This window comes from Eurytemora carolleeae, unplaced genomic scaffold, assembly GCF_000591075.1.
Source record: "Eurytemora carolleeae unplaced genomic scaffold, Eaff_2.0 scaffold1014, whole genome shotgun sequence".
Lineage (NCBI taxonomy): Eukaryota > Metazoa > Arthropoda > Copepoda > Calanoida > Temoridae > Eurytemora > Eurytemora carolleeae.
The window spans coordinates 66840-129549 of NW_019396900.1; the positions used below are offsets into that span (position 1 = coordinate 66840).

The following is a 62710-nucleotide window of genomic DNA, read 5'->3' on the forward strand; positions in this document are numbered from 1 at the left end:
TTTCAGAATAGCTTGTCAATAGCATTCTTGAGGGAAAGAAGCCCTAGTGCAAAACAGGAAAAATATTTGTCTTAATGTAGTTTTTTAGTCTTTAGTCATTAATTTTGACTCTTTATGAGTCTTTTAAGTCAAAAAAAAATTTTCACCTGCGGCGCGATTTTTTGTTCCTAATTATGAATTTTTTTTGTTCCTATAAAAATCTTCCCCCCCTCACTTAAATTCTGTATCTTCCCCTACTTAAATTATCATCAAAATTTCAAGTTTGTGCCAGTGTTCCAAGATCTCTAGATTTTTACAAAATGTCGTCGTTTTAACAGAATCCCTTTAATAGACACTGGGTCTCAAGTAGAAAATTTGGTTTCTATCTCATAATTGTATCCCCTTCTGTTTCTATTTTTGTAGTCATATCCCCTTCCAGTTGCCTGACCGCCTCCTAAGAGAGTGGACCTATCCTATGTGGTCCCAGAATTACAGCCTGGCGGAGCGCTGAGTTTAGTCACACATCTCATATCCTACAGGGGAAGCATGGAATGTACATAAATTAAAACAAAACTTCATCCTCTGCAGCTTGGTGTACTGAAAGAATGAGTTTAACCCCTGATGGGTATACAAGCCATGCACAAAGATACCGGTTTTTTACTTGACCAGCTGTGCAAGGACTGGACTGCTATGGAAGATTCCTCTCAAGAGAGCTTCAGGACTTACAACACCGGATTTGCATACGGGGTGCAGTTGTGGGTTTCCTAATCCCCTTTAACTTGGAAAGAGTATAATAAAGAAGGACAACAGGGAGCAATTCCCTATACCCTTCCTCCTACAAACTTCCTTAGCTCTCTCCTACCTGCTCCACAACTCAATGCTCCACTTTATTTGGAAAGACCTTAAAGTGTTAAAAATGAGATGAACAAGAAGAAAGAAGAAAATATTAAACAGGAAAATTAGAAGGGGTGTTTTAAGCTTTGTAGTGTCTTTTTTACTGATAGAGAATAAAGACGAACACCAGATGGGAGACGTCCTCCTCCCCCTTTCATACATTCTACCAGAAGTCAAATGTTCTAGAAAGGGTGTAGAATCTGAGGCAAGTAAAAATATCTGCAAGTATTGTAATGGGATAGGAGAGGGTAGTGCTTGCTCACCCCCCCCCCCCCTTTCCCCAAGAATTCAATATAGGAGCCCCAAGAAAAGAAAGCTAGTCAGCTAGATCAAGTGGGTATAGGGTCAGAAAAAGGCAAGATCTTTTTAAAAATAGTTCTTTCTTGTAAAGTAGCTAGTTACAAGGACATCCATTTTCTTTCTTTTCAAAATTAGTCGTATATGATGGAAAGATGTATTAAAGATCTACGAACAAGAAGAAAAGGAAGAACAAAAAATATTGAAATCTCAAAATATTTTCATCTGATATCATATAAATATTTAAAAATATTTTAAAATTTAACTAAAATAAATTATCGATGTTACCTTCTGTTTCTATCTTAAAGTAATGTCCCTTTCTGTTTATTTCTCATAGTCATAACTCCTTCTGTTCCTATTATCAAAGTCATAATCCCCTAATGTTTCTTTTTTCTTATTCATATCCCCTTCTGTTTCTTTCTCACAGTAATATCGCTTTCTGTTTATATCTCATATTCATATCCCCTTCTGTTTCAATCTCATGTTCATATCCCTTCTAATTCCATTTTATGTTCATATCCCTTTCTGTTTCTATCTCATAGTCATATCCCCTTCTGTTTCAATCTCATATTCATATCCCTTCTAATTCTATCTTATATTCATATCCCCTTCTGTTTCAATCTCATATTCATATCCCTTCTAATTCTATCTTATATTCATATCCCTTCTAATTCTATCTTATATTCATATCCCTTTCTGTTTCTATCTCATAGTCCCCTTCTGTTTCTATATCATATTCATATCCCCTTCTGCTTTTTTAACACATAGGCATATTCCCTTCTGTTTCTTGTAAAACTTAAAAATCTAGTTTTATTTTAACACAATGTAAAGCAGAATACATAAATACATTTTTAAGATTGAAATCTTAAAAATAATAGTTTTGTGTTAAGTGTTAATTGTTAATATTTAAATTGTAATTAAAAAATCAGTCGAGAGTAGGACCATGCTTTTTTAAGGGGGGGGGGGTGTCAAAATATATTTACTTCAAAAAATGTCAGATGTATGCATTCATACTTAATCTTTGGGTATTGGGCTATGTAAAAGTATTCAATAAGTAATATATAAAGTGTTTTTTTTTGTGTGGGGAGGGGAGAGTAAAAAATCTTTACTCCAAAATTTAAAAAGCAATACCAACATTTTTTTTGTCTGGATAAGCAGTCCCAGTTTAGGTGGTCAGCAAACTAAAATATAATTACTATACACGTAGTTTTAAAGGTTAATCTTATGCCATATACATAGGATAGATGGATCGATAGAAAGAGAGACAGATATAGAGATAGATAGATAGATAGATAGATAGATAGATAGATAGATAGATAGATAGATAGGTAGATAGATAGATAGATAGATAGATAGATAGATAGATAAATATATAGATCGATAGAGAGATAGATAGATTGAAAGATAGATAGATAAATTTATATATATTCTCTGAAAAAGGCAACACTGCCCTGAATGAGATGATTTGTATGTAGATTATCCCAGATTACACCTATACACTAATAATACAGTATTTTCAACTCATGCAATATATAATTTAGTAAATTGGAAGAGGGAGCCATTTTTGTTCATAAACTTTTAAGATTTTGTTGAATTCATTGTCTATGGGGTCATGCATGTAACATAAAAAAGTCAAAATGGAGACACAAGTGTAATAAATACAGTGGCAGATCCCATAGTAACCCATATCAATTACATTGTACATTATCCGTAAATTTAAATACGCTTATCAGTAACTATTCAAATCTTGCATCACGATTAACCTCACCTTGATCCATCTATAAATAACTACATCTAACCTATGAGTGATTAGCTTAACTACGTTTGTATATAAAGATGCAAAACTTGTAATTATTCTATTAAACTTGCTCTGCAACCTAGAACCCAAAATACACTCAGTTGGAATAGACTCCAATGACAGGCTGTTTTGCAAGCTTTCTCTCTGTAGCAGACAGAATGCCGTCAGATCAGCTGTGACAAGGAGAGGTAAATTTCGATAATTCAAACTTTATGTAGATACATTATTTTCATAGTATGTTTATTTTAAATAATTAATAAAATTTGACACCACAAATAATTCCCGAGATTTTAAATGTACAAATATAAAAAATTTTACGAAATTTACAATCATCAGCTGCTGAAGACTTGAGCCTTAAAGAGAGTAAAAGCCAAGAGGGTTGGTTCTTACTAAACTCAAGGACATCCAAACCCCGGGTCTTGACTTGAGCTTTACTTGGGTCTAAGCAGATGCAAAGACCGAGTTTTAGTTTGGTTTAAGCTTTTAAAATCTCATCTCTGATTTGCTCTTATGCCTCGTAGACCAACAAGAATGATTGAGTTGTAGCTGGATTGCTACGGGTCAGAGAGACTTTTATGGAGTAGGGTATTTACTACACACAGTGAATAACGATTCAAAATCATGATAATTAAAAACCTGAGGCATAGAAAATGAATTATGTAGGTGTTGGTTCCACTTTTTTTTTGAAAATATATTTCGATCTGGGTTAACCGTCTTTATATATTTATTTCTGTCATGAAGAATCAAAACAAACAAAAACTTTTAACCAAGAAAAAAACAAACGTTGTTCAAAATAAGAAATGCGACGTTTTTTTCTCTCTAATACTTGAGCATTGATTCAACCTCTAAAACATTCTATTATTTCTGGTGAATATTTTTGCCCTCAACCGCTAGCTGGGTTTCATGTTTGAACATATATTTGTTTGCTATTAAAATGTGCGTTTCCATCGGTTGAAGAGTTGTAAAGAAATGTGCAGTTTTTACGGTTGAAGGTAAAAATAAATAAAATAAAGCTTTCAACTTTTGAAGGCAAACGAATTACACTAAAAAGTGTTGAAATTGTAGGAATTAAAAAACAAATATAGTAAGATGAAACAATTGTGTTTCAATTGGTTGAAGACATCATTAAAAAAATATTTTTTCATTTCTTATTCTAAAAACTGCACAGAGAGATTAAGTTACGTTTAAACTGTTTGTTCAACCGTTACCGCTGGGGGTTTTCTCCATCATTTTAGTGTAAATTAGATATTCATGTTTTTTTAACTGTTTATTTTCATTTGCGAGTTCTAGGAAAATGTGACTTTAGAAATTAGAAATTAGAAATTTAGAAATGATAAAAATCAAATACTTTTTGAGTCAGAAAAACGATGCTATCTTCCACATTTTACTTTAAATAAGATTTGATGGCCCGGTACCGTTGTATACCGGGCATTGCTCTCTTTCCTGGTTACGCTGTTTCCTTGTTTCCCTCTTTCCTTGTTTCAAGTTACGCTAATATGTAGACAGGCTTTTTAAAGAGGATGGTTTATTAGGCGTGGTCAAGCAAAGGCGTGGTTCAAGGGGGATCTCACTAGTGTGTTCAAATGTATTCAGTCTTTTTAAAAGGGATGGTTTATTAGGCGTGGTCAAGCAAGGGCGTGGTCCAAGGGGAATCTAACTACTGTGCTTATATGTGATCATGTTTTTTGAAAGGGGATGGTTTATTCTGCGTGGTCAAGCAAGGGCGTGGTCCAAGGGGAATCTAACTACTGTGCTTATATGTATTCAGTCTTCTTAAAGAGGATGGTTTATTAGGCGTGGTCAAGCAAGGGTGTGGTCAATGGGGAATCTAACTACTGTGCTTATATGTGATCAGTCTTTTTAAAGGGGATGGTTTATTAGGCGTGGTCAAGCAAGGGCGTGGTCCAAGGGGGATCTAACTACTGTGCTTGAAACAAGTTTGTGTCCAATTCAGATTCGCAGATTGCATATTGAAGATTTGCAGGTGCAAAAATATTTTTTATTGGTTTCTTTTCAGCCTACAGTGGCGGGGAATTCAAACAGGGCGTTCCAAAAATAACAACAAAATTTAGATTTTTTAAAATTCTGTTATATTTCTTTTTTTACATATATTTTAAAGAAACTATTGGTCTGAAAAGATTAAAGTTAAAATTTTCAATGTTAGTTTTAACATGATGGGGGGGGGGGGGGGAAGGAGTAATTTTGCTGTTTTCACAACGTCAAACTCCTGAATAAGCACCTGGTTCAAAAGTGAGAACCCCCTTTGACTCTTTGGTTTAATAATACTGGACACTTTGTAAGGGTTTAAAGCTCCAAGCCTAAGGTTAAAAGGAGAAGTAAAACAATTTTATTTTAATATTTCTGGAACTGATCCATTAAAATATCTATAGATGCATTTTTATTGATTGTCTGTTTAATTCATAGATTGATTAAAATAACAGATAGGACACTAGATGTCGTCTTTTCAAGACTTCTGTGTGTTTCGTTCACAATAACCCCAGGACAGAAGCCCAAAGGAGTTAGTTGTAGTCGTCGTAGAAGAGGCTTCTGCTCCAGGGTTATTGTGAACGAAACACACAGAAATCTTAAAGAGACAACATCCAGGGTATTTTCAGCGTAATTTCAAGTGACCTTCCATTTCAAGAGGACCATCCTCGATTCGATTCACAATGGTACTCTTTAAACCTTTGGCTGATCAAGGATTCACAACGGTACCCTTTAAACCTTTGACTGATGAAGGATTCACAACGGTACCCTTTAAACCTTTGACTGATAAAGGATTCACAACGGTACCCTTTAAACTTTTGACTGATGAAGGATTCACAACGGTACCCTTTAAACCTTTGACTGATGAAGGATTCACAACGGTACCCTTTAAACCTTTGACTGATCAAAGATTCATAATGGTACCCTTTAAACCTTTGACTGATGAAGGATTCACAACGGTAACCTTTAAACCTTTGACTGATCAAGGATTCACAACGGTACCCTTTAAACCTTTGACTGATCAAGGATTCACAATATTACCCTTTAAACCTTTGACTGATGAAGGGTTCACAACGGTACCCTTTAAACCTTTGACTGATCAAGGATTCACACCGGTACCCTTTAAACCTTTGACTGATCAAGGATTCACAACGGTACCCTTTAAACCTTTGGCTGATCAAGGATTCACAATAGTACCTTTTAAACTATTGACTGATGAAGGATTCACAACGGTACCCTTTAAACCTTAGACTGATGAAGGATTCACAACGGTACCCTTTAAACCTTTGACTGATGAAAGATTCACAACGGTACCCTTTAAACCTTTGACTGATCAAGGATTCACAATAGTACCCTTTAAACCTTTGACTGATCAAGGATTCACAACGGTACCCCTTTGAATCTTTGACTGATCAAGGATTCACAACGGTACCATTTAAACCTTTGACTGATAAAGGATTCACAACGGTACCCTTTAAACCTTTGACTGATGAAGGATGTCGTACATATCTACATTAATCTACTGAAACGATTTTAATTGCTAAACCCTAAGTTTAAAAGCTGTTGTATATACAGGGTGTCCTAATAAACATGGGAATTCAGTGACGAATTGGATATCGTCTTTGTTCATGAATTAGCATTGTAATACCTAATTTCAAAAGCCATAATATTATTATGTCTGACAGAGTTTTTTTTTATGAAATCGGGAAATGGCTGTAAATATGAGTCTATAATGTCTCCGCAAGATGAACAGTGAAGACGGACACGTTTACTCTGTTTGTATACTGCAATTTTTTTGTTTTACTAAGTATAACCGTATGCAGTCAAAAGATAAACAAACAAATTGTAAACGTAGCAGACTAAAATCTTTTCACAGGATTCACAGTATGTATCCCTATACTAAATCAAAGAATTATTTAAGAATCAAAGAATTATTTAAAATTTGTTACTGAATTCCCATGTTTATTGGGACACTCTGTATTTAAGAAATCTTCTTGGCTACTTTCTAAAAGTGGCAGAAAATAAAATTTACTTTTGGATGTTTAAACCACTTTTAACGTAAAGCAGTCTATACTTTAAAGGGAGTGTTCGCGAAAAATGAAAGGGGTATAGGCTTAATGCCATAAAAAAGCGCTTTTGATCGCCACTAATCTTACTTCTATCTGTTACGTCTATGAGGAGAAAATTGTTAAAAACGGCTCACACCGAAGAACGCAGCGTTCATACAAACTCGGAAAAATGCAACATTCAACTCGGATCCTAGACAAATCAATTTAATTCCAAACAATCATTCAGATATTACAAACAGTAGTCATCGATTATTTTTCGACGCATTCGTATATAGTTAATATTTCATAATATTTTTGATTTTTTTTTAAAAATAATTTTTGCTGACGCTGGATTTTCGAACATTCCTGGAAAATATGAAAATGTCGTCCTTATTATCAAAAATTCTCGAAACAGGAATAAAAGTTTTCAAAAGTAACTCTCAGATCATGAAAAATACAAATTACCCTTTTTGCATGGAGGGTCAAATGAAATCACGCTTGTAATCCGCTGAAGTTTAAAAATTAAATATGATTTTAGACGATTTTATTATTATGATTAAAATTATTAATACAATTATTATAAGTTATCATGGTATTTTTAGAAAAATATTTTAGAAAAACATGTGCAAAATAAGAAAAATTCTGAAAGAGACTTTCCATGTTATTTCAAAAGGTATAAATCATTGATCTTCGGTTGATAATGTCCCTGCAGCGTAAACCAGCGAGTAAGTTTTGTAAAAATAAACCTGGTTGGAAATCATCAATTTTTCAGATTGTAAAACGTCGATATCTTTTACATTGGTAATAGGGTCGCATGAAATTAAAACGAAAGTCTTTTTTGAAAGGAACTTCAGGTTTAATTTCAAGTAACTCTCCAAGATAATAAATTTCTGATAAAAAGCTAGTTTAAGATCTAATAAAGATCTACATAATTCATTTTTAAACCTTAGAATCAGATAAACCATACAAACACTTATTAAGCATTTTTTTGTATCAGATACTGAAACAACAAGCCCTTAATGCACTTCATAAAAATATCTTTTGAGCTCATAGATATAAATATATATATACATATATATTTTATCAGATCCATTTCTTTATGAAGTAATAAATACGAAGTTTATATTGGCTGTTTGAATCAAAGATATTTTTTCTACAAGACTCCTCTCAAAGTCATATTACATTCATAGCTTAAAGTTTTGTTGTTCTGATAACAATCTTTTCAAAATATCCCTTAACGGGCCGGGCTACTAAAAGATTCAGCCAAAATATCAAGGATTTTTTTTTGAGGGGAAAGTTTTTAAAAATTTGTTTGCAAACCTTAAAACCTTTAGTCCACTCGGAATTATGTGAACGAATGCACTTGAACTAATTGAAGATTAACGGCGTTTCCGTTGGTGAAGGTGTACACAGTTTTTGATGGTGATGGGACTCATTTGCCATAATACTTTGCCATAAATATATTTGTCATAAAAATTACACTTACCATAAGTTAGACTTGCCATATAAGGGTTACACTTGCCATAATTACTTCAGCCATAATTCTATAACTCGTATAAATCTAACAATGTTATTTTAATAAATGCTCGAAATTTTCTCTTGATAATTCCCAACTTTAGTTTTTGCTGCCGGGAGAGATATGAACATTAATACTGGTAGAAAGAGCTTGGTGAAGAATCAATGACAATACAATACTTTTCCAATAGAGCGGTAGCTTAATCTTATATACTGCTCATGAGCTGTCCCTTAATGAGATTGGTTAACTGTAGTCACAAAAGATAATTGATGTTGTTTTATTAAGAAAGAATTATAGATATATGTACGGTAATTGTAACTATTATTGATTGTAGTTAGGGCAAGTATAATCATTATGGCAATTGTGCAACTTATGGCAAGTGTTATTTATGACAAACATGTTAAGGCAAGTGTAATAATGGCAAATGTACTTATGGCAAAAGTATTATGGCAAATTTAACTAAGTCTGGTGAAGGTGGACGCAGTTTCTGGTGGTGAAGGTGGACGCAGTTTTTGATGATGAGGGTTGACGCAGTCATATTTATTCTTGATATTATTATATATATATATAAGATATTATTACAGATTTAAATCTAAATGTGAAAGTCTTGTTGAAAAATTTCTTTGGTCTGAACCCGAATTTTTGCTCTCTTTGAACCTAATTGACAAGTATATTAATAAATAAAATAATTTTATCAAATTAATCTTAACAAGCTCTTTGGCTTCTATGGCATCAAAGCAGCATTCCAGACTGTTGGGAGGGGCGGGGGGGGGGGAGCTAGCACATAATGTTACAATTCAAATGCAAGAGAGTATCTTGCAAGACACAAAATATTAAATAAACACAAGAAAATGGAGTTCACACACAAAAAATAAGAAAATAATAGGGAACAATAACGGCCAAAAATTGGCGCATTTTATCTGAAATCGACGCACGTAAAACTCGATGAGGATTTTGCTAAGAATTTCTTAAAGACTAATGCTATAGACGAGTGTTTTTTATATAAGAGCTAGAATGCATCAGTTAGGTAAAATCAAACGTAAAATCTTAACGACATTATAAAATCGACCCAGGCAAAAGGAGAGCTGACATATTTTTCCATCTATTTCCAATTTTCTAATTGCACTAAAAAATACGAAGATTGCAGTGTGATATAATTGAAATCATGATAAAAAGTATAAAAGATAAGGCGAGTAAACATGGATAGGATAGGATAGATAAAACTTCGGCAAGATAAGCAACAGTTTCAGCATATTCAACTCCAAAAACTCCAATTTATTTCGTGCAGTGATAATCTAAAGAATGCAGTTAATGAAAAGAGGAGTGTGTGGCGTGGATTTGAAGAATCAAGTTATCGTTATTGGATTCTTGTATTCGGTAATATTTCGTTCCCGCATTTTAGATTTATGATTATTGATTCTGGCGGAATTTTCAAATCAGCTAATGACGCATATCTTATAACATTTTGCATTAGATCTTAAATGTTATCTAAAAAATCTATTAATCTATTACTGGGAATTGATAAACAGAACTTTATTTATTGAATGAACTACCTTTACCATTTGTCAACGACTTAAAACACTTAGGAAATGTTCTGCAAAGTGATAATTCGATGACCATAGATTGCAATAAAAAACGAGCTATTTTCATTTTAAAAATTCATTCCCTTAACCAAGAATTTTATTTTAACAGTCCTGATGTCATTTTGAAACTGTATAATATTTATTGTTATAGTTTTTATGGATCTAGTATTTGGGACTTGAGTTCTCAATGTGTTTCAAAATTGTATACAGCATGGAATACTGCTATTAGAATTCTTTGTAATTTACCTAAAGATACGCATAGGCACTTGATTGAAAGTATTTCACATTGTTTACATGTTAAAACTATGTTAGCTACCACATGTGTGTCTTTCTATGAGACTATTGAAGCATTAGATTTCTTTCTAATTTATGTAAAACTGACCTTAACACAGTTCTTGGCAGAAATTTATTTTCTATTGCAAATGATTGTTCTGTAAATCCTTTGGATCTATGTAAAATGTTAGTTAAGAAACAAATGAAATATTTTGATGTCCCATTGGAACATGCATGGAAAGTTCCGGTTTTACAAGAACTTTTAAAGGGAGTGACTGGCTATGTAAGGTAGTTGAACTACCTTACATAGCCAGTCACTCCCTTTAAATACAAGAATGAATAATTCGATGATTACGTAATAACTGAAATGATAAATATGTTATGTAGTGAGTAATAATCAATGTTGTCTATTTGTGCATAATTTTGCATATTTTTCTCTTTTCTTTTGGAAACCTGTATTTTCAAAAATTTATTTAAGCAAATTTTAACTACACCATTTATATATGTATTTATATCTTTGTGTGTGAATAAATCTTTATAATAGTATAATAAATACTATTTTTTCAAGGTAGAATTTTAGTCTCGTAGATGTGACGAAAAAAGTCTGTTTGTCATTAAAAGTTACCAATAAGGAGTAAAATAAGGTTTAATATAATCTTTGTTTATTATTTTGTGAAAAAACTGTACGTGTCAAAAGAATCTGGGACTTCTTAAAAAAAAAATTTTAAGTTTTAATTATAGAAACATCAAAATATTTTCAGAAATGTTAAATAGAAATAGAACTGAATCACATATGGCTTGTTTATATTTTGTTTAGGCGCTGGCTATATTTGGTTTGGTTTTTGGTTTTTTCCTTCTACAGAGTCCAGAATACTTCGCAAACAGTCCAGCTGACAGGCAGATTTTATTATTCTTTTTTGCAATTTTTCGCCAACTTTTTAAAAAACTTTTTTGCACAGAGTAAGTAGTGATCGATAGCTAATTAAATTTGATATCATGCCTATACCCCTTTTATCTTTTGCAAACATTTCATTTAAGAACATGAAGTTTATAAAATCAGTTTAAGGGAAGAGAGCTGGAGAAACGAAGACACTCAAGAGGTAAAATTTAACTTGAGGGACTGTTTTATTTTTTATTTTGAACAGGGGATCTTAAATATAAGTACTTTTTAGCAAATGTTCGATGGAAAAAATTACTTTTTCTCATTCTGAAATCTGAATGGAAAGATACTTGAAAAGAGTTGTAAACGTAATTTCAAATGATCACTATAGTTTTAGTAGAAGTAAATATTTCCATTTACTGTTATCGCCGATTAAAGGATTCATATCTCTAATTGGATAATGAGATAGATCAGATAGATGTTACTGCCATACTATTTCTATTGGTTCAGAATAGACAACAAACACATGACTGAACCCTGAATGGATCAGACGCCAATAAACTCGGCATGCAGGAGTGTCAAAATAGAGCGGTAAACGTCCAAATCACAATAGCACCCTATAGACCTGAGCATTTGATTAAAAAGATTTTGTCGCTTTCCATTCTTTTAATTTTTCTCCTTTCTTTTTTCTTACCTCAGAAGCCTGCAATCGAATCTACTTATATTTAGACATTCATTTTGAAATGAAAAAAAAACGTGGTATAAGTCCGTAATTTATTTTCGACAAGACAAATTTTTCAAGGGTATCATTTGACTCTATGAATGGAGAGTCAAGAGGCCTTGATAACTCTTAGCAAACGAGTTTTTAAATTAACAGAAAATTTCGTAAAACCGAAAAGAACTTCACAGTTTCTACACTAATACTTAACCCAAAAACTAATGGAAAATGGATAAAAATGAATTCATGCTTAATTTCTTTTAATATGCAATAGAACGGACCTGAACAGCGAGTACTAACTCTCCTTAAACTTTTTTTTAAGTATAAAACCTCATTTTTAAGTTGTATAACATTCTGTTAATGAACTAAATTTTTGAAAATGTTCGTCTACATATTTATATAACTATGGAAATTATCAATGCAATTTTTTGCAGATTTTTATACAGCGCAAAGAGAAAGATTATTTGTAGATGGCATTTTTTCGAAAAAATTTGCTAAAAACTATTTTTATTTAGTTAATTAATGAGCAGAAAGAAACTAATGACGAAGATCTTGGTAGCCTAATTGACAAAATTAAGGAATCTAAGCACTAAAAAATGGATTCTCAGTTATAAAAAAAGTTTAATCATTATAAAATGTAAGCATTTGAATTTTGCTATTTTTACAGTATCAATAGCATTTTAAAGGATACAGACAACTAATATCACCAAAATTAATTAATTTAGAAAAAAAATAAAAAAAATATACCAATCCACATTTTTCAGGGAATTTAAATTATTTATTTATTATTAGTTATTTTATTTTTTCACAGATTTGTAAAAGGTTGCAACAGTTTATATATGAAAAGTAGACGTCACGTTCGCATTGCAGAACAAACAAGATTGAAATTATCAATCAAATCTAAATAAATGACAAATTGCTAACTGATTTTAAAAATCTAAATTATTTAAAATACGAAAATAAAAATTATAAAAAATTTGCTAAAGAAAGAGGAAAGTGATTCTGAAACTGAAGATTTCAATGAACTGGATAAATCACAAAAAAATTGCATGTACATATTAGTAACTAGGAAAAAAAAATAATTTCAAATGTCATGCGATGTTATATATTCATAACATATTAGTTAAGTTATAGCTAAAAATGCCCCCCCCCCTCCCAGAATTGAAGGCATAGCGAATAGCAGGGTTTAACGTTGCCTGGGTTTCTAAAAACCTAGATGAGTCATAATTTCCTGATATTAAATTGTAAATCTATCCAACCGGTAGAATTACAAATTTGAAATATCTTATTTAAAATACGAAAATAAAAAATTATAAAAAAATTGCTAAAGAAAGAGGAAAGTGATTCTGAAACTGAAGATTTCAATGAACTGGATAAATCACAAAAAGTCTACAAAGGTGAATATTATTTTAATAAATTTTATTTAAAAAATTATAAGATTAAACAATACTGATTTTACAGATTCTAATGAAGACAGAGATGAATACAATGATATTGCTGAAGATGGCAGAGATCAGGAGGATGAAACTGTTGAAGATCAAGTTGTAAAAAAACAAGCTGTTGTAGATCAAGCTGTTAAAAACCAAGCTGTTGTAGATCAAGCTGTCAAAGATCAAACTAACAAAGGTATGAAATAGTAAATACTTTTAGGATTGTTTACAGAAATAACCAGAAGTATCGTATTTTTAAAATTATTAAACCAAAAGAGCAAACAAATTCTGCTTTGTATTAATGTAATGATTGGGAAAGATTTTGAAACAAAATTAAACTTTATCATTGAAATCAGGTTAATTTTAGTAAGTCATCTCCTTCTAGTTGTAACATTCTATTCTTATCCAAAACGTTTTCTGTAGATTTCTTTGGATCTCATTTGAAGAAATTTAATGAAATCTGCGAATATATTTTGAAATTAAGAAATTTAAGATAATGGTGTTTAAGAAATAATCAATAATCACTGGTTGTATCGATAATCTTCTTCAGGAAAATTTGTTGCAAAACGACAAATAAGATCATTAAATAGCTGAATGTATGCATTACGTTAGGATCAATAAATAATTGTAAAACGACGCTAGATGGGCGCCTTCGTTTTTTTTCAATTCATTCATTTCATTAGTGTTTTTTTTTTTAAATCGTTTGTTCAATGAAATCTTTTCTTTCAGTAAAATAAAAACAATAGTTTTTTTAAAACCTTGTTTGAAAAATTTGTTTCTTCAAAAAAAATAAATTTTAAAAGTTTGTTCGAAAATCTTTTGTTTTGTAAAAAACGATAGTTTTTTACAAAACAAATTCGTTCGTTCAGTAAAAAAATCATTTCATGGTGGTTTGCACATTTTTTTCGTTCGTTTTGGAAATACTTTCGTTTTATCATTTCTCTGAACCATCCAAGATGTTCGCCCATCATTCTTTTTTTCTGAACGCTATCGTTCGCAAACATTTTTTCGTTCTCCAAAACGATTCCCATCCTACTGGTGTCCACTCTGCTGATGCCCATCTCTACTGGTGTACACTCTGCTGATGCCCATCTCTACTGGTGTCCACTCTGCTGATGCCCATCTCTACTGGTGTCCACTCTGCGAACACGTTTGGTGAAAAGTTGTTTTCACGCTCTAACACAGAAATTATACAACATTAAAACTGAAAAAAATCAATCCTAACATTTTGATGCTTCACTCTCGCCCCAGTTTAAATACTCATTATTTTCTATTACTCACTTTAAGAAGAAAGTATTCTATGTTTTTAGATGATTTCCCAAATAGTCTTGAGGGCAAGGATGATCAGATTATTACAGAAGAGGATGCCGATGACATCAGCAAGACGGTAGAGGATGAACAGAGGCATCTGGAGGACATGGATGACCTAAACCTGGATGACCTGAACCGAAAGAAGAGATCTGTGGAAGCTGTGGATAATACTACTTCTACCACTACTTCTAAAGATACTCACAATTTTTACCAACTCCTCAGATTTATTCAGAACGAGGGATTGGAAGGTAAATATTTTTATTCAGAACGAAGGATTTGGAAGGTAAATATTTTATTCAGAATGAAGGATTGGAAGGTAAATATTTTATTCAGAATGAAGGATTGGAAGGTAAATATTCAGAACGAAGGATTGGAAGGTAAATATTCAGAACGAAGGATTGGAAGGTAAATATTCAGAACGAAGGATTGGAAGGTAAATATTTTATTCAGAACGAAGGATTGGAAGGTAAATATTTTATTCAGAATGAAGGATTGGAAGGTAAATATTTTATTCAGAACGAAGGATTGGAAGGTAAATATTTTATTCAGAATGAAGGATTGGAAGGTAAATATTCAGAACTAAGGATTGGAAGGTAAATATTTTATTCAGAATGAAGGATTGGAAGGTAAATATTCAGAATGAAGGATTGGAAGGTAAATATTTTATTCAGAATGAAGGATTGGAAGGTAAATATTTTATTCAGAATGAAGGATTGGAAGGTAAATATTCAGAACGAAGGATTGGAAGGTAAATATTTTATTCAGAATGAAGGATTGGAAGGTAAATATTTTATTCAGAATGAAGGATTGGAAGGTAAATATTTTATTCAGAATGAAGGATTGGAAGGTAAATATTTTATTTTTGATTAATGCCAACTACCAATAGTTTCACGAATTATTAACAAAAAAGACAAATTAGAGAGAATTTGAATTTGAAATGATCTTTCATTAAAAGAGGAACATGAATGATTCTCAACAGCACCCTTTTAACCTGTATCTGATTAATAATGTAGAAAATATCTTTGTTTTTATAGCTTTGAAAAAATGTTTAATTTTAACAATTTCTTACACAGAATAGCGCTAGAAATGAAGGATATTGATCAGTCAAAGCTTTTAGGGATACTGATGTAAATGGACTTGCCAATCTAAAAATTGATCTTTTTTCAATTGATTCAAAAAAAGGTTTATAATTATTGATATTTGTTTAGTTATGATATCATCATTGTTCCGATTATGCTGCTCTAGCCTCCTCATCATGGGAGCTAGAAGTGTAAGTTAATATAAAACATTAACAAAATTACATAGAATTACATAAAATTACATAAAATTACAAAAAATTACATAAAATTACATAACATTACATAAAATTACATAAAATTACATAAAATTACGTCAAACTAAAGCAAAATTACACGTAAACAATCTATTTTCTTTTCAATCATACTCCTCTTATGGAAGAGGTCTTGAGAAAACTAGATTATTTTTAATTTCTAGCATGTAGCCAAATAACTTTGTGTCACAAAATCAAAACTAGAGGAGCTACGATGTTGCAAAAGTGTAAAGTTAATTGGTTTACTGATTTATCAGTTTAAAAAAATGTTAATTAATGTATTGTATTTATCTTAATTTCCTCTATAGCAAATAAGAAAGTAGTTTATACTACACTTTTATAAAAATTCAACATTGGCTTTAATATACTTGATAGGTAGTTTTTATTTATTAATGTTTAACTACAAAGCACGAGATTATAATGCAAATAAATTTACTATGCAATTTGGACACGCCTAACCAGCGTAGGCTGTTTTAATTTGTTGGCCCTATAATTACTTTCTTTTTACTTTCGGAGCGAGATGGGAGAACTGCTCTCTTTTCGGCTCTCTCCACACATACATAGCTTCTGTCAGTGCTCCAACCGATATCCGTTATTGCCAGAAAGGTTGAAAATCCTAGTTCCGCCCCCCCCCCCCCTCCTCAGACGATGACATCCCTGAATCATGGTCTAATTTATTTTCAACCAATTATAATTTATAATCCCGTTTATGCATGCAGCCTTTTATTTTTCATGCCGCGTTCTATTCAGCATTTTACAGAGAAGCAATATAAAATTGCTCAATGCACTAACAAAAGTTATGTTAGAAATAGAAAGTTAAAACAAAAACTACAGTTTAATTAATATTCGAATTCGGCTTTTTCTCCGGCCACAGTTATCTTTGAAAAGTAAGACCAAACTAATCAATAGCTAATAAGCTATTTAGTGAACCCTGAAATTACCCAAATAAGTGAACGGTCCCGCAGAATCCAGTAAAATATAGTCAGCGACAAATGTGTTCTTTTTCTTAACCATTATCTCATTACTCCAATAGCAGATATATGGAAAATTGATTATTACAAGTCGATTCCAAGTTCAACTCTAGATTTTATAATACCCCCTTTATTTTTGTGGTCACACTCCTCTTAAAACAAAAAGTTTATTTTTACAGAAACAAAGACATGTGTCTAGGGCCGTCCTTGGTTCCTTGTACCCTGGCTGGTTGAGGAGTGTATTGAGATGGCGGGAGGTGCGCTACAGTTCCTTCTACATATGTCAAGAAATGGAGGCTGGTAACACATAGTTAAAGGAACTGAAAGTGTTATTTCAAGTGACCCCCAATACAAAGATGGCAATGCCCTGTTTACAACACTGCTCTTGAAGGCTTAATCTGATCAAACATGATGAAGATACCATAATTTTTCTGCTTAATTCTGATAATTTCTTCATTGCTTCTTATGAAACGCACATGTCACAATTGCAGAGAAACCTCAAATGAAAAACTAATCAGTTTAAAGAATCAACAACATGGATATATAATTCATACTTGATCAGACAAAGCTCTAAAGGGTTCTGTTGTGAATTCCCATATTATTGCAAGGAGCTTATCTTGAAATGCTTACAGTCCCTTTAAGACTTTCCCACGTCGTCTGATTTGTTGCGACCGCAAGGTTTTTCTAAATTAGCCAAACATTACGTTCCTCATTAAAAAGTGTTATTCTTCAACATTGATTTAACAGTTGACAAAAAGTGGTTTAACAAAATGCCAGGCCCAATAATAATTGAAGTTATATTGCTTAAAAAAATGCTGTTGATTAATTTAATTTTGTCCTTGAACCTCATAATTATTGTTCCTTTAGTATTATTTTTCAGGACATTCATAGGTCTACTTCTGATTTCTCTACTTTATGCCCTAGGAGCATATTTCATATTCAGGTATTCTTTCCAATATTAATCATCTTATATTTTCAAGAATTTATCGGAAATTTGAAAATTTTAGACATGAAACTAAATCATGAGATTGGGACTTTAAGTGTAATTTAAATAAACCAATGACTGATTTAGGATGACAGACTTGTCCTTTTTATTGGTAACACATTTAAAGGGACTAAAAGTGAAGTTTCACTTTCAAGATGCAGGGGCGGATACAGGTGGGGGGGGGGATGCGGAGGGACATTCGCCCCCCTCTGACAGATTCAGGGAAGGGCGTAGCCCCCCCCTTAATTTGGAATTTTTTGTTCCTTGTTTCAGAATAGCTTCTCAAGCATGCTGAAGGGAAAGAAACCCTAGTGCAAAACAGGAAAAATAACTGTCTTAATAAACTATAATGTGTGAAAAGTTAATCTAGTTGTTTAGTCTTGAGTCATTAATTTTGAATCTTTTTGAGTTTTTTAAGTGAAAAAAATTTTTCGCCTAAAAATTTTTGGTTCCTAATTATGAATTTTTTTGTTTCTAAAAAATCTTGCCCCTCCCTCACTTAAATCCTGTATCCGCCCCTGCAAAGATGGCAATGCCCAATTTACAATGGTACTCTTACAGAACCAGTGTTGAACAATTTGTTTGCAAGCTGTTTTGTATTGAAGGAATATTAATGTTTTGTTTAACACTTTGGTGGATATAAAATATTCTGGTTTCCAGGAATTATTGTGCAATGGCATCTGCGCTGAGTTCCCACACATGTTAACGATTACGTGTAATCTTAAATTTTACGACTTTTTACACAACATCACAACATTTAGAAGACATATCCTCTGAGTTCTCTGTCCTCGATGATCATTTAAATATTTGACGGGTACATTTGAGAATCAGGGGTGTCCCTCTTTAAATGTAGTCACTTAAAATAATTCCCTTTAAGCTTTCATATGACAAGCATGGGATTCTTGTAAATATATCTTTTAAAAACAAAATTTGTAAAAGAGCATTGAATTTTTTCTCTGACTTGTTTATCTTCTTTTTAGCTGATCAAACATCTGTTTTTTGTTCCTCTCTTGTAAATCTACCCATTCTAATCCCTTGTAGACAAGGGAAATATGCATTTTGACACACATTTCTGCTTTTCTTTCTCCCTAATATTATGCATATTACTACTTATTACATATTTATCTGAAAAGTTATGTTGTGGATTGATAAGGTTGGAAATATAAAATTCCGCTATTATGATAAAAAATGGGATAAGAAATGTTAGACATGGTGTGGATATTTTCGACAAAAGAATTCTTGATTCTTGTGAGTTCATCTCGGACAGTACTTCAGAGTACGGCCTTGTCTACAGCAATCTTATTCACAGTAACTAGCAGATTTAGGAACCATTGAACCGTGGATATCAAGATTAAGCTTAAGATCTCGATCTTTTTAATCTACGGTTTAATTTAATCTGTAGTTGATTTCTTGTAAAGAGTGTTGTCTTTGGGAAACAAATAGCCAATCAGAAGCCATGGAATTTTACATTTAACCAATTAGAGAAGTGAGAAATTGCAGATATCCAAGATCAAGATTTAAAGCAGATTCTGCGTAAAATTCAAAAGTGGATATCAAGATTGAACGATAGAGATTATGGATAATACATAAGTTCCCAGCTCTAGTTTTACTTACTAATCTCAAGCACTAAATATTAAACATTCTTTTCATTCATCCAGCCAGAGTCCAAAATTTGAAAAGCTCATATAGTATCGCTAACTAAATGTTCTTTAGTGTTTACTCATTCCACAGCAAGCTACGATGGATGTCCAGACAAAGTCATGAGGTTATTTCTTCAGTTTCACAAGGTAATTTATTTAACAATATTGTGTTTAAGTTTTTTTTAAATTTTCTTAATTTAAGGACTTTTTGTAATAAGTACATAAATTTGAAAAGGGTTTTTTTCCAATGGAAGTTTTTATATTTGTCTTGGTATATTATTATTTCTAGGTGTTCATATGGTCAAATATTATTGAATAATTTATTTTCTAAGATTGACACAACCCTACATGGTAAAAATTAAATGTCTCTGTATTTTTTTAGCATGACAGTCTTTAGGTAATAATAAAATTATTTCATTAGATGAGGATTTAAATAACATTAATAATATATTTTGTATCTTTTTCTGCAGCATTAGATAGGGATAACAAAGGTGAGATATGAAAAAGAAAAATCTTTTTTAATAATATAGCTGTTAAACCCTATATCAAATAAATATGGAGGAAGATTATAAACTATCACTTGAAGGAAAGAATAGAAACCATCTAAAGAAACTATAAACATTGTAGTTAGAATGAAAACCAAATAATGGTATCTTATCTACAAGATTTCCGGGACTAATCAGAAAATCTAAATTAAAAAAGAATCAAATATTGCTAATATAAAGATTTGCATGCAAAAAATATTAGGTTTTTCGAGTATTATGTGCGTATTTAGTCGTGAAAGCTTGAAGATAATCTAATATGATATTGTACGCTCTATATATAGTGTATTTTTAATGGCTGCGAGTATGTTCCCAGAAATAAAGTATTTCTGAGCATGTTTATTCTTGCCTTAGTTGCAGCACTGGCTGTTTCTCTCAGCTATTTTTAATTTCTATGTGAATACAAGATCTAAGCACTTTCAAAATCGAAAATGAATCTGTAATTATTCTTAAATAGCCTTAATTGCTATAGAGCAAATAATTTAATAGAATATTTATTTTTTGCTTTGTACCTTTGTCTCTTAAAAACGGAGCACAATGTTAGCTTTCAGATTCAAATATCTTTAGGTGGATTCCAGGCAGGGTTAAACTATCAACGTTTAGAGGATGAATGTTGGCAAACAGATCCAAATCTAGCAAGAGAATTTGATCTAAGGTAACAACTTTAATTACAAGAAATAAGAGACACTCTGGGCCCATGGACAATGGAAATGGCTTCTCATTTGGCTGTTTTCTATACTAAACTAAAGCCTTTGAGAAAATGTACAATATTTGTTATCCATAGCATAATATTAAGCCCAATAATGCGCAAAATTAGTATCATTCTTATGATATCCATAACAACGGAGAAACTGGAAAATATTTTTTTGTCAACCAAAATGATTTTTTGTTGTGGCATGCAACAAGACAAATTTTGAATTTGAACAGAGAAGTTACCAGGCTACAGTTGAAGTTTTGTGCTATTTTTGCCACATATTGCAAATGAAATCATACTTTAAAGTATGAATGGGGACTGGGAATATATAGATAGATGATTAAACACTATTTTTGTAGAAACTCTGGGTTTGTGAGAGAAAGCAAGATTTCTGTAGAAGAACCTGATGATTATGTTCTTTATGTAAAATAATTTTTTTTCAATTAGTTTTTATTTGAAACTTTTAGCAAATAAAGTACATTATTTTGATAGAAATTGTTGATAATATTAACACTTTATTATAACATAATGATATTACCCAAATAGTGCAAAGCTTGCTTAATACAGCAAACATTAAGATTTGTAGATACAGTTTATTAGACAAATTTACAATTCTTAATAGTAATTTAGGAACTTCAAGCTTACTATAAAATGCTAAACAGATTGTGGGTTATCTTAGAATTGAATGTAATTTAAAGGGTGGCTTACATTATTTTCACCACCTTAATGGGTTATCTTAGAATTGAATGTAATTTAAAGGGGGGCTTACATTATTTTCACCATCTTAATGGGTTATCTTAGAATTGAATGTAATTTAAAGGGTGGCTTACATTATTTTCACCATCTTAATGGGTTATCTTAGAATTGAATGTAATTTAAAGGGTGGCTTACATTATTTTCACCACCTTAATGGGTTATCTTAGAATTGAATGTAATTTAAAGGGTGGCTTACATTATTTTCACCACCTTAATGGGTTATCTTAGAATTGAATGTAATTTAAAGGGTGGCTTACATTATTTTCACCACCTTAAGCCGCCTCTGTGTTATTTTCTATTTCTTTCTCTATCTAAACTAAAGAAATCTTTTGAAATTGGACCAAGAAAGTTATCTACTACTTTGGACAAAGTTGCACCGATTTTTCTGTGTTGTTGTTGATTGCCCTTTTTTTATTTTAGTATAGTGAGAACAAGATATTTTCTATATTAACTAGATAACTGTACAAACTCCGCTTTTCATAGTTCCAGCACAGCACTGCTGCTGACTCACTGAGACTCTCCGAATAGCAGCAGCAGTTCCTTCAATGATATTTACTGATATATTAACATCTACGCTTTTTGGTATTAACAAGTAATTCACTTACCTGGTTCACTTTTAGCTTCTGTGGATTGACTGAAATCTCCCTCATTGTCCACCTTTACAAAAACAATCTATTTAAATATAATAAATATATACATTTTACTTGTCTGTTTGTCTGTCTGTATCATTGTACGTCAAAACAGCTAAACCAATGGGGCCCAAATTTGTGTGTGACTCACATGACCCAAGGGAAGGTTTATGAACCATCAAATTAAAAAATAAATATTTCCTGGAAATTGGGCCAATTTGAATAAAACAATCCACCAAAATTTGAGATTGATTTAAAATGGCCAACTCTTGGAGCAACAGTTAAAACTTTTAAATTGTCCAAACATCTTACCTTTGATACTGAGGAAACTGTTTTCAGGTCAGAAAATTTCAAAGACTTTCTCTCTGCTTTACCCTGGTAAACAACAGTCATACTTGTGGTTGGTATTTAAATGGGATTGTATGTGTAAATTTGATTTCAAGTGACCCTCCTTGCAAGGATGGCAATGCCCAATTCACAACGATACCCTGAAAAGCTTTGCCTGTTCAAGTATGAATTATAAATTAATGTTTATAATATAGAAAACTGATTGTTTTCAATTGTAGTTCCTATACAATAGGAACTAGGATGCACATTTCTACTGCAGGAATCATATAAAAAATGTAAAAATTAAAAGCTTTTCAAGCTGCAAAAACGACAATATCTTCCACATTATTTATTATATAATGGTATCTGAATTCGCATTATCATCTTTGCATGTAGAGTCTCTTTAAGAAATCAGTTTTTACCTGAATGAAATAGGACAGCCCAATACCATCTATAGATTTGTTTTCCTTAATCTTAAAGAGTGGAGATAGCAAGGCCTTTGTAGTGTCCTCTATCAAGATCTAAATAAGACTAATTAAATGCAAATTTTCAAATTGATTACAGAAAAGAATTAACAGAAATAGTCATCCATAAGTTAATTTTTCAAATTGTACAAATCTGAACTATTTTTCAGCCTTTTGACAGCATAAATAGGACAGCCAACCCACATAGGATGAGACTGTAAAAGAATGATCTGAAACTCTTTCAAAATGACAACTTCAATGTTAAATTAAGTCTACTGCCTGGAAAATACTCTTTTTATAATCCTTAAGTGATTTTAAAGGGAACAGTTGAAGATAATCATGAATGTAAGGAAACAAACAGTATGAAATCCATATAGTCATCTCTGAAGTCTCATGTCTTGAGTGTAACCCTGAATTAAAGGTATTAAAATCTATAAAAGGCAACATTTCTGACTAAAAATATCAATCTCTTAAAAGTAGAAATAATTTCCTAGAAATTTCTTATTAACAACATGAGCCTACCTCATTTCCTTTGCATTCATCCATAAGAAGAGAGGTTTGCTGAACTGGCACTCCATACACATTAAAAGTTGGTATTACACTCCCAGAAACTGTACAAGTCACTGGCCCAGTACCAATAGTTATCTAATAATTATTTACAATTACTTTACAGGAAAGTTTACTTTACTAAGAGTTCTCTAAGGATTGAGGGAACCTATGGTTAAGTTAAGTCTTTAATTTCCTGAAAAAGTGTTTAGTAGTACACAATTTCATCATCTCTTAAAATACAAATTTGCAATATTTTTCACCAAAACTTTGCAGAGCAGGGCAGGGCGTCAAATAACTTTACATCCATCTATTGGGAAAATCATGGGTCCTTAATATTGGTCAAAAGGTGGTAAAATATATAAATTTAATCCAATTCTACAATAAAATTATATCTGTAACCTTTATTTTGACTCCTTTCTTAGGATTAGACGGATCTCTTAAAGCAAGTGCACTAGCTTCCATTATATCTAAAGCTAGATCAGACATTATCTCAGCTGGGTTCTCTACCTAAACATTTTAGAAAGCATTATTGCAATTTATTGAGATAAACAATTTTGAAAAGAAGATCTTTCTATACCTCTGCTGAAGCCCCTGTCTCCACCATGTACTCAGTTCTTTTCTCATGTTTGAAACATTTATGTTTCTTTACAAGATCATCAAATATGGACTGCAAATTGTTCATGAAGTTTACAACATCCATTGGATTCTTCACATGGCTAAACAATTCAAAGAATTTAATTATTTGGAAACCAAATGGATACTGTATGAACTGGAGATCAGGAAAATGGATACTGTATGAACTGGAGATCAGGAAAATGGATACTGTATGAACTGGAGATCAGGAAAATGCTAATCTTCATCCTAACCCAAAATCTTAACTTAGCTATTTCCTTCTTAATATTGCCTTTTGTAGTCTAAACCATAATACAATTTTTATGGAGTAAATTTTAAAATTTCACCTCACCATCGTACCAAGATCATCTACTTCAACCAACATTGTACTGACTTTTTCACATTTTTTCACCATTGTTGAGGGATCGTTTCCTTGAAGTAACTCAACCGCAATCTTAAACATTGAGAATATTTCTGATGGGATAAAACATCAGAAATTTAACAATGTACCACTTCCAAAAACTTTGAAATGACACATTGAAAGAGCCTCCATCCTGGGCACTAATGAGGACTCCAACCTCTCACGTCACCTTATCATCAATTTGAAATTAACTATGTTTTTGGTCTTTATTTTAAAAGTCTTAAACTTATGAAATTTTATTTTAATATTTCTTCATTTAAAATGTTTCCTACCACCAACAGAAAAGTATAGACAAGAAAAGGCAATAGATTTTTGTTTAATAGGTCAAATTGTGATTGAACATCAGAGCTTGCTGGGACTAAGACCAAACTGCAAAATAAAGATGAACTGTTGACAAGAGGGAAAGTTACTCTCTGAGCACTCATCAAAGAGTTATCTTACACAAGTTTTGACCTTCTGTAAACAGAGATTTCTATATCCTTATTATTTTTTAATTTTACCGGGGTTGGGAGGAACATGTATCCAAGCTCATCATTCTTGTTCTTCAGAGTTGTGGATTTCTGCTCAATTTTCCTGTGTGCATCAACCTGGAAACAATGTTTATATCAATTTGCTCATGAAGTCCTATATGAGGTTTCCTACCTCCTGGTTGCTTTGCATCTTCTTCAGGTTTTCTTCCATGTCTGTTTGGGCATTTGCAAGCATTATGTCCCGAGAGTAGTCATGCATACTATTATATGAGAATATTTAGTTTTGGCTGTTAGTGCTACCAAATTTAATTCTTATGATATGTTACATCTCTGTTTTTGGGTTAAATAAGTTTTGGGAAAACTTCTGATAGTTTTTATTTTTTACAAAAAAAACTAAATATAAACAGCTATCATTCTTCATGTTCTAAAGATTTCCATAGCCAATTCAGCCATGAAATCTATCTAAAATCCCCCATACCATAACAACATAAAAAAATATGTAAAACAAGAGAAATCACAAAAGAATAAATTTGGGCAAAAGTTAATGAACATTGTGGCAACTTAACATGAAGACGATACAAACCTTAGCTCATTGATAAAAAGTCCAGTATAGATCAAACTGCCAAGTCCTTTCATAATGGGACAGGCAAGGAAGAGCATTAGTTTCCACGCATCTATGTAAACCATTTGTCCCTAGAATGAGATTGAGATTATCCATTTTGTAACTCAGATGGGGTGTAAACATAATTTTACATGACTACTCATTAGAGCAGTGCCATTACAGTGGGTTATTAGGGATGAAGGGGTTCCGGAAAACTAAACTTACAGCATGAACCTCTTGCGATTAATGATTAAGCTATTTATATATCTAGACTATCCTAAATCCATTGTAATCTTTGTAAAAAAGCGATAAAGTATATGTTTGTTTTTGCAATTTTTACGTTTTCTATGTAACCTTTGAACACAATGTCTTCTCCAAATTGCCCAATTTAGTGGATTTATTGGATTGTTTCATGGAAAATGAGATGAACAGGAAAAGTATTTATAATAGAATTATTTTTAATCAATGCAAGGTACTTAATACAATGTTTGTAAATGAAAAGATAAGACATATACATTTACTATCATTGGAGCATTTTTACAGAACTTTTTTTATTTGAGACCCCTTATAATTATCTTTTTCTTGACAAGTCCCAATAACTTTCCAATTACAGAAGTAATTATTCTCAAAATAGCCCTCAAACAAACAAACCAATAAAATTGTATCTTTAACCTTGATATGAAGAGTCTTATCAGTCTCATCCAGATTTAAGAGTTCACTAGTTATAGCTGAATGAGAACTATCAGTTCCACCACCTGACCTGTAATAATGATTTGATTTCAAGCAATTTTTTTTATATTTGTTCAGAAATGATTGTTTTGAGTAAAGGTATGTTGTATGTACAGGGTTACCCGCAATGAAAAAGACTTGAATGGAGACCTAAAACTTCTTAAGTACAGGGTGCGTATGGTATTTGACATTCCTAGACAAAATTGAAATCTCTCCAAAACTGATTTTTGATAAAGTTTTTTCAAAAGGATGTTTATTTAGTTATAACCAACATAACGCATTTTGCATCAACGACCTACTCCACTCTTTTCCTGAAGGCAGAGAAGGCACTGACGACCTTTGAGCATGGCATATCATTAAATACTCTAGTTATTTAAGTGATCAGGGACTGTGTTGTGTTGTATGGGGTTCTATTGACATTCTTCTTGACCGAGGACTATAAATAGCAAACGATGGGATTCAAATCTGGGTAGCTGAGGGGCCACAAGTTTGTGTCCCTGGCGTACTTCATTTGCGCCATGCACACCATCCTTTTCATCTTCACTGCATGGCTAATAAACTTACACTTTTGGTGGATGTATAATTTGTACCCTATCTCCTCCTTCACAATCTCCCTCACCACCCAATTGATACTGCCCAGCAACCTCACAATATCCCAGATGGAAGGGCCAAGGTTGTCATTGACCATGATTTGCACGCTATCGGCGATTTCCTTGCTGTAAAAATTGCTATGGTGCCAATTTTTTTCCTTCTTGCAAGAAAAATTCTCTGGCTGGTCTCCAGCATTAAATAAACATTTTTAACATTTTAATTTTCAAAACACACGTGCTCGTAGAGTCCTGTGCTTGCCTGAAGGCTGAATCTACCTTCTAGTCTTGCCGTTGCGCAACATTGTTACAATGACTAATCTGTTGGTCATTGCTGACACACCCCTTATCCTATCCGATTAAATTTGGATCAGCTAATTAATTTAATAATATATACAATGGAAAAAACTACAATTTAAAAAGTCATTTCCTTTATGTATAAAAGTTGATTTTAATTTGGTCTACGAATGCCGCACTCACCCTGTTTAAAGATCAGAAAGTTAAATATGGTTTTGTGCTTTTTAAGAAACAAAATTAAAGCTGTTGGAAATCTTGAATTTAATAAAATGATTGAATGCGTTATAAACTAAAGTTCCACAAATATTCCGAAGAACCAGTTTTGTTGATTACCACTATGTCAACATGGCCTAAACATTGTACACTGAAAGTAAACCGTTAGGACCACTTTTAGAATTTTAGTAATTTCTTTTACATAATACACATTAAATACATTTTTACATGCATTAATGTTACACATTTTTTTAGAAAAATGTTTTTATGTCATATATGAGTCATCAATTTAAAGAACCCCTGCTTCTGTGGTATTATGCCTGATTTGCCAATGCATGGTCAAAACATGAAGGTAGAGTAGTAGTATTTGAATTAAAGAATTGCATGGTACAAATGGTATAATTCTATAATTCTAACCTTAAACATGGTTCAATAGAAATTTTTTGAATTAAATTTCTTAATTTTATGCTATAGAAATCCGCAATATCGACATTGTTAAACTTAATTTTCGAATCTTAAAGCTTGAGCATGTTGTACTATAGTTGTAACGTTGAATATTTTTCGAAATTACCTTAATTTGTCAATTTCATCAAGGGTAGCAAGCTCAAACATACTGTTTATTCTTGATTCTATTACCTAATGTAAAAAATGGAAACCACATATTTAGATAAAAAATCCATATAGTTTGGTAGAAAACCATATTTTTGGATATAGAAAAGATAAACCTTATACTTTGAAATAACTATATATTTGGATTTACAATTGGATATAAGAACCATTCATTTTATATAGAAATTATATATTTGAATACATGAACCAAACATTTGGATTCAGACACATGCATTTGGATACAGAAGCCATATATTTGGATACAGAAACCATTCATTTGGATAAAGAAACAATAAATTTTGATATAGACCCATGCATTTGGATACATAAACCAAACATTTTGATATAAAAACCAACCATTGGGTATAGACGCATGCATTTGGATATATAAACCAAACATTTGGTTATATAAACCATTCATTTGGATATAAAAACCAAACATTTGGATATAGAAACCATATATTTAGATATAAAAGCCAAACATTTAGATATAGAAACCATATGTTTTGGTAAGGACTCATGCATATAAAGTTGGGTATATAACCAAATCTTTAAGTGTACGCTTACACCAATTAGTTATTAACCAATAATAAGCTTACTAAAATTTGATTACCTCATATTTGAAATCTATTAAAGGTTTAATGAGTTCAAAGTATTCAGTCAGTTTCCTGCCCACCATTTGAGGAATACAATTCCTTAGAGCAGAGCCCATATTCTTAACCACCATATCATTCTAAAATCATAATCGTTTTACAATTCCTTAGAACAGATCCCATATTCTTAACCACCATATCATTCTAAAATCATAATCTTTTTACAATTCCTTAGAGCAGATCCCATAGACTTAACCATCATATCATTCTAAAATCATAATCTTTTTACAATTCCTTAGAACAGATCCCATATTCTTAACCACCATATCATTCTAAAATCATAATATTTTTACAATTCCTTAGAACAGATCCTATATTCTTAACCACCATATCATTCTAAAATCATAATCGTTTTACAATTCCTTAGAACAGATCCTATATTCTTAACCACCATATCATTTCTAAAATCATAATCGTTTTACAATTTCTTAAAACAGATCCTATATTTTTAACCACCATATCATTTCTAAAATCATAATCGTTTTACAATTTCTTAGAACAGATCCCATATTCTTAACCACCATTTCATTCTAAGAGCATCACACTTTATACAGGGTTACCCACAAAGAATGAGTCTTCATAGACGACTGTACGGAATGTATACTGTCTGTTTCCTTATATGGATGATTCCAGGCATCTACAAAGCTAGTTCTTTCATTACCTTATCATTGAAAAACCATCAAAAGATTTAGAAGAACTTAATTCAACCATGGAATTTTCAGATTTATAAAAATTCAGGTCGTCTTTACAGTCTCATCCTTTGTGGGTAACTCTGTATAATTCCTTAGAGCAGATCCCATATTCTTTACTTCACCATATCACTCTTAAATCAAGTCGATTTACACCTTGAAACTTTTACAGGAACTTTATCCGATATTTTGAGAAACCCTCTATTTGCAGTGGGGATGGTCCAATTCACAACAGTTATCTTTTGAATGAATGAAATATCCAAGTTCTTTCAACTCTAATTATCTTTGGTTTTGGCTTCTTTGTCAAATTAACTTGTGGATTTATGCTACACTAATAATGGGGGGAATTTGTCAAAATTAAACACTTTAATCTAGAAAAACAAACATGTTTTCCACACCATTGATGATCAGATATAGGGTAAAAGGGAAATATTTTGAATTGTACAAAGTCCAGAACGCCCAGAAGAATAAAAAACGAAAGAACAGGACCTTTGAACATTTTTTTCCAAATTGCAACTTTGATTTTTTAAACTTTCACCTTCAAAGGAGTTGGACAAACAAACTCTTGATGCTTTATTTTAGGAAATAATAACTTTTAGAGTAATAAAAGGACTGTAATGGCAGTTTCAAAATTGCAATGCCCGATTCACAACGGTACCCCTTACTAAAAATTTGGAAGATAATTCTTTTTTAATCTTCTAGTGTTCTTTTCTAAAAGCTCCAATATATTTTCACGCAGTAGACATGCGCAAGTCACTTTTGTAGTAAAACCACAATAAAAAGAACAAATTTTCAATATTGTTAACATTGAAATCTCATTCATACTCGTTGTTAATTAAATTTAGGGTCACTTAAAATTACGCTTACAGTCTCTTTAAGTTATAATGGTTTCTAGAATTTAACTATACATTTATTTTTATTTTATTGACTTGTAAATAGCATGTATGTTTGTACCTGAAAAAGTATACAGAAGGGGAACATTTCAAAAAGGATATTAGCCTTGATTGGCATCGACGAAATTGATCTAAATTAATAAATATCATAAAGTTATAAATATTAAGATAATAATTATATCATAAAGGTACACATATTAAAATAATAAATACCATAAAGTTAAAAATATTAAGATAATAATTATATCATAAAGGTACAAATATTAAAATAGTAAATGCCATAAAGTTATAAATATTAAGATAATAATTATATCATAAAGGTACACATATTAAAATAATAAATACCATAAAGTTAAAAATATTAAGATAATAAATATCATAAAGTTACAAATATTAAAATAATAAATATCATAAAGTTATAAATATTGAAATAAAAGACAATAAAGACTGTTAAAAATCAAATATGATTTTGGCATCATATAATAATCAGAACAAAAGCCATAATTTTTTACTTTATTTACCTTTTTTTTAGGCTTTAACTTTAAATTGTTGCACTATCTGCAACAACTTTTCGCTTTTAAAATCATCAAACAATAACAAAAAATTATGGATGTTTTAATATTTTTTCGTGTGTTTAGAAACATCTAAATTTTTAAGGCTAATTTTTAAAATTCTGAACATTCCCCGGATGATGTAAGATCCCACAAAAAATAGAGCCCGATCAGTTCAGCAGTTTTTAGGTTAATTAGATACCATATACATATATGGTATGTATGTATCAATTTATAATTCACAATTATTATAGTAAAACAAAAGTTTAACTATGTTTTCTAACTGAAGAGGAATAATCCGAAACTTTTTGTATTATAAATATGTTAACTGCCTATACCCCTTTTTCCTGTTGACAATAATAAAATTATATTTAAAAGTTGATGATGAAGTCAGTTATGATTTATCGTTTCGCTCTCAAAATTCGAAAACCAAAAAAAAGTAATCCCAAAAAATATTAACTTTTCGTTGTTACTTCAAGTGACCCTCCGCTAAAAGATGGGCATACCTGATTCATAAACGTACCTTTAGAACTTTTTCCTGATCAATAATATGAAAGATTTCGTTGGGTTTTTAGCTTAAAAGTCTTTTTAATCTGAAAATTAAATCCCAATTATGGAGAATACCATGAATCGAAAATAAGTAAATTTTAACAAGAAAACATTGATATCTCATTCATTCATGATCAGTCAAAGCTTTCATCGAACCCGTTGTGAATCGACATGCCATTTTATTAATGTAGGGTCCCTTGAAATACCCTGGACGGTCCCTTTAAATATTTTTCCAGACCTGGTTTCTTTTGCCTGTAGATACTCTTGATATCCATTATTCTTAAACGTCAATTCAAAATGGAACACTGCAGTGTCAAAAACTATTTCCTAAAGGTTAAAATGTCTATTATTTTATTGTTTGTTAATGTTATACTGGGTGTTCTACTTAACATGACAGCAAAAATATATTATTTAAAGATTGCATTTGTTCTCTGATAGCTACGGGTTACAAACAAACGATGAGACTGTAAAGACGACCTGAAACACAAATATGATGAATCCAAGTTCCAATATTAAGTTTTTATTGATTGAACAAAGAAAGAAATACGTTTTAGTTGCAGCTAAATATGATTAAAGGAAACAACAATATAAATTCCGAACAGTCTCATCCTTGGTGGGGAACATTGTATGTAAAAGGACAGAGTGTGTTTTAGAAAAATGCCACGACTTTCAAGCTTTCAATTCTTTGGCATTATTAAAGATGAAAAAAAAAGTTTTATAGAAAGGCAAACATCATTTTTGATATGCCCGAACTTGGGGATTTTATTGATATTTTTTAAGAATCATTCCAGTAAGATTTTCGTATATTGATTCAAAAATCAAAGACGACACTTAAGTCGTAACTAAACAGTCATGTTCAGTTAGATACCCCCTGTAAAGCTAATTGGGTGAAACTTTTTTGATAAAAATGCTCAAATCCATGCCTTGCACCAGTTCTAAAGTTTTCTCTGATATATTTAAAAATCGCTAATGTACAGGGTGTCACAATAAACATGGGAATTCAGAGACGAATTCGGAATCGTCTTTGTAAAGAATTAGATTTGTGTTACCTAAGTTCAATGGTCAAAATAATGTTACGCCTGCTAGAGTTCAGTGAAACCCTTAATAACGAATACATCTGAAGAATTTATCAAATGCCGTCTTGAAAATTTTTAAATGAGTTTTATACTTTATTACGTAAATTTCAGTATTTGCGAAAATAAATAAATAGCCATGAATATTCGGGAACAGTTTTGAAGAGTTCCATATAATCATTTAATTAAAAAAACTAAATATCTGCAACATTCCATTATCAGAAAGTGAAGAATACGACATTTGATGAATTCTTTCGATGTATTCGTTATTAAGGGTTTCACTGTATAATTTATGTAAACGGTAGAAGACTGTTTTGTTATTCTGAAAAACATTGTATGATGTTCTGTAACATTTCTACACGATAAAAAGTGAAGAGAAATAACATATACTATGTTTGTATACACGAATTTCTGCAATTATTAAGTACAATACAGTATGCAAGAAAAACATAAACAAACAAGTTGTGAACTCTAGCAGACGGAATTCAGCTTTTCTATTAGGCATCACCATACAAAATATGAAAATCATTTACAAAGACAATATCAAAATCGTCGCTGAATTCCCATGTTTATTTTAGGTCAGAAAAAAATTTTGTTTCGAAGTAAAAAATAAAACTGGATTTTTTAATTCCATAAAGCTAATTGGGTGAAACTGTTTTGATGAAAATGCTGAAATCCACCTTGCACCAGCATTAAAGTTTTCTCTGATTTTTAAAAAAAATTATTCATGTAAGCCAAAACAAATATTTCGTCCAAGTAAAACAAAAAAAACCCTGACATTTTTGGAAAGATATTTGTCAAAGTATCAAAAATTTCGTTTTTAGTCTTGAATCAACCTTTTCTGACCTCTGCTACTTAAATCGTTAATTACTGAATGAGTTTATTTTTTTTTCAAATTTTTTCTTTGCTAAATGTTTTTTTTGATGGTGCAAAAAGGATTTGACATGTTTGATGAAATAAGAAAACCTGTTTTAGCAGTTTAGCTTCTAGCTTGTTATCAAGTTGTCCAGTGTTGCGAAACAGCATTTTTGCAATTTCTTTAACCTAAAAAAATTAAGAAGATTGTTTTTCAATGTTTAAGGAACTGTTCCGGTTTGCCTGGTATAATCTGTATGTGTATTGCACAGCTTGCTCTAGCTAGTTAGATGTCGGCCCGGTTTGCTTGGTATGATCTGTATGTGTATTGTGTACTGCACAGCTTGCTCTAGCTAGCTAGATGTCGGCCCGGTTTGCCTATGATCTTAATGTGCGCTGCTACTGCACAGCTTGCTCTAGCTAGTTAGATTTCGGCCCGGTTTGCCTGGTATAATCTGTATGTGTACTGTACAGCTCGTTCTAGCTGGTTAGAGTTGGCCGAGGGAGGGTGTCCAGAGTTCCTCAAATAGTAATCACCGCCACCCAAATCTGTTTTGCGGCAATCGCGCTCCTCAATTGGTAATCTTCACCACCTCAAATAGTAATCAGCCCAAAAAAGCATAACATTAAATCGTTTATTTCTTAGAAATAAGACCATATTGACCTCTTGTAATGGCCCTATGGTGTACAATATTGTTAAAGCCTTCTTTATTGCTTCTTAGTTTCGAAAATAAATCAATAAATATGCCACACTAAGTGCCAGAAATATATTACGTTTTTTAGTTTCAAGTTTTGCTTTAAGAATGTTTGCGGCATTTTCCTCTGAATGTTGTTTTAAACTCCTTATATAGATAGGAAACTTTAACCCATTATTAGTGGACTAAATACTTCATTTTCAGTAGTGGGTGTGGTGGGACTAATTTTTCAAAATTTTATGTTCTTTCTATGCATATAATTAGTTTTGTTGTAGATGTTGAACTCGAGTAGACGAATACAAAAATCTAAACACTGTAAAGGTTTTTTGAAAATATCTTTTAAATGGAGATGGATATTACTTTGCGTAGGATGAGATCATTTTTAGTAAACAGGCAGCCCGACCTTTTATTATCTTAACGCCAATCATGAAATGCAGTCATTAAAGTGGCGAATTGGATCTAAGATTCGGCTAAAATGAACTGTGCCTTGATTCTCAGTTTTTGTTGACCAAACAAATCTGAAAATAATTTGAAAATTTAGTTTAAGTCAATACAGATGCCATAAAACCCCGATAGATGTCGAAAATTGTGTTAAAAGTGCATTAAATTCAAATCACAGAAAACAAAATTTTACGGTGATTACAAATTGAGGAGCGCGCTTGCCGCAAAACAGATTTGGGTGGCGGTGATTACTATTTGAGGAACCCTGGACTCCCCCCCCCCTCGTTGGCCCGATTCTTGAAACGAACCGTACTTTACAGTGCTTCGTGCAAAGATGGCAATGTCCGATTCACAATTGTAACCTTAAAAGTTTTGTCTGGTCAAGTATAAATTAAATATCAGAGTTTATAATTTTACAAACTGGTTATTTTCGATTGTGACTTCTCTACAAAATTGACTTGCGCATCTCTACTACAAGAAGGCACAGCTAACTTAACTGAATTAAATACTTTTAAACCTAATAAACGACAATACCTTCCACATTATTGATCAGATAAAGGTTTTAAGGGTACTGTTGTGAATCTGGCATAGAAATCTTTGCATAAAGGATCACTTAAATTTACACTTACAGTCCCTTTAAACTGAAAGATCCCTATATTTAATGACGAGGTAAGGGTTAGGGGGGGGGGGGTAGGGTCTAAGAGTGAAATAAAATTATTTTCATTCCACTTTTTGGCTAAAACATTACAACGTTATTGTACATGAAAGAAATCAATCATGATTTAACATTGGAAGTATATACTTCCTACCTGTCTCCAATATTCTCCTAATAAAACAGATTTAACATTGGAAGTATATACTTCCTATCTGTTTCCAATATTCTCCTAATAAAACAGATTTAACATTAGAAGTATATACTTCCTATCTGTTTCCAATATTCTTTTGATAAAACAAATTTAACATTGGAAGTATATACTTCCTATCTGTTTCCAATATTCTCCCAATAAAACAGATTTAACATTGGAAGTATATACTTCCTATCTGTTTCCAACATTCTCCCAATAAAACAGATTTAACATTAGAAGTATATACTTCCTATCTGTTCCCAATATTCTCCTAATAAATCAGATTTAACATTGGAAGTATATACTTCCTATCAGTTTCCAATATTCTCCTGATAAAACAGATTTAACATTAGAAGTATATACTTCCTATCTGTTTCCAATATTCTCCTGATAAAACAGATTTAACATAGGAAGTATATACTTCCTATCTGTTTCCAATATTCTCCTGATAAAACAGATTTAACATTGGAAGTATATACTTCCTATCTGTTTCCAATATTTTCCTGATAAAACAGATTTAACATAGGAAGTATATACTTCCTATCTGCTTCCAATATTCTCCTGATAAAACAGATTTAACATTAGAAGTATATACTTCCTATCTGTTTCCAATATTCTCCTAATAAAACAGATTTAACATTGGAAGTATATACTTCCTCTCTGTTTCCAATATTCTTCTAATAAAACAGATTTAACATTAGAAGTATATACTTCCTATCTGTTTTTAATATTCTCCTGATAAAACAGATTTAACGGATTTTACGTTGTAATGTCTGATATAATCTTTTTAAATAAACATATCCTTACCTTTTCTTAGAATTAGATAAAATCAGGCATTTTTAGACACCCTGAGACATTCTTATAATATCTTAGCCCTTTTTAGACATTCTGAGACATTCTTATGCATTCTTAGCCATTCTTAGCCATTCTTAGACATACTTAGACATTCTTAGACATTATTAGACACCCGGGTTCCGTGCACTGGAGCTTAGCCTAGTATCGTGTGAGGTAGATATGCCCTAATCTCAGGCGACTCGTGTCAATATTATACAAACGGTTCAGGATAATCTGAGGGTCAAATATTTTAGCACGGTTCAAATCTGTACATATCCTTAGAGAAGGGCATAGTTTTTTTTTGAACAAACGAAATTTTTGAGAATGAACAAAATTTCGTAAAAAAGGGTGTTCAGAAAAAAAGAATGGTGGACAAACGAAATGGAAAGTTCACAGAAATGAAAAAAATTTAGTTTTTAAAAAACGAACGAAAAAAATATTTTTTTTTTTACTGCACGAACAATTTTTTAAAAGATTAAAAAAACAATAGTTTTTTTTTACTAAACGAACGATTTTTGGAACAAACTTAAAAACAATAGTATTTTACTGAACAACCAAATTTTTCGAAGAAATTTTTGAAAAAATATCGTTTTTCTTTTTTGAACAAATGATTTTAATGAATGAACGATTTTTTGAACAATCGTTCAGTGAGAAAACGAACGATGACTTCGAATGAAATGAAAGAAAAAGTCAACGAGCACATCTCTACATATCAGGCCTGAATAACATTAATTTATTCAGACATTTTGAGACACTCTTTATACCTGTCCTTGGACAAAATAATGAAATCCTCTTCTTCTAGTTCTATATTGCATAACTAGCTTCGTCGGGTCCTCATCTGAAGTAAGATTTAGTTTTATTAACAAGTAAAAAACGAGCATGATTCTCGCCAACCCTCTTTTCAGTATTAATGAAGCGTGGATGGATGAATGTGCTGCCAGATTACAACCCCTGGTAGATCAATATAAACCCAAACAACACCAAACTTTCGCAATTGAAAAATTCCGAGATTTGATCGTAACAATTCAATCCTGTCAAAGGGATAAAAAAATATCTCTTTAAAAAAAAGTTTTCAAAAATTAATTCGTGACATTAAGATGCATAAGTTTTTTTCATAGATAAATATAGATTGCACATAAGACGACATTTTTTATAGATAAAGATAGATTGCACATAAGACGACATTTTTCATAGATAAAGATAGATTGCACATAAGAAGACATTTTTCATAGATAAAGATAGATTGCACATAAGATGACATTTTTCATAGATAAAGATAGATTGCACATAAGACGACATTTTTCATAGATAAAGATAGATAGCGCATAAGACGACATTTTTCATAGATAAAGATAGATTGAGCATAAGACGACATTTTTCATAGATAAAGATAGATTGCGCATAAGACGACATTTTTCATGGATAAAGATAGATTGCGCATAAGACGACATTTTGAAAGATGTAAATGTACATGAGATGTTTTAAAGATATTCCTATTATATAGATTAACTAGGTCGGTTGTGATCATTGGCTATTCTTATGTCATCATGAGTACTTGTGGTGTACATGAGTTCTGTAGAGAGAAATTTAAGTTAGTTTAGTCCTTCTCATGTCCTTCTTCAATTCTCGTTAATATGATATATATTGCTCAGTGAAATATTGTTGTTCAAATAGTTCCATTCCCGGAGTTATTTTACACTCTATTAAAACACCAAACCACCCCGCTTATCATTGAAGTACACTTTGACCCCTAGAAGTATGAGTTTGCGGACTGTACAATTCTTGGTGTGTTTATTTATTTATCAATAGTTCTTTCAAATATTTTTTATTCGAATTTTTGGTCTATATAATTCAACAACCTTTATACTTAAAGAGATGTCTTTCAATTTTATTCTCACTCATCGAAAAACGGAAAAACTAGGAAAAATTGAATAATCATATGAAAACTAAGCTAAACTAAAGGAGAAGCTCAAATTTATGCGACGGTATCCATTTGTTGCCTCTTAGCTCCACTGGTTTTGCACATAATTATAATTAAATAAGCAAATTTAACAACGTTACATATTAGACATTTTAAATAGTTATGTTCTTTTCAAATAGCTCTTTAATAATAAGAGTTATCAATAAAAAAACATATCTAAAGTTGACTTTGGTTTGAAGGGATGCTTAAAAAGGGACTGAACAGGAACTATGAAAGGGGTTATTGGCTAAACCTTAGAATCTTAGAAGTTGATTGAGACATATAAGAGTTCTATCTGATGTTCTTCTCTCGAGAAATTGACATAAAACTGTGTCAAAATTATACCAATCATACTTCCGTATCACGTGACCAGAACTCCCTCCAATGACAGTGCAGTATACAGGTCATATGATACAGACGGAGACACGTGACAATTTAATACTGCACTGCCATTGGTTGGAGTTCTGGTGACATGTTCCGGACGTATAAATAATATTATCAATTATATCTATTAAAAATGAAAAATCTTACAGATATTATTTAACACCTGAGATTCTCTGGTTTCAGCCTATACACAGTTTCATTTTTCCTGTACAGTCCCTTTAATTTATCAAATTTAATCAGCGTGAATGGTACAGTAAATCAAAAATATTTAATTTGTAAGATAATAGAAATTTGCATTACCTTCAATAAAGAAAGATGGTGCCTTCATTTTTGGGAAGGTGTATTCAGATAATCATGGAGATTGTCCAAGTTCAAGAAAAAGTCCCTGGAAAGTATATTTTAGATAATCAATGGGAATTTTCCAAATCAGTAATGCACAAGGCACTTTAGTAGAAAAACAACTGTAAAAAATAATAAGTTTTCAAAGTTATAAACATTGATATCTAATTCATACATGATCCAAGCATTTAAGTCATGAATCGGGCATTACCATCTTTGCATGGAGGGACAGGGTCACTTGAAATTAGTCCCTGTAAGCAAAGAAAATTTTCCTTTCTTAAGATTGGAATGAAATTGAAATTGACCTTAAAGAAAATAAATCTGCAAAAATATTTAAACAAAGAGTAATCAATATTTATCTCTTGAGAATTATGAGAGGTTTAAATGCGAAAAACCTAGCTGTATATCGTGTGAATAAATTTTATATAAAAAAACTAAAATAACTGAAACTTTATTAGCTTATTTCTGTTTCTGTAACTACCATCATTAACACACTGTATTTTAATTTATCTCTACATTAATCCCTCTGATCTCACCCTGCCACAGATCACCTGACAATCTCCTTCCTTCCAATCAACTCCTTACCTATCCAATCACATATCTTAATATGTGTAATCAATTATATTCAGTATCGTTAATTAACTTCAGGCCAACCACTCAAAACAACCATCCCTGGTTAGGCGGGTCCAAACTGCATAGTATATTGTGATTGCTTATTTGTAATATCTCATGCTTTGTAGTTGAATAAATATATGAAATATGAAGTATGAAGTATCCAATAACCTGATTCTACGACCAAGCAACAGCAAGGTCTGTTCATATCCATAGTCCTTGGCAATCTTCACAAAATATGCTCCCATTCCCTTTTGACAAAACAAAAGGTTAATGGAAGTTTTCAAGAAAAATAAAAGGGTTATAGATAGGCTAACGTCGAATTCAATATGATGAATTCGTAAATAATTATTATGTAATAATATTTTTTAACTGTTTCATATACAATATTCTTTAAACTACGATTATTTATTGGTGTCTCTGCTCTCGGTGCTTCACCTGTGGCGATCAAAAAAAATCATCAATTAAAGTACATTGTATACAAAACAACAAAAATATTATGAAATATCAAATATTTATGAATGGATCGAATTAAATTCGATAATATCATAGGATATACTATCTGAATGTTTAAAGGTTTAAATTGAATTGAATTATTTAATACGATCTTTATAAAAATATTGCACGTTGCACCCTTTAATTTAAAATACCTACAGCACAGGGACTGAATTTAATGAATTTGAGCTGGATCTCTGAACTACCTATTGCCGGTTAAAATCTTAAATCACTGATTTGAAGTAGATCTCATGTAGTTTTATATCGACGTGACTCATGATTTGAACCGACATTGGTAGCTATAGTGACTCAACGTGCAGGGGCGCAATTATCACTTTTGTCAGGGGCAGGGGGGGGGGGCAAAATTTAATTTTTCACGGTTTTAGTAGGGGGGGGGGGGGGGGGGCTATCCCCTCGTCTAGAATTTTTGTTCAAAATAAAAGTGTTTTTATTAAGGTTTGAAAGTCTTTGAAAACTTAATTTTAAAATACTGTTTTACTAAAAGAAGCTCCAGGGCCCCAAAAGTAATAGACCACAAATTTGTGAAGTATGTCTACACCAGTTTAGTGACAGCACAGTACAACAATATCCGGAGATATTTGGTGATGATTAGTTCAAGAATTTTCCAAACTCCATACACAACGATAAAGGATTTTGCTTTAACAAATGCTTGTCTTTGATTGTAAAATTTTTGACATCATTCCACCGTGTTTAGACTTATTTTTATTCTACCTCATAGAACTCTTCTTCTTTCATCGAGAGGTTTTTCATGGCAGATTTTCCAATTTTTCCGATCAAGCTCTCTTTAAACTCTTCTTTGGCGTCAAAATTATCCTAAATGAATTGAGTTTTTGCCACAAACTTAATTTATCTTATTGCCTATGTATTTGCATGCATGTTAGATTATTTGATCGAACAGAATTCATACAGTTAGAACCAGAAAACTTTGAAATAGGAAGACGACTCTATAACAATATTGGAGTGTATTTTAATGGTGTATCTTTCGACCTACGCACTACTTCTGACCTACGCCAAATCCGCTATGCTACACACCCGACCTACTAGCACGTGGTTTTACGGCTGCTATTTGGACTTGTGGCCGCAGCGCCTTGCCTCCTAACCTGTCCTAGCCACGGCGCTCGGCCCCAGCTAGCCTGTCCTAGCCGCAGCGCTCGGCCCCATAAATTGTCTTAACCTAACCTAACCCTCAAATAATACAAAAATAAACAGCTGGCGTAGGTCCGATATTGCAGTAGGTCGGAAAGATAGTAGGTCAGAGTTCAGTAGGGGAATGTTGCGTATTGATGATGTAACATTACCATTTGATGTTGTCACTCTTGTCACAAAGCAAATAGTTTAACTGAAATTACTAATTTGGTGAAATGAGTCTGTTTACACTTCATAACTGCTGTGTCCGATGTTCATTAGACTATTTAAGTCTTAACTAGAGCTAGTCTAAAAGTTGTCTTCCTATTTCAGAGTTTTCTGGTAAAAAATGTTTTTTTAATATTTTTTTTTAATTTCAAATTTTTCAAAATACAAAATTTTAATAATAGCAGTGGATTTTTCTCTGGCTGTTGTATCTCTTTTAAGCTGATTATGCACCAATATTATGTTCCTCTCTTTATTTATATATTTTGTTGTCAAAATGATCGTTCATTTTCCACTTTTTCTCTTTTTTCCATGAACAATCGTTCAGTAAAATCGTTCGTTCAGTATTTTCGTTTGCTCAGTAAAATCGATCATTTCAAAAATTCGTTCGTTCATTAAAAACGATAGTATTTTTAAAGTTCAAGATCGTTCAAATAATTTAAATTATTCGTTAAAAAAATGATAGTTATTTTAATTGTTATAAACGATCCAGGTCGTTCGTTCATCGTCCGCTTTTTTCTAAACAGCGCCATCATTCACGGAAACTTTCTTTCTCAAAAGTTTTGTTCGTTTATGCCATCTCATACTACGGATAACGCTGTTGTACAATTAATTTGATAGAAATTACCTGTTCAAGTTGTAATTGCTCTTTAACCTTTGCCCAAGCTTTTTCTCCGTGAACATTTTTTATGTACTCCGCCATATTTTGTAATATTAAGCCGTACATTCCGTACAATTTGTTTATGTGGCGGAAAATTCTGCAGAATATAACTTATTAATATTCTTATATATATATAAATTTGAAATCTGCAAAATCTCTCTTTGTATGTCCTAAGCTGAAAACTTTAGAATGGAATATTTTTAATCCCGAGCTGGGAACTTTAGAATGGATAAACTTTAATCCTGACTTCTTGATCCGAATATCCACTGTGGAAACTTTTCATTTTTGTTCTAATCCACTCTTTTTCTCTCTCCTTGGATATCCGATAATTGTTTTCTCCAATGAGAATATTTCTGTTCTCTCATTGGTTGCCCGCTTTTCTCTGATTGGCTGCTACAGTTTCTCAGATGATTAAATATTAATTTGAATTTTATCGTTTTTCATACACTTTTAAGATAATCTTGCAAGATTATGTTAATCTTGAGATTATCAAAAAGAGAGGATCAAGCATTAATCCCGATATCCACCATTCTTAAGTTTTCAGCTCTGTGGTGGATATCAGGATTAATGCTTAATCCACTCTTTTTCTTAATCTCCAGAGAAGTCAACATATCGGGATTAAGGATATCACATTCTAAAGTTTTCAGCTCAGATAAGTTAATTAATCTGGAGATTAATAACAAGAGGAGAACAAGCATAATTTAATCTGGAGATTAAGAAAAAGAGTGGATCAAGCATTAATCCTGATCCTCCATTTAAAAGTTCCCAGCACTAACTATAGAACCCCTGAGCTGGAAACTTTTGAATGGTGGATATCAGCATTGATGCTTGATCCACTCTTTTTCTTAATCTCGAGATTAAATAATGCTTGTTCTCCTCATGCTTTTAATCTCCAGATTAATTAACTGATCTGGATTAAGGATATCCCATTCTAAAGTTTTCAGCTCTGGACTGGGAACTTTAGAATGGGATACCATTAATCCCGACTGCTTAATCCATTGTAGACACTGTTGAGTTCTTGCTTGATCCACTCGTATAGTACAGAAAAATAAAAAAATCGGGTTTTAAAATTAAGAGTCCTTCACGTTTCTGTATATTACTCTAAATGGCGCGCAAAATTTCAAATTTAACGGCTTCTGATACGCGACTCTAATTGGTTGAATTTTATACACTTTTCGGGATACAAGTACAAGATTAAGTTAGTCTCGAGATTACGAAAAAGAGAGGATTAAGCATTAATCTCGATATCCACTATTATAAAGATCCTAGCTCTGGACTGATTTGCCTCAAATATTCATTGGGAACTCTAGAGAACCACAGGAATATTCTCTTAGTTTGGTTTTGAGAAACTAAATTGAGTGGGTCAAATTTACAACCAAATGTGCGGGTAAATGGCGCGCCAGGAGTAACTATGATTGTGTACAATAGGCATCGCTGGGTTCTCAAGCTAGTAGTTTATAAAATTACCATTCTAAATTATAATTTAAAGTTCAAAGCTAAAACAGATACGAGTCTTATTCTTAACGATAGTTAAGATCGTAAATACTAGAACCCATAAAACTTTGTACTATGCGACGACATTTGAGCAAATTTTATCTGTATTTGATGTGGTTTTAAAGCAAAAAGTTTTACTAGTATCTCTAAATACAGTTTTGAAGTGAAATAAAGGAATTGAGTTCTTTCCACAAACTCTGATTTACTAATCCCTAAATCTTTGAAACCTGAGGTCGTAGACATTTGATATTTTAAACTATGAATTCTGTTTAATCGAACAGTCCTGGTTTGAAATATCAAAGGTTTACACCATCAGATTGCAAATATATAGGGATTATAAAATTTGCATTTGTTGCAGTTTCGATGTGTAATTGAACGATTGCTGTGTTTCCATTGAGCTATACTATAACTAGAGTTGAACTGCCACAGTTTTTTAGCTCCCACTGTAACCAGAAAGGTGTTCAATATTAATCTGAAAATCACTGAAAATATTTGAAATATTTATATGCTAAAATGTCTCGTGCAGATTTAATACTGAATACTAAGAATATATTGGAAATATAATGTCTCGTGTCTCAACTTTTCGGAGAGGGGTGCCATACGCAACCCCCCCCCCCCCTTCCGATAATAATGTTAGAAAGGGGCTTTATTTGTATGGGACCCTCTATTTATAGAGTGGCATCTCCGATTTATTAGAATACCCTTCAAACATTTGTCTCCGCCAACATGAATTATTCCTCTTTTTCTATCATAAAATGTTTTTTTTATCTGTTGTTTAGATAAATGTTTGAAGGTTATCATGATAAATCGTACATGCGACACTATAAAAGGAGCTACTCTTGAAATACCATCTTGACTCTACGGTCCTGTAAGTGCTAAGATTTGATTTTTATAATTTCTCCTGAATAATTAATACCTTTCTTTTAATCTCAGAGGATGTTTTCTTTTCATAAAATTGACGGGGGATTGAGAAAACTTTTTTTCTATAGCCAAAAAACATGAAAATGAGGAAATAAAGAAGTTTTTTTTTCAAAGACTAAATTCTCAATCTCTGTCTTATTAACCATGGACCATGGTGCGCCCAGTGATAAACCATTTTGACGATTAGTCGGTAAAAGGATGAAATAAAAAGATAAGGAACATTTTGTTACAGTTGTCATTGTAAATATCAATACAATAAAGACGACTTTTAATTTTAATTTTTGTTTCTAACAAGCTTTCAAATAGCATGGATGCACATAAACATGGAAACAAAGAAAAGCTGCTAATAAACAGTTTTCTGTTTTTTTTAATTGTAAACTTATAATTTGAAAAATGCTTGTTAGATATTAACTTCAAACCGTATCAGAAAAGTCATCTTAATTGTATTGGAATAAACGCCGACCACTGTCGAATACAGTAAAATACATTTTAAGCCCAGCTGAAACTTCATGATACATCCCATATTTTTTTCTCAAATTCTAACAAAGTGTTTGAAATTCTAAAATGTTTTGGTTTTTCTATAAAAGCATTTGCAAAGAATTTTCTTTTTTTTGCTTTTAGATTCTGAAATTCTATAATGTTTTGCATAAAAATGTTATATTACTAAATCACGACAGTTATATAACTTTTTTGATTATAGCGTGCAGTTATATCTTGATCATTGATTCAAGAATTTTACTGAGACTTTCATCTTATAATCTAAGGGCATGCTTTTCTGTGTACTATTCTTCTAAAAGGACTATCAACCGAATTCTTTTGACGCTTCATTTTAAAAAAAGAGCATGCCCTATTAACAAAGGTACCCTTGAACTATTTAGTTCAATAACGTTGAGGATAACGTTGATCTCTTCTGGCTTAGCAATTGTTTAACTCCGATATCTCAACAGATGTGCGTTTTTGCAACGATACTGTACAAACGAAAATAATAAGTTTTCAAAAACAAAAACACTACTCAAACTATCAGGATTTATCAAATTGTAAAAAAAATCTGATCATTTTACCAAATTTAACATGCACATTTAAGAGAAATAAATGCAAAAGCAAAAATTGACTTGGTGTGTATGTTATATAGAAATATATGTAAATGCACATTTTAGCTTCTCTTATGGTCCGCTTCAGTGGTAGTACTTTTAAAACGTTTGTAGATTATCTTGAAGTCATGATAAACAAATTTACTATTTCGATCAGCTTATATCTTTATGGGATTTTAAATGAGAGGCAAAAATAAAAATAATTTTTCCCATTTTTAGCCTAAAAAGGCCATAACTTTCACAATTCTGCAACTGTTTTATAGAAATTATTAGAAAACCAGCAGGAGCATTTAATAATTGCAATAATTACATCATTTTAGAATCTTTAAAGCCGCGAGAATGATGTCAAACTTTATTTAAGCAAAGCCTAAATCTCTTCTACCTCCTGATGGCTAAACCTTCTCGATATAAAATAAATAGCAACATATTTGGCATACCTCTTTCTATTATTTTCCTCTTGAAACAACTTGAAAAAATTCTATGGTTTTCACTATAATTAACAAAAAAATATGAAAATTTTTAACCTCGGAATTATTTGCGGCATTCTACACCAGGAATATCTGAAAATGGGCGTAAAAAAGGTGAAAATTTGAAAGGACATTGAACTCAAAAGCTTTAATTCTATTGTTATTTTTTTCAATTTACAAAAATTTTATATTTAATATTATGTCTTATTGTGGCCCGATTCTTAAAAACTTGTTTTATCTTGGAGGATTAGATACACGCACGGGCGAGAATATGAGGAGAATGAATGTGGTTAGGACTATAAATTGTTGTGGCTGGCCTTCCTCAAAGATTAAATTAAAGAAGTAAATTTTAAAATCGTAATTTTAATTTACTATAATGTTAATTTACTATAATTTTAATTTACTATAATTAATGTTAATTTACTATAATGTTAATTTACTATAATTATTTGTAAAAAATCTTATGTCTCTTCCCCTCTTAAATGATAAATATATCAATTATACTTTATTACATTATATATTTTTAATTAGACATTCTATAGTTGTTGATAAATATGATATAATTTATAAAAGTTAAAGAGTTGCAAACTGTTAAAATGCAACACACAGATTTGAAAAGTTTGGCGCCAATTCCAGCTTGAATCTTACAATATTGTTTTACATGAAACATCAAAAATAATTGTTTAAAAAATTGTGGTTATTTAATAAATAAGATATTGCTTATGGTGCAATTCAGCATCGGATTTTGGTGTATTTTAGATATATTTCAGAAAGTAAAGTATCAGTTTTTGGCTAAAAAATGATGTATTTTAAAGTTAAAGTTAAATAAAAAAGAAGATGGTATTGTAAAGGCTAAAAAAGTATCTAAACAATTGAAAAATGATGAAAAAGTCCAGCTGTTCTTGAAAACTGAGGTAATGGAGAAATAAAGATGGTGCTGAAATAAAAAAAATAATAAAGGAACATTATTTTAGATCAAAGTAGAAAATGAATTGTTTGGTTTTATCTTGAAACCAAAAATAAATATTTTTTTTGTTTTTCTTTAAAGATTTTAGATTTAATATTAAATTTAAAAAGAGGAATTAATCACTTGTCTTAAAATCTGCTTTTCTAATTCTCATATTGTTGCAACCTGATGTTGTAAATATTTTTTTATTTTAAATTATGAATTTTAAAAGTTTCCATGAACAGGTTAAAGAGAAAAACATCGAAGTAATCAATTCCTTAACCTTTACATAAAGGGTTGCCCAGAAAAAATGACTGTATGGATTTTGTGAAATGTTGTTACTATTAACATGTTTTTTTGTGTGAAATCATTTATTTTATACTTAAAGACCCTGAGCTGGTACTTCTTGCAATGTGGATATAGATCTTGTTCTTTTGTTAATCTGCAGATTAATTTAATCTTTTTTTCAAAATCCCATAAAGATTGTCGTCTAGTGAAAACAAACAGCCAATCAAAAGCCGGTAAATTTTGCTCTTACCCAATAAAAGACAGAGAAATTTTGGATTTGCAAAAATCAAGAAATCAACAGATTTACGTAAAGTTCAAAAGTGTTCATTGCGGATATCAAGACAAAGCAATCAAGATTATGGGTATCTTACTCAAAAGTTTCCAACTCAGGATAAAATTCCATCTTCAGATCGTCATCTTTTGTGGGAACCTGTTTATTATGCATTTGAAAATTTTGGGAACAGGGCAACTACAATTAAAAGAAAAAAAGAAAAAAGAACTTACCCATAAGTTACAGCCACAGGCTTGTGGAAAATGAATACAAGATAAAGGAATGTTTACTCATTTAGACGAAGAAGGAAGCAATCACAAAACTTCAACTGTTAAAATTTATCCCTCCAGAGAGGTTTGCTTGCATCTATTTCCCTCCATAGAAGGTTCTATGGGTTTGGAACTGACGAAGAGAAAGTCCTGGAGAACTTGGAAAGTTTGTTAATTCAAGCAGCTCTTGTTCCAATTTAGGAGAATTTCGATTAAATGTGTTCGGTGAACTGGAGTGAGTTTTAGGGGATCCACGAAGTAAATCTACTCCTTTTGGAGATGCTCGCACATAGGCACCTGGGCTTTCTGCTTGATAACGATAAAGGTTATCTCTGCTTACTTTTCTTTTCATTATTTCCTCAACTTCCATTCCAGCAATGTTATCATAGATAGAATCAAAGCTATTAAGACTTTGAAGACTTTGATAAGAAGAATCATCGGATACTCCAGCATGGGAGTCAAAATCATCTGCATGGTAATTCCAAACTCTTGACGGAGGCTTTGATGATGACCTTCTTTTATCAGGCCCTGTCCCTGTTGGAGAATTAGGAGTTGAGAGCTCACTAGAACTTGGCTCATAATTTGGTTGTAAACTTAGTTGCATGAATCGTCTGTGTTTAACGCTACTTTGAACAGAGTTAGGAGATATTTTTCTCTCTATCCCAGTGCTTGTAACAGAATCATTGTCTGATTCTTTGTTTGAAGATTTGTGGGATCTAAAAGAATGTTTTCTTTCCACTCCTGATCTTTCCAGACCAGAACAAACTGAATCAATATCTGATTCTCTGTTATGATTATCTTCCATGTTTTTCATGGAAATACGACTATAATCTGATCTGGAATCAGCATCAGAATCTGTGTAGTCAGAGTCTTGCAACAGTTTGAATAAACGGGAATGTCTTTTATGTGGTTTTCCATTCCCATCCTCTGTTTCTTTATTTTCATCATGATCAATTCCGGCTTCTTGACCTTCTGTCTGGTCACTTCCAGTAGAACCTGTTCCATAGGCCTCAGAATCGTTTGGACTGTTTCTTTGTGCATCAGGGCTTTTATTTTGTCTTATTTGATCCTTTTGCTTTGTTCCAGTATTTTTCTGTCTCATATTGACAATCGTAGTTTGTCCACCAGCAACTACTTTTACTTGATTTGGATTATTTTCTGATTGATACACCATTGGTGGATGTGACGGATAATTTTGGTTGTATCCAGGATAAGGTTGAAGCTGTGGAGGATGGTATTGAGGATATTGTTGGTACTGTTGATAATGCTGTGGAGGAGGAGGTGGGGGAAAGTTTTGATAATTGTGATACTGTTGGGGAGGATATTGGTGGTATGGAGATTGAGGGGGATATTGTTGGTAGGGACTATGAGGGCTTTGAGAATACTGTGGATACTGTGCATGTACTTCAACAGGATAGGGTTGATAGCCAGGTTGAGGGTATTGATGATTGGAAGATTGATAGTAAACTGGTGGTGGAGGTGGACCAGGAGGTGCTCCCATTTGAGAAGAAACTGAAATACTTGGAATGTTGTTTTGATTTTCGATTGGTTCCCCTAGCTTGTGTGATGACATTAGCTCTACCATTTCTCTAACACTTTTGCGTTTTTCCTCTTCCTTTTTCTTAGAGATTGGTGATAAGACAGACAATCTTTCATTGCTTATTTCTTCCCTGGCAGTTTTCTTCTTGGAATCTCTTATGATTCCTGAAACTTGTTCCCTAGTTATGATCATTTTATGTCCAGCAGTTTCATCTTGAAATAGCTGTGACTCTAACTGACTGGCCAACTCTTTAACACCAACTTTAGGTAAAAATTTTCCATCTTTTTTCTTTTTCTTCTTTTTCTTCTCCTCGCCTTCATCATTTGTTGCATCACTGTCTTTGTCCCTTGATTTATGTTTCTGTTTGTGTTTTTTCTTCTTTTCATTCATGCTTGGACTGTTGTCTATAAAGTTTACAGGAAGAGAAGCAGCAAGTGTTTCAGCATCTTGACCCAAATATTCTGCTGCTAAGGCTACTGAAACACCTGCTGGTGTTAAGTATCCAGCTTTAAAACCACATGGTGTCTGGTTCATTGATGCTCTGCTGCCGGAAATAGGAGTAGCACTCTCAATTTCTCGGTTTGTGGGAGTTTTGGAGGGGACTGGAGTTGTTTCCTCAGACTCATGAATGGAGATCAGTCTTCTTCGAGAGAATCCTGTTCCTGTGTTGTTCTGAGTTTGTCCCTTTTCATCAGGAAATGGGCTTGTTGCTCTTGTTGTTGGAGCTGTAGTTAGTGTTGGTGAGAATCTGCATAGTTCTGCATCATCTCCATCATCATAATACCACTCATATTCATCTTCCTCCTCTACATTTCCAAGTGCACTTGTTAGTTTTAGCCTTGATGCAGTTCTTGAGCCTGGTCTTGACCCTGACCTAGACACTGGTCTAGATCCAGATCGTGAATTAGGCCTGCTTTGGTTAGAAGATTGTCTTGAATTGGGTCTTGATTGCACTTTAATCTGGAGAACTCCATTAGGGTCATCCACTTGAATGGAAGGTGTTTTGGCACTGTGGTTAGCTGGCTCCTGCTCTGGATAATCTTCTTCATAATAGTATTCCCACTGATCCTCATCCTGATTCTCATTATTTGTAGCTTTTGAACTTGGACGAGTTGGTACTTTTACTTGAGTTCTGGAGGTTGATCTTGAAGGGCCCTTTTTAGCATCTACTTCTTGCCTGGATGGTACTCTAGAGACAATTTCTTGCCTTGAAGGCACTCTTGGGTTTAGCTGGTTTGAGGTTTTACTGTCATAATTCACATCATTATTTTCCTCTTCTTCATAATAGTATTCCCACTCATCTTCTTCTCCCCAGTCTTCTTCTTCTGTTGAGGGCTGTTTGACAGAGCATCTAGAATTTGTTCTAGAAGGAGGCCTGGAATTTCTAGAAACAGGTCTTTTTACAATTCTAGAAGATGGTCGAGATGCATCTTTTTCTGGTGCAGATTTATGTCTATATTCCTCCACTTCCTGTCTTGAAGCTGGTCTTGATCTCATTAGTATTCTAGATGGCACCCTTGGGACCTCTACTGGAGCTTTAGGCTCCTCTTCATAGTCTTCCTCATAATAATATTCCCACTCACCTTCATCACCCCAGTCCTCTTCCTCTACTGATTGTTTGACAGAACACCTAGAAGATGCTCTTGAAGGTTGTCTAGAAATTCTAGAAGATGGCCTTTTAACAATTCTAGATGATGGTCTTGATAGATTTCCATCCTCATTTTTCCCATTTTCACTAGGAACAGGATGAGGTGTACATTTATATTCTGCTATTTCTTGTCTAGAAGCAGGCCTAGATCTCAAAAGTATTCTTGACGGTTCTTCAGAATCTGTTTTGGTTTCAACTTCATAATCTTCTTCATAGTAGTACTCCCATTCATCATCATCATCATAATTATCAACTCCAGATGATGTTACATTGCTTTGTTTACAAACAGAGGTAGGTCTTGAACCTGTTCTTGAATTTGATCTTGAGACCGGTCTTGAAACTAGTCCTGAACTAGAGCCAGTGTCATTCAATTTACCTTCAGGTTCAGCAGTTGACTGACGGGAGCTTCGTAAAATTTCTGATTCTAATTGAAAACACTGACTAGATACCCCATCTAATATATCCTCAAAACTTTTATCTGTACTAATTCCAGCATTCAGTGATGCAGAGCAATGATGTTCACTGTCAGGGGAACTTCCAGTTGTAATAATCTTGTAAGTGTCAGAAAGTACCTTGAATGTTTCCTCCAAATGACAGTATAAATGTTCAGAGTTTTCAGATTTGTCAGCAACTTTTTTCTTGTGTTTGTCATTTTTAAAGTCCTCTTCTTCTTCATCTAAAAAGGCATCCTCTTCTTCTGTTATGGGGGTAGATTGAGAATTTCCTGGGTCACTTTGACTGTTGTAAGCCCCCAATTCCATATCCATTAAAATTCTTCTGGTACTTCCAGTAGAAATGTCAGACTTTGCCTCAGAGGGAGTCAAATTTCTAGAAGAACCAGATGAATCATTTCTTACTTTAGTAGGTGTGGAGGATTCTAGTTCATCTTCATATTCCCATTCCCACTCCTCATCATCTTCATATTCCTCCTCTTCATCAGCATCTTGTGTATCAACTACTTTTAATGGTAATGTAAGTGTATAGCTGACACATGATTCATTAGTTTTATCCAAGTCTACATTGCTAGTGAACCTTATTTTACCAAAATTTGGATCCTGTGCTAATTCATCATCTGTTCCACTAGATTTAGAATCCCCTGGTGTCAATGTATTCATGCTGTCTGTTTCGGAGTTTCCAGACACATTGCTATTTCCACTGGTGGTCCTAGAACGAGCCTTTCTTTTGGAACTTCTAGAACTAGCTCGGCTACTGGTTCTTAGACTTTCCAAAGTATCATCCCCTTCCTCCATGGCAACTTTAGCTACTTCCTTGAACTGTCTTATAATTCTCTTTAGTTCTTGTGCAGCAGCAGTAGTCTTACATGAGCACAATAAATGAACTAGAATTTTGGATAAGAGATTCATTTCTTCTTTGGGGTTTCCCGGCTTATTTTCTTCTAGATTTCTAATTCTAGCCTGAATAGAAGGAGATACAACTGAGTTTTTAGCAAACTTAATTTTTGCCGGTGGCTTAGGAGGTTTCCCTGTTGGGATTGGACTTAAACTATTATTAATATTTGTTGGACTATCCTCATCTGAGCTTGAAGAATCTTTATCATCAGAACTCAATGTAGATTTTAGCACTGTCAGTATCTTAGCTAGCTCGGTGGTAACTTCTTGCTTTCCTCTTGTTGCCTGTAGATGTCTAAAGATCTCAGATGCAGTTGCAGCTCCTGAGACCAAATCACAAGGAATGGAAGGTGTTGGTTCAGCAGTTATTGGAATAGTTTTTTCTTCAACAAGGTTCAATTCCTCATGTTTTACTGTAGAATTCTCATATACTAAGCAAGATTCATCATTACTAATAGATGCATTTTCTTCAGAAAAAACCTTACTGGCAAGGACTTCTGCCTTATCAACAGGAATGTTATTCATATTGTATCCTTCAGCTTCATCTTCTGTTTCTTCATCAGAACTGTGCTCAGTATCCGTTGATGATTCTGAACTTGATTTTCCATGAATAGTGTGATTACTCTTGATTGAATCACATGAGCCAGAGTACAAAATACTTCCTCTGGAGCGAACACTTTCAGCCTCTGTATCTGAATCATCAAGACTAGGTGTTGGGCTATAGCTAGCTATTGAGCTAACTTCAGATGCAAACTCAGATGGTACTTCTGGAATTGGACTGAGTCCAAAGGGAAAAAGTCTTCGAGGATCATAATCAGGAGGCTGAAGAAATTGTTGGTTGCTTCCGATTCCTGTAATACCATTGGTTTTAGCAAAAAAAATTTTTTTTTTTCAAATGAAAAATACCTGAATATGAGCCCTGGTTCATGATTGCAGTGATGTGTGTATTAGCCAAAACTTGCCTGAAACAACAAGTTTAGTTTAGTTTATTGAAAATGAATATTAATATTTTGGGGAAAAAAATATCAATATTTTGGGAAAAAGAATATCAATATTTTGGGCAGCCCAATTCTACTTATACTTACTACAAACCTAATTGTTTTAGTAAGGGTGATGTAGATAATGTGTTAGAAACTAAGATCACAAACTGAAAATAAAAAAATATAATTTTCAACAATATCAAAACTATGTTAGAATTATAATATAGTCATCAACATCTTTGTTTTACTTACTAGAAAGGTTAATATGTTAGTTTAAAGTTGAGAACTAATGGTTCTGTTCAACCCACGAGTAGGGGGCATAAATCGCCCATGTTCTCCCAAATATTCTTTTGACATTGCCATAGACTCTGTCACAGGTTCTACAAATTGAAGGGTATATTACTTAATTTCATTCAAATATAATTTAAAGTAAAATATTTTAATTTTCTTAATGGTTGAACATCTTTTGTACATTTTAAAGTTGTTATAATTTAAGGGACTGTAAGCATAATTTCAAGTGACCCTTCATGCTAAGAGGGCAGTGCCCTTAAACCTTTTGTATGTTTGTTGAAAATATGAATATTTGTGTGTAAACTTATCAAAACCCGCTTGTTTTAAGCTGCAAATTCTTGTGGGCAGTGCATAGAGTTCAGACTGCACACAGGTCACACTATCTGCAGCTGAATACAAGGTGAGTGGGGTTACACATACATATCTCTGAACTTGATGAACACACAAAGGTTTTAAGGATATAATTATGAAATTACGCTTACACTCTTCTTTAGGTTTATTGATTCAGAAAATGACTCCACATCTAAATGAGTTGTTATAATTTAAAACAGTGTAGGTTGGAATACATTGATAAGATTTCAATATTTTTACCTTCAGGATCATCATGTATGTGTAACATGCTTAGAAGTCTCATGCTTGGAGACTGACTTGGTCTCCTTTTTGGGCCTGTTATCTTTGATGCTTGATTTACTCCTCCAAAGCTAAAATAAAATGCTATTTTATTTGTGTTAATAACAACAAGACAACTATCCGTTTTTGTAGAACTAGATACATATTTAGATACATTTTTACCTTGAAAGCTCACCAACTACCGTTTGTCTGGCTACTTTTTGATAATCTATATCTCCTAGGGGAGTTTTTCCTGCCAGAAGAACAAACTCTGTGGGGCTAGTTGGAGTACCATATCTTTCTTGGAGCTCTCTGAAATGTTCATAGTTTTAAGATAATTTCTTATGATTGTTTTTTTTGGATGTCAGTTTTTACCTAAATGAAGGTGTTTCTTGCCCATTTGCAAATGAACTAGAATGGGAAACTGATTCTCTTGAATTTTGTCTAGACAATTTGCTTTCATCTTTGTTCTTCATTAACTGAATTTGATTCTGAAGTGCAGTAGGGGTTGGAGATTTATTGACTCCTCTTATGTTTGCCTTACTATACTGAGAGGGAGACGATGGCATTTCATGCATACTCTTTGACTGGAGAGGTGAACTAGGAACTCTAAACATAGGGGGATCAGGTATCTTTGAGGATACAGGAGATTTTGTCCATGATCTGGATGGTTGGGGAGGAGATTGATGTGTGGGAGACATGGTGGAGTTTCTTGTGAATGATGAGATTGGGGTTGGTGGAGGCAGATTATTTTCGGGAGTTGACAAAGATTTGCTATAATCCATGCCATTTTGCCCTTGGATCATATTTTTCTGCTGACTGTGGGAAACTTCATTTTGCAAGTCAGCAATGTTTCTGGATTGACCTCTTTGATTTGTTGCATTGATGCTGCTAGATAAACTACTCTCAACCTGAATGATTTAATAATGAAAATGTACGATTTTTCGAATATCCCTATACATTTTTAAGACATCTCTAAAGAGATAAAAATCCTCAAGAAATAAATGTTAAAAATACCTGAATAGGAACATTTCTATCTCTTTCAACTGTGTTACTTTTACTCTTGATAAGCACCTATAACAAACAATGAAAGAAATAAACAAAAAACTAAATATCAGCCATAAATATGTGAATAAAGAATACCTGATTATTTTGTTTTGGTTTGTATGGTGAATTTATTACTTGAATAGGGATCACTCTTTCAGATTCTCCAGTTTCTGTTTTTGGAATAGGCATTGACACTGGTAATGTATGAAAAGGAGAGTTCATAAATGGATTTGAAGAAAACCCTGAGTCAAACATTGACGGAAGTGTTGGAAATTGATCAAACATTGGTGGCATTGAATCAAGGGACAATGATTGGTTAAATGTTGGAAACTGAGGGTGCACAAAATGTGAGTGCAAAGGTGTGCTGGGACCAAAGAATGATTCCTGATTTATAGAGGGAACATGGCAAGTATTGTTTGCTGTTTGTTTCTGGTTTTGATCAGTTTTGTCAGATTTTAACACTGGTTCTTTAGGAGCTGTAAATCTGTATATTGATGTATCTTTCTCCTTTTTATCAAATGTTGTAAAATTGTTATTGAATAAATCATAGTCATTAACATCATTGACAGGTGTAGTTTCCATGGTTTCCTCAATTGGGTGTGCAATACTGTAAGATGAGATACCAAGGTCAAATTCTTCAGGAGCTTCTTCAAACTCCTCCATTATCTCAAATGGGGCAGTTTTCAGAGCAATATCTGCTTTAGGTTCTTCAAACTTCAACTCTTCTTCACTGCAAGTTGAGTATCCTGACATTGTGGAATAATTTGAAAGCATTAGATCAGCTGGGTTACTTATAAGACTATTTCTTTTACTTTCAGTTCTATCTTGTGTAAAATTAGAAACAGATGATGATGGTTCTGTTTTTCTATTTTCTGATGCATTTTCTGCTTCAAGAATTTTCTTCATTTGTGCCTCGATTTTTTGCATTTGTTCAGTTATTATTTTTCCTGCAAATTCATCTGGTTCAGGGGAAAGAGAATCACTTATGCCACTATCACTGATATTTCTGCTTGGAGCATTAGACACCTTGCCTTCTACATTAGTATTTTCTTCCTTTGCAGAAATTCCTTTTCTTTGTTCTGTTAATCCAGCATTTGAAGGTGGTAAGTTTGGCTGACTCTGCAAGGGTATCTTTGATGAAGGTATTGGATTATAGAACTTGATTGTAGAATCTACAGTTTCATTCACCGGTGCATTTCTCCTTCCCACTTTTGGTGTTAGTGTAAACTTGACTGGAGTGATTCCCCCAGGAGAAGGAGGTCGGTATCTAACAGAGGTGTGGTTTGATTCTACGGGCTGCACTGTTCCAAATGATGCTAGCTCTTTAATTTCATAACTTTTTTGCCTGTTCATTGGGTTCTGTGCCTCAAAATCTTTTTGTAAGCTAAAATTTCTTGGCACACTGTTTTCTTGTACACAAGACAAATCAATATCGTCATTGGGTTTCTTGATTTCAGCTTTAACAGTTACATGCCTGATACACCCAGTATTAGGTGTAATTATTTCAGATTCATTTGTATTCGGTATAACAAATGCTTCTTGTAAAATATTCTTTTTCTCATGACTTACCCCCCAAGTTTTGTCTGTGAAGTTGTTAGAATTGCTGTAGTTTGCTACTGGGAGGGGGATCTGGTGTGAGGGAAGGCTTTGAATGTCCTTTGCAGGTGTTGATTTAGGCAAAGCTTCCCAAGGACTCTTCTCCAGGGCCATCTGTTCTAAACTGTTTACTTCATGGGGAGTGTTTTTATTGTCAGATATAAACTCAGGTGTCCTCAAATGTGAATAATTAGCATACTTGGCAGGGGATAACATTGTCAACCTCTGTTCTTCAAATTCATTAAAGGTTTCATTTAAATCATCTAAATTCATTGAAGATGGCTCATTGAACATCATAGTTGGGGTAACAATTTGACTGTGGTTTACAGAAACAATAGCAGGCTGTTGTTGTTGTTGAACAGGCGGTGCTGCTTCCTCAGGTAAAACTTCTTGATTTGATCGTATTTCAGCAAGGGTAATTGTATGACGCACTGGCTTTTTACCAATGAAAGGCACTCCTCCAGGTCCTGATTTAGCCACTATTCCTAGATCTTTTGGAGGGGGTGGTGGTGGAGGTGGGGGAGGAGGAGGTGGAATCAAGGTTGGGGTTGACACAGTTGATTGAATCAGTTGATTTGGTGGAACAAAAGCTCTTGTTGAATCTTGAAGTGCTGGATGGGGTGGTGGCAAACCAGGTCTACTCTGATTGACTGCTTTGGAAATGTGCTTGGGTTGGCTGATCTTCTGGTCTTCTTTGACCACAGGTGGAAGAGAATTTGACCTTGAAAGAGGGTCAACTGTTTCCATTGGTATGAATGGAGGGGGTGTTGGAGGTGGAATTGAAATTGACCTGTCAGGAGCATAGGGATTGTAACTAAAAATCTGATGGTTTACAGGGTCTGGTCTTGAAAAAGAAGAAGAGGGTGGATCATTTGAACAAGACAATAAGTCAGAAATACTTCTTTGCCTTCCGTAAGTTGGCTTTGCCACAACAGATTTTCCAGGGCTTGGAAGTGTATTGGTTTGGAAACTTGCCACACTCTTTAACTGCTAATAAAATATGGTTATATAATTCAATAATTAGCTGTATTATAAACCTTTGAAAAAATTTACTCACATCGTTTTCAAGTGCTTTGTAAGCTTCTGCAGCATTTCTGGATGGTAGGGTTTGAGTATTCTCCATTTGAGATTGATGTTTGGCAATACGTCGAGCCATCTTGGGACTCTTCAACTCATTAAAGTTGATCCCTCCAGGGCAATATGTGAAGGGCTTCTTTGTTCCTCCAGAAGAGGTCAGAATGCCAGGTGCACTTGCCATTCTTAAGCTATTTTTAGGAAATATTTTTTAATTGAAAAACTAACTTTGTAAAATTTCATTAAGTTAATTCTATGACACTATAATATCTAAACATTTTACTTCTGTACATATAAATAAGTTACCTGTCCGTCTAAGCAATGTCAAGGTCTAACCTGAAATAAAAATAAAATATGAAAACCTTGAATATCATGGGATTTGATATTTTTGTAAAATTGTGACCCGGTACAAACACTCAATTTTGTAACTCATGTCATAAAAGGTAAGCTCACCATTAAGTATAAATATGCTTTGTGCAGTATGCACTCAAGTATGTGTCCTATATCAGTTGACCAGACCGACTGGGGCAATGTTAGGCGGAGAAAGCAAATACATAGAAGGATAACAGGGAAAGGGGGGGGGGGATATTTTTCAAATAAATTCAGATTCAAAAATTAATTTTTTTAAATAATTCTATATTTTTATGTTTTGACTTAAATCTATCTTTATATTTTTGAGTTGATTTTTGTTATGTATGTTGTATGTACGTATGTATAAAAATAAAGCTATTTAATTTTGCATAAAAAAATTGACCCCTGTTTATCTTCTAGAAGGTATAAGGTCAGCTGTTCAACCTTTTGATGACTCAATACTTAAATAAAACCCTTTAATTCAGCAATGTTATTGTTCAAATGCATTTTTATCTGATTTAGATTGAGAAAAACCAAAATAATGAAGACGAGTTAAATTAGAGAATTATACACACGCTATAATTTATGTATTGCAGCTTTTTTATGTCTGAGTTTTGAAAAGATTAAAAATAACTCTTAAGAAATGGCTGCTTGCCAAAGAAAAATGTCCTGGCTAGTATTTCAGAAGCAGTGGGTGGGAGATGGGGGGGGGTTATGCAGGAATGGGTGGGGTCTAGATCAAAGGGGGATATAGTATGTATAATTATATACATTTATCAAGGTTAAAGGGATTGTAAGCTTCTTATAAAGTGACGCTCTCTTCAAAGTTGATAATGCCTGATTCACAAAAGTACACATAAAACCTTTATCTGATCAATAATGTGGAAGATATAGTCGTTTTTTTCTAGGTTTAAACGTGATTAATTCAGAAAATTTCTATATGCCTTTCGATCCTGCAGTAGGAAATCGCGAGTTACATTTTCAAAGCAAAATTATCAGTTTTCAAAATTATTAGCATTGATATCTAATCAGTAATTCATACTTGATCACCAGACAAAGCTTGTAAGGTTAAAGTTATGATTCGGGAATTGCAATCTTTCCATTGCAAGGGTCACTTGAAATTACAATTACAGTCCCTTTCGAGGAGATGTTGGAAGTCTGTTTTTATCAGTTTATTTTTATTTGAAATACAGCTGGCATTTATTCAAGCAATAAAATTCTGTATTCTACTGGGAAAATAGCAAAATAACCGGCTAGTACATGGAAATAGCAAAATAACAGGCAAATACATGGAAATAGTAAAATAACCAGCTAATACATGGAAATAGCAAAATAACCGGCTAGACATGGAAATAGCAAAATAACCGGCTAATACATGGAAATAGCAAAATAACCGGCTAATACATGAAAATATCAACCAGCTAATACATGGAAATAGCAAAATAACCAGCTAATACATGGAAGTAGCATAATAAACGGCTAATCCATGGGAATAGCAAAATAACCAACTAATACATGGAAATAGCAAAATAACCGGCTAATACATGGAAATAGCAAAATAAACGGCTAGTACATGGACATAGCAACAAAGACTGAGACTTAAAAAAGAACTCTACATAATTCTTTAATTGTGTACTGCAGTTTTCTAACCGACGACATTGCGGGTTTCAGTGAAGAGTAAAGTTGTAAAGTCCTTTATATGTTAGCTAATTATAATTAAATGCACTGCTGAAGGACTATATTTAATGCAGAATATTAAGTTCAAACCTCATATCGTTTTTTTTCTAAGAGTTTTAGATCGCCCTTAAAGTCTCATCCTCTGTGAATAACCCTGTACTGTAAGGAATCAATTTGAATTTAAAGACTGAAAGCGAATGTCGTCTTGTCTAAGATGCATTCTAAATATTCTTGAAAATTTGTTATTTATAGAGTGTCCCAATAAACATGGGAATTCAATGATGACTTTTATATCGTCTTCGATCTATGCGGCATTTTTTCATGAACACAATTATAGCAGTATTCGAATCTGCAGTTTAATCATCTAATACCGAAAACGCCCGGTCTTGACTCTTACTAGGGTTTCAAAATGTGGACTACCATTTTTGTATCTTCAAAATTGACAGATATATTGCGAAATTGTACAAATTTCAATTTATTTAATAATTGTTTTAATATCTGTTACGTTACAAGAAAGGTATATATATATTTATTTACTTTCTTTGCCATGCATTACATATCAGAAATCGAAGACGACTTTCAAGTCGTCTCTCGATTCCCATGTTTATTGGGGCACTCTGTATATTACTGAAATCTGGGTATTTTTTTTAGAAGGAAGTGCACCAACTTTATCTAATAGAAGATTATATATGTTTTTAACAATGACAAGTAAAACTAGAATATAAACACTCATCATCACGCATTTAATTACGTAAAAAAGAGAGAAATAAATCGCGAAAATTAATATTTGATTCGAAGTGTTATGATTTTTTTATTTATTCAAGTAGTATGCTGAATTAAAACCCAATTGTTAAACAAATCTTACAAAAAAATGTATTATATAGAGACCAGAATTGTATTATAGAGTCCAGAATTGAGTTTCCCGACCCAATGTTGATGACTTTAGACATAACAAAGTTTTAAAAAAATTGTCCGAAAAATGCGGAAAAATTAAGGAGGGTAATTTATTTTCCCTCACTTTGGTTTTTGATTCTAAAACTAAATCACAATTCAGGCCTAAATGCAAAAAATCAGAGAGAAATCTTTAAAAACAAAATCAGAAGGCCCCCTCTCCCCACCCTTTGTATGGAAATGTGGTCATTCCTCTTATGTTAAATGCAAAAATTTAAAATTTTAATCTTTAGCTACAGTAAAACCCTTAATAACGAATACATCGAAAGAATTTATCAAATGTCGTATTCTTCACTTTCTGATAATGGAATGTTGCAAATATTTAGTTTTTAAATTAAATGATTATATGGAGCTCTTTAAAACTGCTCCGCATATTCATGGCCAGCTATTTATTTATTTTCGCAAACACTGAAATTTACGTGTTTTAACCATTAAAATACCTATTCAGTGCCTGAAGGTGATTAAAAGTGTATTTTCAAGTGACCCATTAATTATAGATGGCAATGCCAAATTTACAAAGGTAACCTTCAAGTTTACAAGGGTAACCTTCAAATTTACAAAGGTAACCTTCAAGTTTACAAGGGTAACCTTCAAGTTTACAAAGGTAACCTTCAAGTTTACAAATGTAACCTTCAAGTTTACAAGGGTAACCTTCAAGTTTACAAAGGTAACCTTCAAGTTTACAATGGTAACCTTCAAGTTTACAAAGGTAACCTTCAAGTTTACAAAGGTAACCTTCAAGTTTACAAATGTAACCTTCAAGTTTACAAGGGAAACCTTCAAGTTTACAATGGTAACCTTCAAGTTTACAAAGGTAACCTTCAAGTTTACAAGGGTAACCTTCAAGTTTACAAAGGTAACCTTCAAATTTACAAGGGTAACATTCAAGTTTACAAGGATACCGTTGTAAATCGGGCATTGCCATCTCATGTTCGTTTAATCGATCACTAGTCCAATTGATATGACACCACAAATGCGGGAAAATTAAAAACAGGTTTTTCAAAAGTTAGAGAGCGCATTTCTTAATCTCTAGAAGTTAATCTAAAGACTAAACTAGTCAGGGGATAAGCTAAAAAGAGATGATCAAGTATTAATCCCAAGATTATAAAGTTTTCAGCTCAGATGAACGAAACGCAGTATTAGATTAAAACAAACAGAAGAAACATATGAGAACAAATTAGAAGAGAAGGACTGGTCAAAGTTTCATTTACCAAGTTTGTAACTTGTCAGCAATTAAGTAACAATTAAGTAATTAAGTAACAATTAAGTAGTCAAGTAACAATGAAGTAATTGAGTTACAATTAAGTAATGGAGTTACAATTAAGCTATTAGGCAACAATTAGGTAACTAATTCACAATTAGCAATTAAGTACAATTAAAACTAAGTAACAATTAAGCAAATAATTTACAATAAAGCAATTTTAAGTAATAATTAAGCAATGTAAAAACATGTGTCACACTTTGATATTTGGTTAAAAAAAATCCAATTTTTTTTAACCCTTTTCAAGGCATTTTTCTCCACCCTCACTAGCACCCAAACTTTAAAAATTATCGGTTTAATTTTTTTTCTTTGAGCTGGCCATGAAAAATTGGTCTATGAACATGCATTTCAACCCTATACCTATTCTCTAAGGCCTTTTTCTAGGGGATGGGGGGTCAAACGCCCCCAGGCTATACATAGATTCGACCCTCCAGCCTTTATAGGGCTAAGAACATGTTCATCTTAAAGTAATGAGTGAACAACTAACAATAACTTAATGTTCTATTATTGTATATGAATAAAAATCAATAAAGCAATGCACTGAGTTTCT

General features: G+C 32.5%; 3 protein-coding genes across 8 annotated transcripts; 1 reads left to right on the forward strand and 2 right to left on the reverse strand.

Annotated features, from left to right (window-relative positions):
- Positions 1-13158: 13158 nt before the first annotated feature.
- LOC111709918 (uncharacterized) lies at positions 13159-21366 on the forward strand. Of its 5 annotated transcripts, XM_023483859.1 has the most exons (9): positions 13159-13369; positions 13434-13598; positions 14713-14961; positions 15922-15983; positions 17214-17314; positions 17895-17957; positions 19713-19786; positions 20749-20836; positions 21235-21366. In XM_023483859.1, exons 3-9 carry the CDS (start codon positions 14820-14822, stop codon positions 21305-21307), a joined length of 603 nt encoding a protein of 200 aa, XP_023339627.1. In that variant the 5' UTR covers positions 13159-13369; positions 13434-13598; positions 14713-14819; the 3' UTR covers positions 21308-21366. The 5 variants fall into 5 exon arrangements, with proteins under 5 accessions (XP_023339627.1, XP_023339628.1, XP_023339629.1 ...); XM_023483860.1 differs by lacking the exons at positions 13159-13369; positions 13434-13598; positions 14713-14961 and adding exons at positions 15010-15090; positions 15180-15461; XM_023483861.1 differs by lacking the exons at positions 13159-13369; positions 13434-13598; positions 14713-14961 and adding exons at positions 15047-15118; positions 15213-15461.
- Positions 21367-21434: 68 nt separating this feature from the next.
- Positions 21435-42231, reverse strand: LOC111709917 (soluble guanylate cyclase 88E). Its single transcript, XM_023483858.1, has 22 exons — positions 42007-42231; positions 40740-40841; positions 39684-39763; positions 38862-38946; positions 36982-37055; positions 33514-33591; positions 31713-31801; positions 30436-30505; positions 28753-28872; positions 28102-28166; positions 26377-26464; positions 25687-25796; positions 25276-25363; positions 25134-25220; positions 24560-24666; positions 24178-24316; positions 24000-24107; positions 23574-23696; positions 23010-23108; positions 22573-22635; positions 22237-22288; positions 21435-22171 (listed from the first exon to the last, which is right to left on the reverse strand). The coding sequence occupies exons 4-22, from the start codon at positions 38887-38889 to the stop codon at positions 22083-22085; spliced, it is 1677 nt and encodes a 558-aa protein (XP_023339626.1). The 5' UTR covers positions 38890-38946; positions 39684-39763; positions 40740-40841; positions 42007-42231; the 3' UTR covers positions 21435-22082.
- A 4284-nt stretch (positions 42232-46515) lies between these two features.
- LOC111709914 (uncharacterized protein DDB_G0284459) lies at positions 46516-58438 on the reverse strand. 2 transcript variants are annotated; one of them, XM_023483857.1, is made up of 5 exons: positions 58374-58438; positions 58227-58256; positions 53230-53285; positions 47751-53174; positions 46516-46949 (listed from the first exon to the last, which is right to left on the reverse strand). In XM_023483857.1, exons 3-4 carry the CDS (start codon positions 53249-53251, stop codon positions 47884-47886), a joined length of 5313 nt encoding a protein of 1770 aa, XP_023339625.1. In that variant the 5' UTR covers positions 53252-53285; positions 58227-58256; positions 58374-58438; the 3' UTR covers positions 46516-46949; positions 47751-47883. The 2 variants fall into 2 exon arrangements, with proteins under 2 accessions (XP_023339625.1, XP_023339624.1); XM_023483856.1 differs by lacking the exons at positions 58227-58256; positions 58374-58438 and adding an exon at positions 53416-53476.
- Between the last annotated feature and the right edge of the window lie 4272 nt (positions 58439-62710).

Bases quoted from the DNA above. Each gene is read 5' to 3' on its own strand.
- LOC111709917 (XM_023483858.1), bottom strand. From the start codon at position 38,889: ATGAAGGCACCATCTTTCTTTATTGAAG. The intron at 30,506-31,712 runs GTCTGGAAAAAT...TTATTAATTTAG, and splicing joins CTACAGGCAAAAGAAACCAG to ATCAATTTCGTCGATGCCAA. The intron at 25,364-25,686 runs GTTTGTATCGTC...CTCATATAATAG, and splicing joins CTTTTTATCAATGAGCTAAG to TATGCATGACTACTCTCGGG.
- LOC111709914 (XM_023483857.1), bottom strand. From the start codon at position 53,251: ATGAACCAGGGCTCATATTCAG. The intron at 53,175-53,229 runs GTATTTTTCATT...ATGGTATTACAG, and splicing joins GAACCAGGGCTCATATTCAG to GAATCGGAAGCAACCAACAA.
- LOC111709918 (XM_023483859.1), top strand. From the start codon at position 14,820: ATGGATGACCTAAACCTGGATGACCTGAACCGAAAGAAGAGATCTGTG. The intron at 17,315-17,894 runs GTAACACATAGT...ATTATTTTTCAG, and splicing joins ATGTCAAGAAATGGAGGCTG to GACATTCATAGGTCTACTTC. The intron at 19,787-20,748 runs GTAATTTATTTA...AAATATCTTTAG, and splicing joins TATTTCTTCAGTTTCACAAG to GTGGATTCCAGGCAGGGTTA.